Below are 64181 nucleotides of genomic sequence, written 5' to 3' on the forward strand. Positions count from 1 at the left end.
ACCGGAGCCACCCCATGGCACTCCCCCCACCAGGGCAGTCTCACTCCCAGCGTCCAAACTCCTCATAGTCCTGTTCTTCTAGACTGTTTTTCTTAAAACTGTGTCAACTATAACAATTTATCTTGTACAAGAATGCTCAGTGTATTCTCTAGCTGCATTCTATTTTTTTTTCTATGTATCATGCACCTCAGTAATTTTCCATTGCTACTGTTACAAAGCCATCCAACTTAACATTACTTAAAACTGATTCTAAAGGTTTTTATATTCCATTTTGTGATTTTGTGTCCCCCTTGTCTCAAATCCCCCCTTTTTCTGTCCTTTTGCAAATTCTTTTGCAACATTTTATATATTACCATTACCATCAAAAGTCTTTTTGAAATAATTTCCCGTTTCTACTTGGTGCTTAATTTCATTCCTTTTCCAGTCTCCATAATTTATCATAAATCATTTACAACAGCAGAGGGAACATTGTATCATACCACAAGTAATCAATATTAAAATAATTAACACCAATATACCTGCAACCAGTTGCTTCAACCAGGAGAGATCAGGTAACCATGAAGTTAACTTTTTCCATATTTTTTCAAAACCCCAGGAGGTGTCATCCATGGCCATTTCATGAAATATCTTAGTTTGTTTCCAAATTTCCTCCAGATCTGTTTCAATTCTGCCACTTTGGTCTATATAGGAACAACAACTTTCACTGATTATGGAACAAACCCCTCCTTGTGATGTCAATAACATGTCTAGAGCCATTCGGTTTTGTAATACCACCTTAGATAGGCTAGTTATCTCTCGTTCTGCCTGGATTATATCAATGTTTTTACTTTCCATTTCCTCTATGGTTGCTGAGATCTTTACAATTGCCTTCTCTAATTCACTTATTCCCAAAGATGGAATTAGCCCTCTTACAAAACTATGAAATGCAGTGTGCTGTTCAATAATAGGGTTAAACCCTTGCTTAATCTGTTTAGCAAAACTTCTAATTGAGGTCTCGGAAGGATACCTGTAGATAATAGTAAAATTGGGTATTACAGCACCTAAGGTGCATGCCCCCTTCTAGTTGGGGGCTAGAGTCTTATAAGCATTTTCTCCACATAACCAGTACCATCCCCTCCCTTTAGGAACGGGCCACCACTGAACTGCGATACCATCTATATTAATAGTGTGATTGCAATTTGAATGGTGACCTACATCTGTGGCATTTAAACAAGCATGATCTCCTACCCTGGTTCCAGGTGTAATACATCTTTGTGCACAGGTGTAATATTTATTACCTGGATTAGGATTAACTATTCCAAATTTTAACCTTTCCTTCGAATACAGATTGCTAGTGTTCACCCATAAATTTGTCCATGAGACAGTGTTAGGAATCGGAACTCCAATTAATGGGAGATCCAGGCTTTCTCCTGATTTAGGCAACTGTGCACATACCCAACAGTCACTACGATTAAAACCTTAGTGACATTCTGCACTAATTTCAGGTATAAGTTCTGGTCCCAAGCTTGTGCGCCAGTTATCATATGAGTCCAAATTTTGAGATTTCATGCGCAAGGGTCCTGAAGGTTTGACCTGCCATGTCTTCTCTGGCTCTGGTGCTTTCTTTATTCTTGAGTAATATATTCAAGCAGGTTGTTCCTTTATCTTCACTGCTGTAAAGGTGGTCAGTAATCTCTGGTACGGTCTGCTCCACTTCTCCTGTAGAGGATCTCCTGAAAAATTCTTAACATAAACCCAGTCTCCAGATCTGAAAGGGTGAATCGGATAATCCAAACCTCTTGCTCTTGTCCCTACTATTCTCTTATTTATCTCCTCCAACTGTTTTCCCAGATTGATCAGAAACTGTCGGAGATAGCCTTCCCCCACTTCCTGAAGACTTTCTCCTTTAAACTGGGACTGATATGGTTTGCCATACAAAATCTCAAACGGGCTAACCTCTTCTTTCGACCAAGGTTTATTTTGAATTCTTAATAGAGCCAGTGGTAAAGCTTGGTACCAATATAAATTCGTTTCCTGACATATTTTACTAATCTGTTGTTTGATCACATGGTTCATCTTTTCTACTTGCCCACTGGCCTGAGGCCTGTATGGAACATGTAGTTGCCAATCAATTTCTAATTTTTACTAAAGTGTGAACCTCGGTCTGAAGAAATTGCCTCTGGTACTCCAAAATGAGGTATGATCTCGTTAAATAATATTTTAATCACTTGTCTTGCATTATTTATCCTACAAGGGAATGCTTCTGGCCAGCCTGAAAAAGTATCCTTTAACACCAACAAATATCAATAACCTCCTTTTCTCAGTAATTCCGAAAAATCTGTTTGCCACTGCTGTCCCGGATAACTTCCTCTCACAATTGTCCCAGTTTGATTTCTATTTTCAGTTTTAGGATTATTCTTAAGACATAGCTGACATTGTTTTGTCACTAATTGAACTATAGTATATAGATTTCTTCCTACAATTTGTTTGTTTAAGTGTTTATACAAAGAGTTACTACCACAGTGAATTTTATTATGTTCCTCCTGAACTAACTTCCAGAGTTGGTTATAGGGGGTTACAATTCTCCCATCAGGTATCTGAACCCCACCCTCTTTATTTTCCAGTCCTTTTAGATCTTGAATCAATTTTCTATCCTCTTTTGAATACCTAGGTTTAGATTTCTCAATTGTTAGTTTGACATCAGGGATTAAGGACATGATTTTAGATTGTTCAGCTGCTCGTTTGGCTTCAAAATCGGCCAAATTATTTCCAATTTCCTGATCAGAGTCACCATCTTGATGCCCTCTACAGTACATAATAGCTACTTCTTCAGGTAGCTGAACAGCTTCTAGTAATTGTAGAATTTCTGTAGCATGTTTAATCTGTTTCCCTTGTGTGTTCAAAAGTCCTTGCTCTTTCCAGATAGCACCACGTGCATGGACCACACCAAATGCGTATTTAGAATCAGTCAAAATATTTATCCTTTTATCTTTAGCCAATTCCAGGGATCTCGTTAATGTTATTATTTCTGCCTTCTGGGCAGAGGTGTTTGCAGGTAAAGGTTTAGCTTCTATTACCTGTGAAGTGGTGGTAACGGCATATCCTGCCTTTCGTTCACCTGCTTTCATTCATGAAGCTACTAGCATCAGTAAACTAAGAATCAGCACCTTCCAGAGGTTTTTCTTTCAAGTCTGGTCGGCTCGAATACACAGTCTCTATGGTGGCCAAGCAGTTGTGTGTTAGTAGTTCTGTCAGTTGTTCCTGCAAAAAGGATGCTGGATTCACAACATTAGTGACCACAATTTCTATATCATCCTGTTCCACAAGGGTGGCCTGGTATTTTAAAAAACGTGAAGGAGATAACCAGTGGGCTCCTTTCTGTTCCAGGACTGCTGATACCACATGGGACACTAGCACAGTAATCTTCTGTCCCAAGGTGAATTTGCGAGCATCTTCAATATTCATGACAACCGCTGCCGTAGCCCTTAGGCATCTGGGCCATCCTTTGCTCACTTCCTCCAGCTGTTTTGAAAAACATGCCACTGCCCTTCTGTATGGTCCTAGTTTCTGAGCAAGGACCCCCAAAGCTATTCTCTGCTCTTCATAGGAATATAGCCTAAAGGATTTAGTCACATCCGGAAGTCACAGAGTTGCAGCTCTCATTAGCTCTGTTTTTAAATTTTTAAAAGCCCCCTCTGCTGTATCGGTCCATTTTAAAGAGGGAGGGTTTCCTTTCAACAGTTCATATAGCAGTCTTACCAGAACACCATAATCATGGATCCAAAGTCTGCACCCATCTGGTCATTCCCAGGAATGTCCGGAGCTCCTTGGTGGTCGACGGTCATGGAGTCTGACAAATGGCTTCTTTTCTAGCAGCTCCAAGTTCTGTCTGTCCTCCTGCTATTTCATATCCTAGGTAGGAAACTCAGGTTTGGATTAGTTGGGCCTTTCATTTGGATACCCGATAACCATTCAGTCCCAGAAAATTTAATAATTCCACTGTCCACTGGATACATTCTTCCTTTGTTTCTGTGCCAATTAATAGGTCATCCACATATTGTAACAGAGTCCCGTCTGAGTAGGTGGCTTCTATGATTCTAGTTCTCATGCTAGCTGATTTCCAAAAATTGCTGGACTGTTTTAAACCCTTTAGGTAATACTGTCCAAGTTAATTGAGTTTCCCTTCCTGTGTCAGGATTTTCCCATTCAAAAGCAAATAACTTTGGCTTTCTTTGGCCAATGGTAAGCAAAAGAAAGCGTCCTTTAAATCCAGGACGGCAAACCATTTCTGATTATTATTCAATTTAGTCAATAAATCATACGAATTAGCTACTACTGGACGAACATCCTCTGCTGTTTTGTTGACTGCCCTGAGATCTTGAACCAATCTGCAACTTTTCCCATCATATTCCTTTACTGTCCAGATAGGAGTGTTATATTCCAATTCACATTCAATTAATAATCTATATTTTAAAATTTATCAATGATTTTTGATTCCCTTTGATCTTCTAATTTTAAGGGATATTGTTTTATTCTAATTGAGCAAGCCCCCCACCCTTTTTTATTTACACTTTAAGAGGCAAAGCATTTTTCGCCTTACCTGGAACTTCAGATGCCCATACTCCCAGATATACCTGATTAAGGTTTTCTTCTATTTCAGGGAGGTCCTCCTGTTTGCTTTTCTGCTGAATTAAAGATAAACTCGAAACTGCAATTAATTTATTATTTTTAACTCTAAATTCCATTTTGCCTTCTTTAAATGTTGCTTCTCACCCTAATAAAGATTTTAGAGAATTTGGCATGCATAAAAATTTATGCATTCCTATTTGTTTTCCCAATTTGTACTTTAAAGGTTTCAGAAAGAATGCCTCTCTTCTTTTTTTTTTTTTTCTTTTTCTTGGTGGTCAGTAGCTCCCACATCTGTAACGAATTCTTTTCTCTCTGATTTAATACCAAATAACTTGCTCCTGTAACCACTAAAATTCCACTTTATTTCCTCTAGTCCCTAGTTTTAATTTAACCAGTGGATCTGGTAGGGTAGATTCCCCAGGTCCCCATCAGTCTAGTTGCAATTCAGTCACCGGAGCCACCCCATGGCACTGCCCCCACCACCACCCAGGGCAGTCTCACTTCCAACGTCCAAACTCCCCATAGCACGCACACCGATCCGCTTCCACAGAAGAAGAGCCCACTCCCCCACCTCTGCCCAACATCCCTCCTCCCAGGCTCAAACACAGGAGCTGCTCGAGCTCCCCTCCTTTCCCCCTTGGTTTTCCCTTTTTTTTTTTATCTCACAGTTGCTCACCCTGCTCTGCAGGGGCTGCAGATGCCTGCCTCTGCAACAGCACTTCTGTTTTAACCCTTTCTTAACTCTGAATGTAAATCTGCTGCTTTTTGCCAGTGACAGTCATCTCTTCCTCCTTATCAATATCAGATAGGACAGGTGCAGAGGGTGCTCCTCTCAGAGGTACCTGTGACACATAATTTTCCAACCTATCTTCCTGATTACTGGTTTTTTAACTTTAAACATCTTTCCCCAATATCACAGGCTGAACAGCATCTCTCTATCTTAACTTTCCATTTTTCTCTGTCCTTTTCCAAAGCCAAAATTAAGGGATCTGATGGAGCTATATTAATTCTGCATTCAGTCTGTCACTCCACGTGGTTTCTTAAAGTGAAAAACATATCTGCATACATTACTTCATCCCATTTTCCTTGCCACCTCAAAACAACATTAATTGTAACAATGTTTTATAGTTCAGAGTTCCATTTTTAGGCCATTTTCAGGCCATTTTCCCTGATTTTCCAAAATATACAAAGGCCACCATAGGTTACAATATTTTACCAAAGTTTTCTTATTTACCGAGCCCCCAGGAGACCCTCCAAGTTCCTTCCTGTGTGCCAAAATGCACCCTAAAAGACTTTTTTTCAAGATCTCTTCACTCTGCTGATTTTCCATTATCAAACGCACATTCACACACACACGGGATCCCACAGACACACTCCACGCAGTTACAACACTTGAGACAGAGACTAAAATTCTATCAAACAAACAACAGTTAATAACACAGTTATAGCGTCCTGTCACCAATACCAAATCACAAGACCAAAATCCTTAATGTAACTGATACGCGGATTGACTCCATGACTCGTTAAAGTTGTAAAGTAGGTATGCTCCTCCAAAGAATGCACACCCAGGGTCGTTTTTCCTTTACATTTATTCCCTTAAGGCATACATATGCATTAGATTACTGATACGCCTATACATATTTAGTATCTGTCCCCGCTTAGTATTATAATGAGCTAGAAGGTCCTTTGCGCCTGCGCAGTGCCCCCCTCTGGTCATGGGCAGGGGGCTCAAGATGAAGTAAATGCGTCTTCCTCCTGTGGGCAGGGGTCCTCAAGATGAAGTAAATGAGTCTTCCTCTTCTTAAACTTTTCACCTTTTCACTTCCTCTTCTTAAACTTTTCACCTTTTCACTTCCTCTTCTTAAACTTTTCACCTTTTCACTTTCAGTTTAAGATCCCCATGCACCTCAGCGCTGAATAAAGCATACCTACTTTACAACTTTAACGAGTTGTTAAAGAAGAGATGACTGTCACTGGCAAAAAAGCAGCAGATTTACATTCAGAGTTAAGAAAGGGTTAAAACAGAAGTGCTGTTGCAGAGGCAGGCATCTGCAGCCCCTGCAGAGCAGGGTGAGCAACTGTGAGATAAAAAAAAAAAGGGAAAACCAAGGGGGAAAGGAGGGGAGCTCGAGCAGCTCCTGTGTTTGAGCCTGGGAGGAGGGATGTTGGGCAGAGGTGGGGGAGTGGGCTCTTCTTCTGTGGAAGCGGATCGGTGTGCGTGCTATGGGGAGTTTGGACGTTGGAAGTGAGACTGCCCTGGGTGGTGGTGGGGGCAGTGCCATGGGGTGGCTCCGGTGACTGAATTGCAACTAGACTGATGGGGACCTGGGGAATCTACCCTACCAGATCCACTGGTTAAATTAAAACTAGGGACTAGAGGAAATAAAGTGGAATTTTAGTGGTTACAGGAGCAAGTTATTTGGTATTAAATCAGAGAGAAAAGAATTCGGTACAGATGTGGGAGCTACTGACCACCAAGAAAAAGAAAAAAAAAAAAAAAGAAGAGAGGCATTCTTTCTGAAACCTTTAAAGTACAAATTGGGAAAACAAATAGGAATGCATAAATTTTTATGCATGCCAAATTCTCTAAAATCTTTATTAGGGTGAGAAGCAACATTTAAAGAAGGCAAAATGGAATTTAGAGTTAAAAATAATAAATTAATTGCAGTTTCGAGTTTATCTTTAATTCAGCAGAAAAGCAAACAGGAGGACCTCCCTGAAATAGAAGAAAACCTTAATCAGGTATATCTGGGAGTATGGGCATCTGAAGTTCCAGGTAAGGCGAAAAATGCTTTGCCTCTTAAAGTGTAAATAAAAAAGGGTGGGGGGCTTGCTCAATTAGAATAAAACAATATCCCTTAAAATTAGAAGATCAAAGGGAATCAAAAATCATTGATAAATTTTAAAATATAGATTATTAATTGAATGTGAATTGGAATATAACACTCCTATCTGGACAGTAAAGGAATATGATGGGAAAAGTTGCAGATTGGTTCAAGATCTCAGGGCAGTCAACAAAACAGCAGAGGATGTTCGTCCAGTAGTAGCTAATTCGTATGATTTATTGACTAAATTGAATAATAATCAGAAATGGTTTGCCGTCCTGGATTTAAAGGACGCTTTCTTTTGCTTACCATTGGCCAAAGAAAGCCAAAGTTATTTGCTTTTGAATGGGAAAATCCTGACACAGGAAGGGAAACTCAATTAACTTGGACAGTATTACCTAAAGGGTTTAAAACAGTCCAGCAATTTTTGGAAATCAGCTAGCATGAGAACTAGAATCATAGAAGCCACCTACTCAGACGGGACTCTGTTACAATATGTGGATGACCTATTAATTGGCACAGAAACAAAGGAAGAATGTATCCAGTGGACAGTGGAATTATTAAATTTTCTGGGACTGAATGGTTATCGGGTATCCAAATGAAAGGCCCAACTAATCCAAACCTGAGTTTCCTACCTAGGATATGAAATAGCAGGAGGACAGACAGAACTTGGAGCTGCTAGAAAAGAAGCCATTTGTCAGACTCCATGACCGTCGACCACCAAGGAGCTCCGGACATTCCTGGGAATGACCAGATGGGTGCAGACTTTGGATCCATGATTATGGTGTTCTGGTAAGACTGCTATATGAACTGTTGAAAGGAAACCCTCCCTCTTTAAAATGGACCGATACAGCAGAGGGGGCTTTTAAAAATTTAAAAACAGAGCTAATGAGAGCTGCAACTCTGTGACTTCCGGATGTGACTAAATCCTTTAGGCTATATTCCTATGAAGAGCAGAGAATAGCTTTGGGGGTCCTTGCTCAGAAACTAGGACCATACAGAAGGGCAGTGGCATGTTTTTCAAAACAGCTGGAGGAAGTGAGCAAAGGATGGCCCAGATGCCTAAGGGCTACGGCAGCGGTTGTCATGAATATTGAAGATGCTCGCAAATTCACCTTGGGACAGAAGATTACTGTGCTAGTGTCCCATGTGGTATCAGCAGTCCTGGAACAGAAAGGAGCCCACTGGTTATCTCCTTCACGTTTTTTAAAATACCAGGCCACCCTTGTGGAACAGGATGATATAGAAATTGTGGTCACTAATGTTGTGAATCCAGCATCCTTTTTGCAGGAACAACTGACAGAACTACTAACACACAACTGCTTGGCCACCATAGAGACTGTGTATTCGAGCCGACCAGACTTGAAAGAAAAACCTCTGGAAGGTGCTGATTCTTAGTTTACTGATGCTAGTAGCTTCATGAATGAAAGCAGGTGAACGAAAGGCAGGATATGCCGTTACCACCACTTCACAGGTAATAGAAGCTAAACCTTTACCTGCAAACACCTCTGCCCAGAAGGCAGAAATAATAACATTAACGAGATCCCTGGAATTGGCTAAAGATAAAAGGATAAATATTTTGACTGATTCTAAATACGCATTTGGTGTGGTCCATGCACGTGGTGCTATCTGGAAAGAGCAAGGACTTTTGAACACACAAGGGAAACAGATTAAACATGCTACAGAAATTCTACAATTACTAGAAGCTGTTCAGCTACCTGAAGAAGTAGCTATTATGTACTGTAGAGGGCATCAAGATGGTGACTCTGATCAGGAAATTGGAAATAATTTGGCCGATTTTGAAGCCAAACAAGCAGCTGAACAATCTAAAATCATGTCCTTAATCCCTGATGTCAAACTAACAATTGAGAAATCTAAACCTAGGTATTCAAAAGAGGATAGAAAATTGATTCAAGATCTAAAAGGACTGGAAAATAAAGAGGGTGGGGTTCAGATACCTGATGGGAGAATTGTAACCCCCTATAACCAACTCTGGAAGTTAGTTCAGGAGGAACATAATAAAATTCACTGTGGTAGTAACTCTTTGTATAAACACTTAAACAAACAAATTGTAGGAAGAAATCTATATACTATAGTTCAATTAGTGACAAAACAATGTCAGCTATGTCTTAAGAATAATCCTAAAACTGAAAATAGAAATCAAACTGGGACAATTGTGAGAGGAAGTTATCCGGGACAGCAGTGGCAAACAGATTTTTCGGAATTACTGAGAAAAGGAGGTTATTGATATTTGTTGGTGTTAAAGGATACTTTTTCAGGCTGGCCAGAAGCATTCCCTTGTAGGATAAATAATGCAAGACAAGTGATTAAAATATTATTTAACGAGATCATACCTCATTTTGGAGTACCAGAGGCAATTTCTTCAGACCGAGGTTCACACTTTAGTAAAAATTAGAAATTGATTGGCAACTACATGTTCCATACAGGCCTCAGGCCAGTGGGCAAGTAGAAAAGATGAACCATGTGATCAAACAACAGATTAGTAAAATATGTCAGGAAACGAATTTATATTGGTACCAAGCTTTACCACTGGCTCTATTAAGAATTCAAAATAAACCTTGGTCGAAAGAAGAGGTTAGCCCGTTTGAGATTTTGTATGGCAAACCATATCAGTCCCAGTTTAAAGGAGAAAGTCTTCAGGAAGTGGGGGAAGGCTATCTCCGACAGTTTCTGATCAATCTGGGAAAACAGTTGGAGGAGATAAATAAGAGAATAGTAGGGACAAGAGCAAGAGGTTTGGATTATCCGATTCACCCTTTCAGATCTGGAGACTGGGTTTATGTTAAGAATTTTTCAGGAGATCCTCTACAGGAGAAGTGGAGCAGACCGTACCAGAGATTACTGACCACCTTTACAGCAGTGAAGATAAAGGAACAACCTGCTTGAATATATTACTCAAGAATAAAGAAAGCACCAGAGCCAGAGAAGACATGGCAGGTCAAACCTTCAGGACCCTTGCGCATGAAATCTCAAAATTTGGACTCATATGATAACTGGCGCACAAGCTTGGGACCAGAACTTATACCTGAAATTAGTGCAGAATGTCACTAAGGTTTTAATCGTAGTGACTGTTGGGTATGTGCACAGTTGCCTAAATCAGGAGAAAGCCTGGATCTCCCATTAATTGGAGTTCCGATTCCTAACACTGTCTCATGGACAAATTTATGGGTGAACACTAGCAATCTGTATTCGAAGGAAAGGTTAAAATTTGGAATAGTTAATCCTAATCCAGGTAATAAATATTACACCTGTGCACAAAGATGTATTACACCTGGAACCAGGGTAGGAGATCATGCTTGTTTAAATGCCACAGATGTAGGTCACCATTCAAATTGCAATCACACTATTAATATAGATGGTATCGCAGTTCAGTGGTGGCCCGTTCCTAAAGGGAGGGGATGGTACTGGTTATGTGGAGAAAATGCTTATAAGACTCTAGCCCCCAACTAGAAGGGGGCATGCACCTTAGGTGCTGTAATACCCAATTTTACTATTATCTACAGGTATCCTTCCGAGACCTCAATTAGAAGTTTTGCTAAACAGATTAAGCAAGGGTTTAACCCTATTATTGAACAGCACACTGCATTTCATAGTTTTGTAAGAGGGCTAATTCCATCTTTGGGAATAAGTGAATTAGAGAAGGCAATTGTAAAGATCTCAGCAACCATAGAGGAAATGGAAAGTAAAAACATTGATATAATCCAGGCAGAACGAGAGATAACTAGCCTATCTAAGGTGGTATTACAAAACCGAATGGCTCTAGACATGTTATTGACATCACAAGGAGGGGTTTGTTCCATAATCAGTGAAAGTTGTTGTTCCTATATAGACCAAAGTGGCAGAATTGAAACAGATCTGGAGGAAATTTGGAAACAAACTAAGATATTTCATGAAATGGCCATGGATGACACCTCCTGGGGTTTTGAAAAAATATGGAAAAAGTTAACTTCATGGTTACCTGATCTCTCCTGGTTGAAGCAACTGGTTGCAGGTATATTGGTGTTAATTATTTTAATATTGATTACTTGTGGTATGATACAATGTTCCCTCTGCTGTTGTAAATGATTTATGATAAATTATGGAGACTGGAAAAGGAATGAAATTAAGCACCAAGTAGAAACGGGAAATTATTTCAAAAAGACTTTTGATGGTAATGGTAATATATAAAATGTTGCAAAAGAATTTGCAAAAGGACAGAAAAAGGGGGGATTTGAGACAAGGGGGACACAAAATCACAAAATGGAATATAAAAACCTTTAGAATCAGTTTTAAGTAATGTTAAGTTGGATGGCTTTGTAACAGTAGCAATGGAAAATTACTGAGGTGCATGATACATAGAAAAAAAAATAGAATGCAGCTAGAGAATACACTGAGCATTCTTGTACAAGATAAATTGTTATAGTTGACACAGTTTTAAGAAAAACAGTCTAGAAGAACAGGACTATGAGGAGTTTGGACGCTGGGAGTGAGACTGCCCTGGTGGGGGGAGTGCCATGGGGTGGCTCCGGTGACTGAATTGGAAAGTCGTGACTGAACCTGGGGACACCAAGCTAACTATCAAGAAAATTTAAGCAAGTAACTGAGAGAATTCATATTGACTCCTGTAGATATGATATGGGAAAATCAGGTACAACTGAAATAATTTCAGTAAATAATAGAATAAGGGACAATACCAGTCCATGTCCTATTTGCAAACATTGCAACCTATATATTAGGGCCAGGTGTCACAATTGTTCAAAATATATTATTACTCGTAGAGGAGACCAGGATCAATTTTTGAGGAATCAATTGCAGTTCTTCTGCATTCGGTGTGAAACTACAACCTCATTAGAACAGTTGTTGTGGGTCAAATATTATTGCCGTAATAGCCGACGGGAAATATACCTCTGATTTACCAGAGAGGGCAAGACCGGAGGGAATCGGTGCTGCAGCTGGAAAGGTCTGCCGAGGGCTGCAACCCCTGGGGCTGTGACCGCTGAGCACTATGATCCTGACTGGACCTCTTTTGGTTTTGGTTCTGATAGGAACCACCTGGGAAAACACCGCAGCCTCTAGGGACATTCACAACAACTGTAGTGAATGTATCACCACAATCAGATGAGGGAGGATAACCTCTCAAACACTGGTCTATCACACCGCGTATGAATGCAAAGGAACAATAATCGGTAACTGTATACACAACCAAACTCAATATGGACTTTGTAGAGGAGGGGAAAATAAAACAGTATGTTTCAATCCAAAAGAACTCCCTTATCTATATTGGATAGAGTTACAAACAGGGGGAGCTGCTGTAAATTGGAAACCTGAATTGAGCATACCCCTCAGTAGTAATAATAAGGTCCCTAACCTCTATTCTTCGGTATCTGTGATTTTTGATGTCTGTAAAGCAATTAACAGATCTGGATACCGGAGGATGTGGAGATATAGGATGGAGAAGATATTATGGAAATCTAGCCAAATATACTTGTATGACAAACAGAAACCCTGGTTGCACCCCCCAATTGGGAGGCCACCTTTGTGAATATGGATGGGACTGTGTATGTTGGGCTACCACAAACTGAGGTTATGAATATCATTGTCCTGAATTGGAAGCCTTTATTCAAAATGTCCCAGTAAAGCCAGATTGTGGACCACACAAATGTACCCTACTCAATCTAACTATAATGAATATCGGAAAATGGAAAAATAAGAAAATTAAGGAATTTGGAATTAAAATATGGGCTACAGGAAAGGATCCAGGAGCTATAGTCCAAATTAAAATTATGGAAAGTGTTAAGGTATCATAGAATCATAGAATCATAGAATAGTTAGGGTTGGAAAGGACCTCAAGATCATCTAGTTCCAACCCCCCTGCCATGGGCAGGGACACCTCACACTAAACCATCCTGTCGTGAAAGGAAGACTTGGACGACTCAATATGAGTTAACAGCAAGCTTCGTTTATTGGGCTTCTACCTTCGGTTAATATAACAGTAAAAATGCAAATACTAGGCACTTGATTGGTTCTGGCACAAATAAGGCATTGCGTAAGCTCTACATTCTTGCAGCTACACCGTGCACCCCCCCACCATCCTCCTTCTCATGCACTTATCGCTTAGTGTCCTTGGCTGTGATTGGTCATAGTATGTTGCTGTTTGCCGGTGTCCTTCATTTCCTCATTATCTGGCGTGAGAGGTTTGCACCATGTTCTACACAGATGTCTTGTTTCAGCTCGTTGATGGGAACGTGACCTTTTGACCTTTTTCGACAAGCCAATCCTCCACGCCATCCCACACAAGGCTTCATCCAACCTGGCCTTGAACACCGCCAGGGATGGAGCACTCACAACCTCCCTGGGCAACCCATTCCAGTGTCTCACCACCCTAACAGGAAAGAATTTCCTTCTTATATCCAATTTAAACTTCCCCTGTTTAAGTTTGAACCCGTTACCCCTTGTCCTGTCACTACAGTCCCTGACGAAGAGTCCCTCCCCAGCATCCCTATAGGCCCCCTTCAGATACTGGAAGGCTGCTATTAGGTCCCCACGCAGCCTTCTCTTCTCCAGGCTGAACAGCCCCAACTTCCTCAGCCTGTCTTCATATGAGAGGTGCTCCAGTCCCCTGATCATCCTCGTGGCCCTCCTCTGGACTTGTTCCAGCAGTTCCATGTCCTTTTTATGTTGAGGACACCAGAACTGCACACAATACTCCAGGTGAGGTCTCACAAGAGCAGAGTAGAGGGGCAGGATCACCTCCTTCGACCTGCTGGTCACGCTCCTTTTGATGCAGCCCAGGATACGGTTGGCCCTCTGGGCTGCGAGGGCACACTGCCGGCTCATGTTCATTTTCTCATCGACCCGCACCCCCAAGTCCTTCTCTGCAGGGCCGCTCTGAATCTCTTCTTTGCCCAATCTGTAGCTGTGCCTGGGATTCCTCCAACCCAGGTGTAGGACCTTGCACTTGTCCTGGTTGAACTTCGTAAGGTTGGCATCAGCCCACCTCACAAGCGTGTCAAGGTCCCTCTGGATGGCATCCCTTCCCTCCAGCATATCAACCGGACCACACAGCTTGGTGTCATCGGCAAACTTGCTGAGGGCGCACTCAATCCCACTGTCCATGTCAGCGACAAAGATGTTAAACAAGACCGGTCCCAACACCGATCCCTGAGGGACACCACTCGTTACCGGTCTCCAGCCGGACATCGAGCCATTGACCACAACTCTTTGTGTGCGGCCATCCAACCAGTTCTTTATCCACCGAGTGGTCCATCCATCAAATTGATATCTCTCCAATTTAGAGAGAAGGATGTCGTGTGGGACAGTGTCAAACGCTTTGCACAAGTCCAGGTAGATGACATCAACTGCTTTACCCTTATCCATCAATACAACATCATTTATTATTCAACTCATTTTATCATGAAATGGAAACAGGAGTCCAATGTGAAATTCCCACTGTTGCTAAAAATCTCTTTGTAAAAATATGGCTAAAGAATTAAATGTAACCAACTGCTATGTTTGTGGGGGAACTAACCAGGGAGAGAGATGGCCCTGGGAAGCAATGGATAGTAACATAGAATCACAGAATCACAGAATCCCAAGGGTTGGAAGGGACCTCAAAAGATCATCTAGTCCAACCCCCCTGCAAAAGCAGGGTAACCTACAGTACATCGCACAGGAACTTGTCCAGGCGGGCCTTGAATATCTCCAGTGTAGGAGACTCCACAACCCCCCTGGGCAACCTGTTCCAGTGCTCTGTCACTCTTACAGTAAAGAAGTTCTTCCTGATGTTAACGTGGAACTTCCTATGTTCCAGTTTACACCCATTGCCCCTTGTCCTATCACTGGATATCACTGAAAAAAAGCCTAGCTCCATCATCCTGACACCTACCCTTTACATATTTGTAAACATTGATGAGGTCACCCCTCAGTCTCCTCTTCTCCAAGCTAAAGAGACCCAGCTCCCTCAGCCTCTCCTCATAAGGGAGATGTTCCACTCCCTTAATCATCTTTGTGGCTCTGCGCTGGACTCCTTCAAGCAATTCCCTGTCCTTCTTGAACAGAGGGGCCCAGAACTGGACGCAATATTCCAGATGCGGCCTCACCAACATAAGCGATCCTGTAATCTGGAGAAATCAAGAAGGAAATAATAGAAGGCAGCAATGGATCTTACAAACAAATATAATTGGAAAAAGTTGTTGGCAAATTTTAGAAAATTATGGCAAACCAGTAGGAAATTTGCTTTGTGAAGGAGGTTATATATGGAACAGAACAAAGAAAGACTGGGAAAAATGGGGAGATCCTATAGAAATGAATCACCAATTCCGTAACTGGACTAATGGAACTAATATACCAAACGGTTGGCCCACTCCAGATGGACATTATTGGATCTGTGGTAAAGTAGCCTTTGCATTTTTAGCTAAAAATTGGACAGGATCATGTGTATTAGGAACAATCAGACCTAGTTTCTTTTTTATTACCTATAAGCCGAGGAGAACATTTGGGAGTCCAGTTATACACAGAAACAGATGAACTAAGAAGGAAACGATATAAAAGGGAACTACAAATTGGTAACTGGAAGGACAATGAGTGGCCACCCGAATGAATAATGTCTTACTATGATCCGTCAACTTGGGCGGAAGACGGGTCCTGGGGATACCGGACCCCTATATATATGCTGAATAGGATCATAAGATTACAAGCTGTAGTAGAAATAGTAGTAAATACAATGAAAGATGCATTAGGATTAGTTGCGAAGCAAAATACCAAAATGAGAACTACAATATATCAGAATCGCCTAGCCTTAGATTATTTGTTAGCTCAAGAAGGAGGGGTTTGTGGAAAATTTAATCTTAGTAATTGTTGTTTAGAAATTGATGATGACGGAAAGACCATAAATGAACTTAGAGATGAAAAAGACAGCTCATGTTCCAGTACAAACATGGAATGGAATCAATTTTGGAGGACTAGAATCTTGGAGACAATTTTTAACAGGGATTGGATTACTAAAGTTGGTATAGTGGTGTTGGGAATATGTGGGGGATTGTTAATTATTCCATGTATAATCCCGTGTTTCACCAAACTGATACATATGGCTATACAAAACATGCAATTAACCGCCATACCTTTAGAACCAGAATTAGCAAATAAGGGAGGAGCTCACTCATTAGTGATACTAAAGGCCAAAACAACTCCAATATTATCCGCGGCTCGAAAAGCGGTTATTAGATTAGAAGCCAAAACACGAATCAGTAAGTTACAAGAAAACAAAGGGGGGAATTGTGAGGTATACAGGAATGATTCGTGTCAGCAACTTAGGAGTTCTTGTCACCATGTTAGCGTAAGAATAAACACATAACCACCGGGATGGTTATATGAGGTGCTTTATTGCAGCGCTGGGAAACCAGGGGCACTCGCCCAAATCTGGCTTCAACCTCGTCACATCGCGTCCACAATTTATATCCTAAAAGTTTCACAGTTAATACATATTCATCATAGGTTACAACATTTAACTAATACATATGCATTAGGGATTGCCACATCCATCTATTACGACATCAGCCTCTTCTGCGCTTGCGCGGCCCCCTCTGGTGGTCGTCTGGTGGTCGTTCCGATGAAGTAAGAGTCTTCCTCAGATGAAGTAAGAAGTCTTCCTCAGGTTGTCCTTTTCACCTTTCCCCCACTTGAGTATATTCTAATCCTTGTGTAAACGTTAGCACCCTCTTATCTTCTTTCTGGTATGCTCTTCCAGCTATCTTATACACAGGTTCCACTTGGGTATAGTCTCCAGTACATACTTTTCTAAATCCTTTTATACTCCTTTTACCATATTTGGTTATGCTATGTTTTTGTAGCATTGGGTACAAGACAGCTGTGATATATTGCAACATTAGAACCGCCGTGATACAAAACCATGAAGTCACAGCATTTTCTAATATACAAAACCTCACTATTAATTTATAAATTTCTCAAACATAATAATTTCTACTATTTTATACAATTGTTTTATCATACAAAATTCTGCTCTTTCCAACATTTTCCCCCTTTGAAAATACTTCACTTATTTAAGTAAGTATTTTCATTCCTTTAGATAGCTGTTTCCTAATAAGTAGGAGGGGGTGTCAGATATTTTGAGTGGTCTCTGGTCACTGCTCCTATAATTCGATGAGTCCATGCGTTGTTCCTGGCTATTTCCTTTCGGATACACAGATACATTAGGTAGATCATCAGAAATACAATTAGTACCATGATTATGGTCTGCACGAGGGAACGAACCCATCCCGTGAGGTGAAGGCCCAAACCATCAAACAGTGCTCCAACCCAATTTTGTTCAATATATTCCTTTTCTTTTTCTATTTCTTGTTCAATGCTGTTTAGTTGGGAGATGTCATGTTCTATATCTGCAGTCACATTAGGAATGTGAATACAGCAGTGATCTACTCTATCTTTTAAATATCCACAAACACCATGTTCCTTAAGTAACAACATGTCTAATGCCATTCTGTTCTGCAAGGTCATTTTGGTTGTTGCCTGCAATTGTAAATTCAAATCTCTGAATCCTTTCTTTGTTGGCATTGGTCCTGTCAGAATGGTATCTGTGAACCTGCAAATCAGAATGGCATCCTGCTTTAAGTTGTGTCAAAACATCTTTTCTACCTGTCCACTAGATTGGGGCCTCCAAGGAGTGTGTAAGTTCCATAATATTCCTAATAGTTTACTAACTTCTTGTACTACGGTTGCAATAAAATGTGGACCCCTATCTGATGATATACCTAAAGGGACTCCAAATCATGGGATGATTTCTCTAAGCAACCATTTCACTACTTCTTTTGCCTGATTGGTGCGACAGGGAAAGGCCTCTGGCCATCCAGAAAAAGTGTCAACCCCTACTAATAGATATTTGTACCCTTGTACCTTTGGTAGTTCTGCAAAATCAACCTGCCAATAATCTCCTGGTTCCATTCCTATCCTAATTCTTCCCATCTCAATTTGTCTTTTTACTACTGGATTGTTTTTCAAACACATTTCACATTTTGATCCCACTGATTTTGCCATAGTTAACATCTGTGTGGAAATTATTCCTCGTTTTAGATAAGTTACCAATGCTTCTGCACCCCAATGACATTTTTGATGTTCAGTTTGTAGAATCTTTCTCATTATTGCAGGTGGCACTGTTACTTGTCCCGTTGTTGTTACATACCACCCTTCAGAATTCTTTTGGGCCTTTAAGAGTCCTGCTAATTTTATCTTCTGTTGAATAGTTTGGGCTTTGTGAAAGATAGGCATGGAGTGGGCTTACCTTCAGAGGTATTAAAGCCATCATATTCCACACCTCCCGGGCTACTTGGCGGGCTGTCCGATCTGCTAGTGTATTTCCTTCAGATACCTTTGAAGTTCCTCCTTGATGTGCCTTGCAATGCATGATGGCTACTTGTTTAGGTCTTTGCACAGCAATTATTAATTCTAAAATTTCTTTCTGATATTTTATGTTAGTTCCTTGTGAAGACAAAAGTCCTCGTTCTTTCCATAATGCTCCCTGAATATGTACTACACCAAATGCATATTTTGAGTCTGTCCATATATTTACCTTTTTGTCGTTGCTCAGCTCCAATGCTCTTGTAAGAGTTATCAATTCTGCTTTTTGGGCTGACGTTCCTTCGATTACCTTTTGCTGAGTTGTCACAGCATATCCTGCGTATCGTGTCCCGTTCTCCACAAAGCTGCTGCCATCTGTAAAGAGTTCCCAGTCCGGTTGTTCTAGAGGTGCATCCTTCAAGTCTGCTCTGGTTGCATATGTATGTTCAATGATTTCTACACAATCATGTTCGAGGGTTCCTTCTTCTAGGTCTGTTCCTAGAAAAGCTGCTGGGTTTAACAGGTTAGTAGTTTTCAAGCTTATATCATCCTGTTCCATTAGGATTGCCTGATATTTCATCATCCGGCTAGGGGACAACCAATGCCCCCCTTTTTGTTCCAGAACAGTGGTTACCATATGTGGCACAAATACATCAATGTGTTTTCCCAGGGTTAATTTCCTAGCTTCTTGGATTAAAATAACAGTTGCTGCTACTGCTCGCAAGCATGAGGGCCATCCTGCACTCACTGGATCCAGTTGTTTTGAGAAATATCCCACTGGTCTTTTCCAGCTCCCAAGTTTTTGAGTTACTACCCCCAGTGCCAATTTTTGTTGCTCGTGGACAAACAATTGGAAATCTTTTGTCAAATCTGGGAGTCCCAATGCTGGAGATTTTGTCAGTGCTTCCTTCAATTTCTGAAAGGCTTCTTTCTGTTGTTTTTCCCAAACAAAGGCATGTGATTTTTGGGCCTCATACAGGGGTTTGGCAATTAGTCCATAGTCCATTATCCATAGTCTGCACCACCCTGTCATACCCAAAAATATTCTTAGCTCATGCAAGTTTCGTGGTTCTGGGATAGCACAGATTGCCTCTATGCGATTTATTCCCAGCTTTCGTTGTCCTTGTGAAATTTCACATCCCAGATACAACACAGTCATGCATGCAATTTGTGCCTTTTCTTTTGAGACTTTATAACCATTCAAGCCTAGCTGATTCAAAATTTCAATTGTCACTTTTATGCACAGAGATTTTTGTTCTGTTGCAATAAAAATGTCATCTACATATTGTAGCAAAAGGTATTGTGATCTCGGTACCTGTATCTTTCCTTGGGTAGTCCATGTTTCCAATTCTTTGGCTAGTTGGTTTCCAAATAGGGTCGGACTGTTTTTGAATCCTTGTGGAAGTCTGGTCCATGTCAGTTGTGTTTTCCGTCCATTCTGTGGATTTTCCCATTCAAACGCAAATAGTTTCCTGCTACTTTTGTCAAGGGGAATGCAGAAGAAGGCATCTTTTAAATCAATCACCGTAAACCATTTATATTTTTCCTTCACAGATGTTAGCAATGTATATGGGTTTGCCACCACCGGGTGGATATCTTTTGTTATTTCATTTATTGCCCTCAAATCTTGCACCAATCTATACTCACCGTTTGGTTTCTTTATTGGGAAGATTGGTGTGTTATATTCTGATTCGCATTCTTCTAAAATGTTATATTTTAAGAATTTCTCAATTGTTTTTATGATCCCATATCTTGCTTCTAGCTTCAATGGATATTGTTTAACCCTTACTGGTCTAGCCCCGTCTTTTAACTCCACTATTATTGGTTGAGCTGCTTTTGATTTTCCTGGGATTTCTGTTTCCCAAACTGTTGGTATTACAGCCTGTTCCACTTCTTTTGGGATTTGTGGAATAGGTTTGTCTTTAAGGACTAAAATCTGTCCTGTTTTGGATTCAGGGATTTGCATTATCAATTCACCATTTTCAAAAAACAATCGTAGCATCCAGCTTACTCAATAAGTCCTGTCCTAATAGAGGCTTGTATATCATCCCAGTCTGGGTTTTGGGTTTTCATAATCATCTTTATCACTCGAGCTACTTTATCAGGATTTTCTCTATATGTTCCTGCCGATTGTTTCCATATAACCAAATCCCCAGGGGAGAAAGGTATTTTAACATACACTGGTCCTTCAACTCCAACCCCCTGTCTTAAAGGGGCAAGGACCGCACTAGCTGCTTGAAGCTGTGTGTTTCCTTCTCGCCCTCCCCTCCGGCGAGTTCTGTGTGAGACTGGGGTGACGGGGGAATTTCTCTCTCGACCTCCTCCATTTTCACACTCTTCTTCACTCTCGAGATCGCTATCACTTTCCTCCCCCTCCCCCCTTTCCTCATTTATCACTAGAGGAGCTACTAACAAACCAGGATCTTCCTCGTCCCTTTGATGTCGCCGACTATTTCTCATGGCAAGGCATTTCACACATTCCTTTTCTCCAGCACACTCCCTGCATTTTTCAGCATTGCTTGTTTTAACAACCATTATTCCGCAAGATTTCTGCCATTTATAATTGTTTCTTGAGATAAAGAAAAGATCCACATACGGTACTTCATCCCATTTTCCTTCCCTTTTACAATATAACATCAACTGCAAAATAGTATTATATTGTAAGGTTCCATTTTCAGGCCATTTTTCCTGATCTTCTAATTCATACTGCGTCCACCATACATTGCAATAATCAATTAGTTTGCTTTTCCGCATACTCTGCCCAAATCCACCCTCCTTCCAATGGCTTAAAATACAACCTAAAGGAGATGATTTAGGAATTGGCGACATTTTATAATTACAAGATGATTTCTAAACAGGCTCCTCTCTCACACACACACACACCACTATATTACAAAACTTATACAGCCAGATGCTGATCCCGCAGCACAAATACCAATACCATAACCACGTTTGCCGAACCTGCAGAGCTTTCGCTACTGTCTAACGGACGGCGCCTAGGCTTTTACCCCGAGAGCTCTCTAGCCCCAACCAAGCGCAGCTTTCACCGCGTCTAACAGGCAGGCTTTGCTACTAGCCCAGCCAAACGCAGCTTTTCGCTGCGTATAACAGGCAGGCTTTTACTACTAGCCCAGCCAAACGCAGCTTTTCGCTGCGTATAACAGGCAGGCTTTTACCAGACCTTACCAAAGGTCAATACACCATACTTTTACTAGAAACTGGTTCTGTAACTTAAATAAAGCACCTTTCTTACCGTGTCAGAGGTCCGTCGTGAGCAGCAGAGATCGGTCGCGGTCGATAGCTCCCTGAGAATCTCTCGGTGCCGGCTGGAGCGGGGTCGAAACGCGATCCGCCTCAGCAATGCCCGCGAGGTCCCATCTGGGTCGCCAAAATGTTAGCGTAAGAATAAACACATAACCACCGGGATGGTTATATGAGGTGCTTTATTGCAGCGCTGGGAAACCAGGGGCACTCGCCCAAATCTGGCTTCAACCTCGTCACATCGCGTCCACAATTTATATCCTAAAAGTTTCACAGTTAATACATATTCATCATAGGTTACAACATTTAACTAATACATATGCATTAGGGATTGCCATATCCATCTATTACGACATCAGCCTCTTCTGCGCTTGCGCGGCCCCCTCTGGTGGTCGTCTGGTGGTCGTTCCGATGAAGTAAGAGTCTTCCTCAGATGAAGTAAGAAGTCTTCCTCAGGTTGTCCTTTTCACCTTTCCCCCACTTGAGTATATTCCAATCCTTGTGTAAACGTTAGCACCCTCTTATCTTCTTTCTGGTATGCTCTTCCAGCTATCTTATACACAGGTTCCACTTGGGTATAGTCTCCAGTACATACTTTTCTAAATCCTTTTACCATATTTGGTTATGCTATGTTTTTGTAGCATTGGGTACAAGACAGCTGTGATATATTGCAACATTAGAACCGCCGTGATACAAAACCACGAAGTCACAGCATTTTCTAATATACAAAACCTCACTATTAATTTATAAATTTCTCAAACATAATAATTTTTACTATTTTATACAATTGTTTTATCATACAAAATTCTGCTCTTTCCAACACAGTCACCGGAGCCACCCCATGGCACTCCCCCCCCCCCAGGGCAGTCTCACTTCCAACGTCCAAACTCCCCATAGCACCCACACCGATCCGGTTCCATGGAAGAGCCCACTCCCCCACCTCTGCCCGACATCCCTCCTCCATCTCTGTCTCCTCAGCCTCATCCCATGCTCAGCTGCCCGAGCTCCCCTCCTTTCTCCCTTGGTTTTCCTTTTTTTTTCTTTTTCTCTCACAGCTGCTCACCCTGCTCTGCAGGGGATGCAGATGCCTGCCTCTGCAACAGCACTTCTGTTTTAACCCTTTCTTAACTCTGAATGTGAATCTGCTGCTTGTTGCCAGTGACAGCAATGTCTTCCTCCTTATCAGTTTCAGATAGGACAGATGCAGAGGGTGCTCCTCTTGGAGGTACTTGTGATACATAATTTTCCAACCTATTGATTTACGGAACAGAACTTCGTAACTCACAAAGAGTTAAAAAGCAGGTATGTTTATTGCAGTGCCGGGTGCGAGGGGGATCCCTCCTCCTAACTTACACACCGAGAGCTCAACAAGCTGGTTATCTATTATTGTTGTGATTTAAAACCAGTCGACAAGTGAGCCACACCATCTCTCCCCCCCCCCCCTTCTTGCCCTCCCCCTGCTCCCGGAGGGATGGGGAGGAGAATCAAAAGAATGCAACTCCCAGGAGTTGAAATAAGAACAGTTTAGTAACTAAGGTATAACACAAACCACTACTGCTACCACCAATAATAATAATGATAAAGAATAACAAAGGAAGAGAATACAACACCTCACTACCCGCTGACCGATAACTCACCCCACCCAGCAAGACCAAGCACCTAGTCCAACCCCCCCGGTGAATTAGCCCTTCCGGGTAACTCTCCATTACATACTGGGCATGACATGCTGTGATATGGAATACCTCTTTGGCTAGTTTGGGTCAGGTATCCTGTCCCTGCTTCCTCCCGGCTTCCCCTCCTCCCTGGCAGAGCATGAGACTCAGAAAGTCCTTGGCCAGACCAAACATTTGAGCAGTAACTAAAAACATTGGTGCTATCAGCACCGTTCCCAGGCCGAAAGTCAGAAACACAGCACTGCACCAGCTACTAAGAAGGAGAAAAAATGACTGCTACTGCTAAACCCAGGACAATTATACACAATTTGTTTGAGTTTGGCGGGGATATTATAATTAGTTTAGGGACTCATTATCATAAGTCTCCTCCCTTTTGGCGCTTGCATACTGCCCTCCCATGGTTGAGAGCAAAGGTCTTCAAGATGAAGTAAGCAGTCTTCCTCACGGTGTACTTTATACCCTTGGCACAGTTTCCCCAGCTGGCAACCTCAAGTTTTATGGAAACTAGTTGAAACAAATTCCTGTCAGGCATGCATCTTCTTGAGGGAAAAGGGTCTCTGATTTTAAACAATGTGTTTCGGCTACCTATTCTATTCTGGGTTATAGCTTAACTGGCAAGAACAAGAACATACCTGTTCCCTATTCTAAGTTAAGACAATGTATAGTTTGAAGAAAACTCTTAACTCTTTCCTTAGTCCGTTACTATTCCTCACATCACTAACTTCCTGTTTATTGTTTTTTAACTTTAAGCATCTTTCCCCAATATCACAAGCTGAACAACATTTCTCCAGCTTAACTTTCAGTTTTTCCCTGTCCTTTTCCAAAGCCAAAATGAAGTGATCTGTCAGAGCTATATTAATTTCACATTCCGTCTGCCACTCCGGGTGGTTTCTGAAAGTGAAAAACATATCTGCATATATTACTTCATTCCATTTTCCTTGCTCCCTCAAAACAGCAGAAATTGTAACAATGTATTATAGTTCAGAGTTCCATTTTTAGGCCATTTTTCCTGATCTTCCAAACTATACAAAGGCCACCATTGGTTACAATATTTTACCAATGTTTTCTTATTTACTGAGCCACCAGGAGACCCTCCAAGTTCTTTCCAGTGTGCCAAAATGCACCCTAAAGGACTCTTTTTCAAGATCTCTCCACTCGGCTGATTTTCCATTATCAATCTCACATTCACACACACACGGGATCCCACAGACACACTCCACGCAGTTACAACACTTGAGACAGAGACAGAGACTAAAATTCAATCAAACAAACAGCAATTAATAACAGAGTTATAATATCCTGTCACCAATACCAAAATCACAAGACCAAAATCTTTAATGTAACAAGCCACAAAGTAAGTTGAATACCAATAAGATCCAAAACCATTTCCACAAGACACCCCCTGTGTCTTGTAGGACCCAAACCACAAGAAGCCCCCTGCTTCTTGTGGGTGTATACCAAACGGACACTAGCAGATGGGTATACGCCTTTACCCATGAGATTTCCTATCTCGATTTACGGAAGGCTTCCTAACCTTGCGTACGCTTACTAAACCAATTGCCAATTTAGCCTTTATGTAAGATGCCCCCTGCATCTTACAGACTATACAAAAGAAAAGAATACCTTTTATGAAGATGGTCCTTGTCTGCTCCCGCAGTGATCCGAATGAGTCAAGGGGTCCCTCCGGGAAAACTTCCCGAGGGCCCTAGGGAGCCCTGTCCTCAGTGGGTCCTGCAGCCGAGCAGAGTAGGTCCCATCTGGGGTGCCAAATTGATTCAGAGAAAGCTCCAGGAACAAACTTGCCAACAAAGTTTTCAAATTGGCAAGCAGGTAATCTTTATTGCGGCGCCAGGAGACACGGGGGATAGCTCCTCCTAACGTGTGTCCCCGTATCATCGCTACACAAGCCGTCCTTACATGGCCACTGGGCATGCATACATATTCATGAGCCTACATATGGATTACATCATTTTCTAGAAAGTTTCCCGCATGCATGCAAAAATGTGGTGGTGGTCTCTGAGGGTGGTTTACTTCTTCCAACAATCTTCATCACTTCTGGCAGCCTTTGAAGCACGCGCATTAGATGCTTATACCAGCTTAATTGGTTCATTAACACCACAGATATAACAATCCTCCTGTCCTTCTACTTATCAGATAGTTTAACTGCAGCCCATCCTGGACACCTGCCGTTCCCAGATACTCCTTATCCCTGTGTCCTGTTCTTCTAGCCTGTTTTTCTTACACTCATTTTGTACTAAGGTCCTAAGGCCTAAAACTATATCAACTAAAATGGTTTATCTTGTACAAGAATTCTCAGTATGTTCTCTAGCTGCACTCTATTTTTTTTTCTGTGTATCATGCACCTCAGTAATTTTCCATTGCTACTGTTACAAAGCCATGAAACTTAATGTTACTTAGAACTGATTCTAAAGGTTTATATATTCCATTTTGTAATTTTGTGCCCCCCTTGTCTCAACACTGAGGCTGTGATGAAGGTAACTACACCACCAGCTCTTGCATAAAGAAACTTGTCACTGAGTGTGAAAAGAGTCCTTTGGGGTTCTCTTCCAGAGTTGGAAGATTCCGGGTTGAGAGAAACACAACACAATAAAGAATCATAACTAGTTTATTAATACAGGGAAAATATCAAGGTAACAAAAGATAGAGTAAAGGATATCTCTGATGTTTGGTTATCTTACCAACCCCAAGGACCATGTAATGATAATTAGGAAACCAGCTCCAAGAAACATCATCGCAGAGCGAGGTGTCAGGCTCAACCTTAGCAGGCATCCCCACAGAGGCAATGTTGACCTGGGTGGTATGAGGTTCTGCCTCTCCTCATTGCCCGAGGCTCGGGCTTTTATACTAGCAAAAATGCACACTCATTCTGACGTAAAGGGCCAGCCTACATCAGAAGAAGTGGCCATGATACGCGGATTGACTCCACAACTCGTTAAAGTTGTAAAGTAGGTATGCTTTATTCAGCGCTGAGGTGCATGGGGATCGTTCCTCCAAAGTATGCACACCCAGGGTCGTTTTTCCTTTACATTTATTCCCTTACGCCTATACATATTTAGTATCTGTCCCCGCTTCGTATTATAATGAGCTAGAAGGTCCTTTGCACCTGTGCAGTGCCCCCCTCTGGTCGTGGGCAGGGGTCTCAAGATGAAGTAAATGAGTCTTCCTCCTGTGGGCAGGGGTCCTCAAGATGAAGTAAATGAGTCTTCCTCTTCTTAAACTTTTCACCTTCTAATCTTTGCGCATGGCTTTAGGGTTTAGTCAGTACCTCATCCATAAATCATCAGCTTCTCCCCCTTATCAATAGGCCCAGACATTCGAATTTCCTTGTCAATAGTTGCTTATCAGTAGAATCAGGCCTCTGTCTCCTCCCCTTATCAGTAGTAAGCATGATAGGTGTTTACAGCAGACAATACTTTTGTTTAAGCAAGGGATTCTTCTAACCCTCTTATACAATCCCCTGTATTTTTCCTTTGTACATTTCATTAACCCTGTATCAATCCCCCCTTTTCTATAAAGTAAATTCTTTTACTATTATTTATGACAGAGCTATCCATGTTCTTTCTATCGATTTACAAAGTGATTTTGATATACATTGTACATTTCATTAACCCTGTATCAGCCAGCTATATCTAGTATGGTCTCCAAGGGTTGGAACTTTTCCAGGGAGGAGCCAAAGCAGGATCTTCAGGGGAGGAGCTACCACAGACAAACAGTACTTTTCTGGTTTTGTGTGTTCCACTAGGGACCATTATCTATTGTCACTGACATAGGTTCTCCTGTCTGAGATTAGCTGATTGCTTTCTAGTATTTGTGTTGAATTCTGTTACCCTGGCCTCCATGAGCTTGGAGCTGTGAATACTGCAGCAAAATAAAGGGCCAATATAGAGTCATTTAGGTTGGAAAAGACCTGTACAGGGAAAGGCCTCTCTTTGGCACGCCAAGGTGTGTTTTCTTCCGTGCACTTCTCCTTGACACTGAGAGGACATGGGGAGTGGAAATGACAAGGGAGACAGCTCCTTGGCTCCCCACTAGCAGAAAATTCACTCTGAATGACCTATTGTATGAGCTGAACTGTTGTTAATTGCTCTCTTTTTATGGGTGGGAGAAATAGCTCTTTCTTTTCTGAAGACATCCTATCTTTCTCCAGGTAGTCTCAGTGCTTCTGGAACGAAGTGAACTCTTTGGCTTATATATATATAAAGCTTATATATATAAAGCAACTCCTAAATTTCAAGATTTCACTGGCTTGCTATTAAGGACAACTTCCTTTTCATTTCTTGAGCAGAAAGTGGCAGAAAGCTTATGTCTGTAGCTGTGAAGGCAGAGCCTTCAGTACAGGAATGGTGACAAACTGTGGTCCTAGGCCAGCCTGCCTCATAGCTTTCCACAAATTTCACTGGGAATAGACCTCTTCCTGTTCTCTTTCTGCTGCTGTAGTTGGGAGCTCTTTTATTCTCTGAACTGAGGGAGTTGCCTGTATTACAGGTTTCCATAGCCCCTCAAACAAGTGCCATTCTCAGATTTGCTCAGATCCTTCCAAGAGAGCAGTACCTCTTCACAGCTGCTGGAGAGGATGTGTATGGCACTGAGGGGGAGACTGAGGCCATCACCTTTAACAAAGTTTCTATAGGTGAGGAGCCAGACCCTGGCACAGGCAGGTGGAGATTGTGCTAAGACAGCCTGAACTTCTGTGCTTGCTCTGTTCAAGGATGAGCTGACCAAGAGATGAAGGTTTCCCACTCTGGGAAGAAGAAACATCAGATTGCATGTTTTGATCTTGGGCTTGCATTTGTGAGCATGGAGGTCTCTTGTTGGTAGCCACTGTGTTGTCTGAAGAACGGGGCTGATTGAAGAACAGGGTTGAAGAATGGGATTGTAAATAAGTAGCTTCAAGGACTTAAGGCTTTGTTAGCAACTATAGAGATAAAGAAATGGCTAAGATAAGCATTACTGGCCAGAACCTGCCTGGTGGCTACTGACATGACAACGATACTGAAATGAAGTAATGAAGAGGAAGATGATGAAGAAATAACCACCAGGAGTCCCAAAGCCAACTACCACATTTCAGTGCGCATGCAGGAGGAATTCTCTAGAAGTATGATGTAACGTATAAGTAACCCAATGAATATGTACGTAATCTAACGTATGTTTAAGGACATAATCACAGCCTGGTTGATGCTCAGATGACACACACTAGGAGGAGCTAACCCTCATGTCTCCCGGCACAGCAATAAAGAAAACCTGCTTGTCAACTTAAACTTAGGTGGCGAATTCATAGAATCACAGAATAGTTAGGGCTGAAAAGGACCTCAAGATCATCTAGTTCCAACCCCCCTGCCATGGGCAGGGACACCTCACACTAAACCATCCCACACAAGGCTTCATCCAACCTGGCCTTGAACACCGCCAGGGATGGAGCACTCACAACCTCCCTGGGCAACCCATTCCAGTGTCTCACCACCCTAACAGGAAAGAATTTCCTCCTTATATCCAATCTAAACTTCCCCTGTTTAAGTTTGAACCCGTTACCCCTTGTCCTGTCACTACAGTCCCTGATGAAGAGTCCCTCCCCAGCATCCCTATAGCCCTCCCCCCCCTTCAGATACTGGAAGGCTGCTATGAGGTCTCCACGCAGCCTTCTCTTCTCCAGGCTGAACAGCCCCAACTTCCTCAGCCTATCTTCATATGGGAGGTGCTCCAATCCCCTGATCATCCTCATGGCCCTCCTCTGGACTTGTTCCAGAAGTTCCATGTCTTTTTTATGTTGAGGACACCAGAACTGCACACAATACTCCAGGTGAGGTCTCACAAGAGCAGAGTAGAGGGGCAGGATCACCTCCTTCGACCTGCTGGTCACGCTCCTTTTGATGCGGCCCAGGATACGGTTGGCTTTCTGGGCTGCGAACGCACACTGCCGGCTCATGTTCATTTTCTCATCGACCAGCACCCCCAAGTCCTTCTCTGCAGAGCCGCTCTGAATCTCTTCTTTGCCCAGTCTGTAGCTGTGCCTGGGATTACTCCGACCCAGGTGTAGGACCTTGCACTTGTCGCGGTAGAACTTCGTAAGGTTGGCATAAGCCCACCTCACAAGCGTGTCAAGGTCCCTCTGGATGGCATCCCTTCCCTCCAGCATATCAACCGGACCACACAGCTTGGTGTCATTGGCAAACTTGCTGAGGGCGCTCTCAATCCCACTGTCCATGTCAGCGACGAAGATGTTAAACAAGACAGGTCCCAACAGCAATCCCTGAGGGACACCACTCGTTACTGGTCTCCAGCCGGACATCGAGCCATTGACCACAACTCTTGGTGTGCGGCCATCCAGCCAGTTCTTTATCCACCGAGTGGTCCATCCATCAAATTGATATCTCTCCAATTTAGAGAGAAGGATGTTGTGTGGGACAGTGTCAAACACTTTGCACAAGTCCAGGTAGATGACATCAACTGCTTTACCCCTGTCCATCAGTTCCATAGCCCCATCATAGAAGGCCACCAGATTGGTCAGGCAGGATTTCCCCTTAGTGAAGCCATGCTGGCTGTCACCAAGCACCTTGTTGTTTTTCATGTGCCTTAGCATGCTGTCCAGGAGAATGTGCTCCAAGATTTTACCAGGCACAGAGGTGAGACTGACTGGTCTGTAATTCCCCGGGTCTTCCATTTCCCCCTTCTTGAAAATGGGGGTTATATTTCCCTTTTTCCAGTTGTCGGGAACTTCACCTGACTGCCATGATTTTTCAAATATGATGGCCAGTGGCTTAGCAACTTCATTCGCCAGCTCCTTCAGGACCCACGGATGGATTCCATCAGGTCACACGGACTTGTGTGCGTTCAGATTTTGAAGATGGTCTCGAACCAGATCCTCTCCTACAGTGGGCCCAAGGTCTTCATTCTCACAGTCCCTGCGTCTACCTTCTAAGACCTGGGTGGTGCAGTCAGAGCCTTTGCCAGCAAGGACCGAGGCAAAGAAGTTATTCAGAACCTCAGCCTTCTCCAAATCCAGGGTAGGTAGTTCTCCTGAGAGCTTCCTCAGGGGGCCTATTTTGTCCCTAGTCTGTTTTTTGTTTGCTATGTACCTGTAGAATCCCTTCCTGTTATCCTTAACATCCCTGGCTATGTTTAATTCTAACTGGGCCTTAGCCTTCCTAACCTGGTCCCTAGCTTCCCAGACAACATCCCTGTACTCTACCCAGGCCACCTGTCCTTGCTTCCATTTTTTATAAGCCTCTTTTTTCCTTGGAATTTTCCTCAGCAGCTCCTTATCCATCCAAGGAGGTCTCCTGGCCCTTCTGCTGCACTTCCTTCTAGTTGGGATGCAGCACTCTTGAGCTTGTAGCAGGTGATCCTTGAATATCAACCAAGAGTCTTGGGCCCCCCTACCCTCCAAGGCTATATCCCATGGAACCTTACTAAGCAGGCTCCTGAAGAGGCCAGTCTGCTCTTTTGAAGTCCAGGGCAGTGAGCTTGCTACACGCTCTTCTCACTCTCCTGGGGATCTCAAATTCGACCATCTCGTGATCACTGCATCCAAGGCTGCCCTGGAGTACCACATTCTCAACAAGCCCTTCCCTGTTGGTGAGCACAAGCTCAAGCATGGCACCTCTCCTTGTCAGCTCTATTACTTGCAAAAGGAAGTTGTCTTCCACACAATCAAGGAACCTCCTGGATTGCTTGTGCCGTGCAATGCCATCGTTCCAACAGATGCCAGGGTGGTTGAAATCCCCCATGAGAACAAGGGCCTGTGAGCGTGAGGCTTTTCCTATCTGTCTGTAGAGTGCTTCTTCCACAGGTTCTCCTTGATCAAGCTGCCTGTAACAGATCCCCACAGTAATGTCTCCCACAGCTGTTTTCCCTTTAACCCTGACCCACAAACTCTCTGTAAACTGCTCACCTGTCCCCAGACAGAGTTCCATATTCTCCAGCCTATCCTTAACATAAAGGGCAACCCCCCATCCCCACCTGCCTGGCCTGTCTTTTCTAAAGAGCCTGTAACCTTCCATTCCAACACTCCAGTCATAGGAGCCATCCCACCATGTTTCTGTGATGCCTATTATATCATACCCCCGTAGATGTGCACACATCTCTAATTCCTCTTGTTTGTTCCCCATGCTACCGGCATTTGTATAGAGGCATCTGAGACAAGCTCCAATTGAAGCCAGCTCGTTGGCTGGAGCAGCCAGAATATATGTACATTGTTCCGAGCATTTATTATAGGTGTTGGCAACTGACTGGGTGTGTTGGGATGGAATGATGCCCCCCTCCCCCAACACATCTAGTTTAAAGCCTCCTTGACCAGTCTGGCAAGCCTCCTACCAAAACTGTTCTTCCCCTTCTTCACCAGAGCAGCTCCACCAGCCCCCAGTAGACCTGGCCTACAAACTTCAGTCCCATGTTCAAGACACCCAAACCCCTGACTATGACACCACCCTTTTAACCATTTATTAACCTGGCCAATCCTCCTAGCTTTTTCTTGGTTCTCCCCTGTGTCCTGGAGAATTGACAAAAAGACTATCTGAGCACCGGAGCCCCTAACCACCTCTCCCAGAGCTCTGTAGTCTTTCTTTATGGTCCCCAGTCTACTACTATCGATATCCCTAGCACCCACATGGATCACCAGGAGCGGGTAATAGTCCGTGGAACTTACTAGAGCAAGCAGCCTCTCTGCAACATCCCTGATCCGTGCCCCTGGTAGGCAGCACACCTCCCTCGAGACGGGGTAATCCAGACAGACGAGTGCTTCCGTCCCTTTCAAAGTAGAGTCCCCTATTACTACGACCCGCCGCCTTTTCTTTGTAGTGCCAGTAGAGATCTGTACCCGTGCATAATCCGGCTGTTTGTGGTGCAAGTGCGTTTCCTCGTTAGTCTCCTGCAGGACAGCAAAGCGGTTCTGGGTGGGGACAACAGATTCAGGAGGAAGCCCCTTGCCTTTAATTGTCCTTTTCCTCCTACTTTTGTTATTTTTCTTTGTCACTAATTCCCAACTTCCTGGGTTGGTGGCCTCCTTCTTTCTTTCATGAGCTGGAGGAGAAGCTTGAGGCCCCTGCATAGTATGGGGCTGGAGCAAGCAGCTCCGCTTCCTCTCAGCTACCCTGGCATCTTGAAGCCCGCTAAGAGCATTCCGCAGCTCAGCCACCTGCTGCAGGAGGACCTCCACCAGGGAGCACCGAGTGCAGCCCTGCCCATAGTGCACCTTTCCCTCACAAGACCAGTGCAGGCATCCTCTACACTTCGAGCTCTGCACTGCAGCCTCCCCTCTCATCTGCTCTGTCTGGGTGCCTACGCTGGCCACCGCCGGGGCAGCCAGAGCAGAGCTCCCAGACCGGACCCTGGCCATACGACGGGTGCTCACCATCCCACTCGCCTGCCCGCGCAAACTCCCTCGTCCTGCTCAGATCGCTCGCGCTCCCTGGGGCAGGTTTTTACCCACTCAGGGTTGGTGCCGCTGCTCCTGGCTCCGCCCCCTGTGAGTCAGCTGCTCGCGTCAGCTGAGCTGCCGGCTCCTGGGCAGGTCCTGTCCAGGACTTGAAGCTCCCTCGGTAGCTCTAGCTGCTCTGAGTTGAGGTTCCTGGACGCTGATCTCTCCCCCCGCTCCGGTGTTAAAGGCATCCTCTCTCGATCTACTCACCTCAGCAATTCTTTCCTGCAGGTTTTTCCGGTCTCGCTGAATGGCAGCACAGTCCTCTGGTGTGTCAGCCACTCCTCCCAGTTTTGTGTCATCAGCAAACTTGCTGAGGGTGCACTCAGTTCCCTCATCCAGGTCATTGATGAAAATATTAAACAGCACCGGTCCCAGCACCGACCCCTGAGGAACTCCACTAGTCACAGACCTCCAGCTAGATTCTGCGCCATTGACCACAACTCTCTGCCTTCTTCCTTTCAACCAGTTCTCGATCCACCTCACTACTTGATCGTCAAGCCCACACTTCCTTAGCTTATCTATGAGGATGCTGTGGGAGACAGTATCAAATGCCTTACTGAAATCAAGAAAAACTACATCTACCGCTCTACCATCATCCCTCCACCTAGTCACTTCCTCATAGAAGGCTATAAGGTTGGTCATACATGACTTCCCCCTCATAAAACCATGTTGGCTGTTCTTAATGACCCCCTCATCCTTGATATGCCTAGTGATGGAGTCAAGAATAAGTTGTTCCATCATCTTTCCAGGGATGGAGGTAAGGCTGACCGGTCTATAATTACCCGGGTCCTCCTTCTTGCCCTTCTTATAGATTGGTGTGACCTTTGCCATCCGCCAATCCTCAGGCACCTCGCCCATTTCCCACGACTTACCAAAGATGATGGAAAGTGGCCTAGCAATGACCTCCGCCAGCTCCCTCAGCACCCGTGGGTGCATTCCATCCGGACCCATCGATTTACAGATGTCCAGTTTGCATAGCTGATCCCTAACCCAATCCTCATCTACCAAAGCAAACTCCTCCTTTGTCCTGACTCCTTCTGGGGCTATAGAAATCCGGGGCCCTCGGGGAGAGTCTGCAGGAGTAAAGACAGAGGCAAAGAAGGCATTCAGCACCTCTGCCTTCTTTATATCCTCTGTCTCCAGGGTACCCACTTCGTTCAGCAGTGGGCCTATATTGCCTCTTGTTTTAGTTTTATTTGCTATGTATTTGAAGAAGCCCTTTCTATTGTCTTTAACCCGACTAGCAAGATTGAGTTCCAAGGAGGCCTTAGCTGTCCTAATTGCCTCCCTACATCCTCTAACAACTGTCCTATATTCCTCCCAAGCGGCCAGCCCCTCCTTCCATAATCCATAGATTCTCCTTTTCCACTTGAGTTTGCCCAGCAGCTCCTTGTTTAACCACGCCGGTCTCCTAGATCCCTTACTTGACTTCCTACTCATTGGGACGCTCCGATCCTGAGCTTGGAAGAAGCGGTCCTTGAATGCTAACCAACTATCTTGAGCCCCTTTACCGCCTAGTACACTTTCCCATGAGACTTCCCTTAGCAGTTGACTGAAGAGGCCAAAGTTGGCCCTTCGGAAATCCAGAACTGTGGCTTTGCTAGGTATTCTATTCCTCCCACACAGGATCCTAAACTCCACCATCTCATGGTCACTGCAGCCAAGGCTGCCATTGACCGTCACCACTTCGACCAAACCCTCCTTGTTGGCGAGTACTAAATCTAGCAGCGCTGCTCCCCTAGTTGGTACGTCCACCATTTGCATTAAGAAATTATCATCAATGCACTCGAGGAACCTCCTAGACTGTGAATGACTGGCTGTGTGAGTCTTCCAGCAAATATCGGGGTAATTAAAGTCCCCCACGACGACTAAGGCATGTAGTCGCGAGGCTACTTCCAGTTGCCTGTAGAAAGCCTCATCAACTCCTTCGTGCTGATCAGGAGGTCTGTAATAGACCCCCACAACTGTATCACCCGTGCCAGTCAGCCCCTTGATTCGTACCCACAGACATTCCACTTGCTCCTCATCCGACCCCGGACAGAACTCAATACATTCTAGTTGCTCTCTCACGTAAAGAGCAACTCCACCACCTCGCTTCGCTGACCTATCTTTCCTAAAAAGGACATAGCCATCCATGACCACATTCCAGTCATGTGAACTGTCCCACCATGTCTCTGTAATCGCCACTAGATCATAACCTTTAGCCCGCACACAGACTTCTAACTCCTCCTGTTTATTCCCCATGCTGCGTGCATTGGTGTACAGGCATTTCAGCGAGACCTGGACAGGCTGGAGAGTTGGGCGGGGAGAAACTGGATGAAATTTAACAAGGGCAAGTGTAGAGTCTTGCATCTGGGGAAGAACAACCCCATGTACCAGTACAGGTTGGGGGGTGACCTGCTGGAAAGTAGTGAAGGGGAAAGGGACCTGGGGGTCCTGGTGGATAGGAGGATGACCATGAGCCAGCAATGTGCTCTTGTGGCCAAGAAGGCAAATGGCATCTTAGGGTGCATTAGAAAGGGAGTGGTTAGTAGGTCAAGAGAGGTTCTCCTCCCCCTCTACTCAGCCTTGGTGAGGCCGCATCTGGAATATTGCGTCCAGTTCTGGGCCCCTCTGTTCAAGAAGGACAGGGAATTGCTTGAAGGAGTCCAGCGCAGAGCCACAAAGATGATTAAGGGAGTGGAACATCTCCCTTATGAGGAGAGGCTGAGGGAGCTGGGTCTCTTTAGCTTGCAAAAGAGGAGACTGAGGGGTGACCTCATCAATGTTTACAAATATGTGAAGGGTAGGTGTCAGGATGATGGAGCTAGGCTTTTTTCAGTGATATCCAGTGATAGGACAAGGGGCAATGGGTGTAAACTGGAGCATAGGAAGTTCCACGTTAACATCAGGAAGAACTTCTTTACTGTAAGAGTGACAGAGCACTGGAACAGGCTGCCCAGGGGGGTTGTGGAGTCTCCTACACTGGAGATATTCAAGGCCCGCCTGGACAAGTTCCTGTGTGATGTACTGTAGGTTACCCTGCTCTTGCAGGGGGGTTGGACTAGATGATCTTTTTAGGTCCCTTCCAACCCTTGGGATTCTGTGATTCTGTGATTCTGTGACTTGTCCCAAAACCTAAGGCCACAGATGCAATTGCCTGGTGAGACACTCAGCCCATAGGAGGGCCTAGAGCTTTCTGTGCCATGTTTCCAACTAGTTATATCCAAATGGGGTGGCAGTGACAGATAAGCACTCCACATAAGCTAGCTACCAGTAGATTCACTCAGTCATTCATGGGTCCTGCAGTACATGTAGAAAGGTCCATCAGCAGGTAGAGTGTTCTCCTTCATGGGCTCCTGTGAGTCCTCTTGTAAGCTGAAATGCTAAGTTGTAAATTGAATCTGCTTTATTAATGGTAAGCTAAGGTGTTAGGTTGTAAATTGGGAACACTCTGTTGAGAGCAAGATGGGCCAGTGCGGCCTTGGAGTATGTATAAAAAGAGGGTAGCCTTTAAAGATAAGTAAGGAGTGACCAAGACAGATGGGGCCCGTTCTTCAAGATAAGGAACAAATCAGAACAAACTGACCTAAAACATAGACACACTTGTTAAGTAATTCACAAGAGTCTTTTGCGCATGCACAAGCACAGAGGTCAATCAGCGGACACAGTGAGGAAGACTATCAGGACCTCAAGAGACCCCTTGAGACACCCACTCAGCAAGAAAGCTTATGCATAATTAAAAAGAAAATATTACAATTAGTTCCAGGAAATCTAATGTAAAACATTTCCCAGAAAAGTTGTAAATATGCATACATTTGTTGGATATATGGACGCTGCTTGTAGACTCCAAGTGCACTTACCTTTGTGAAATTATTTGCATGTGTGCCCAGCGCTGCAATAAGGAATGCCTGCTTTCTAAAACTCCAATTTGAGTCTTAGGGAGTTTTTGTGACCGTCTTTTGCAGTAACACTCTGGTCTCTCAATTAGTAAAATGTGTGTTTATGGAGGATGTGCTTCTCTTGCACTCAGCTTAAAGCTGGCAAGTATTGCATCTGTCTCTTCCTCAGGAGCACTGGATGACCTGAAGAAGGTGACCAAGATAGCCTACTCCATGGTGAAGCAGTATGTGATAGTGCCCAGCATTGGGTAGCTCTCCTTCCCAGACCTGGAGAATGCACCTTTCAGCCAGGGACTTCAGCAAAAGATGGACCATGTAAGGCCACCCATGGTTATACATACCTGGTTTTGTTCTTGACTTTCTGCAGCTCAGGAAAAAAATGCAAATAATTTGCATCCAAACAGTTCATGTTTTTCTGTTAGGCATTGGGGAGTGAATTTCAAAGGAATTTGCTTCCCTGGGATTTGTGCTGAGCTGCATCTTTTGCTACCAGACAGCCTTCTTAATTACACTGCATTTCCCATCAGCTGGGACTCTACTGGAGAGTTGTGCTAGTGCAGGAGTTGACTGTTCCTTATCACGAGTACTCCTCTGGCTACTTTTCACATGGTTTATCTCTATTTTCTGTTGATGGGAACTACTTTCTGCCTGGCTCAGTCTGCAGATTCCATCCCTCATTTATCCACATGTTGTATTTGTTCTGCTCTGAATCTCCTTGCCACTGTCTTTTAGGAAGCAAAAGTCCTGGTGGCTCAGGCTTACAGGCACACAGAAAAGCTCTTACTGGAGAACTGGGAAAAGCTACAAACAGTAAGTTGAAGTTGTGTGGGGGTTTTGTTTGTGATTTTGGGTTTTTTAACTGGTGGGGTTTTGCCTTGCTACTTTCTGTGCTCTGTAGCTCAGATGTTGCAGTGTCTCTGTGGTCCTAGAAAGTCTTGTAGAGGGAATCCTGGAGCTCATGTGAACAAGTGACTGTACTGCAAACCTCCCAGATCAGGAGCAGGCAGAGGGAAGAATGTGTGCTCTTCTAGCAGTGAGTAGTCCGCCTTTGAACACCAGCTGGTATTTGCAAGGTAGAGGAGTAAGAGTGCTCTGTGGAAGTGATCAAAGCTGGAATTTGTGTCCCTCACCTGCACTTCTCTGCTAGCCTCTTAGCAGTGTAATTTCCTGGAGAGCAGACAGTGACTGTTCCTGTGAAGCCCACAAAGGCAGGAACAGCTCATCCTTCTGTATCCTGTAGATGCACAGGAATCAGATGGACAGTTTCTGGCTTTGATGAAAGAATATGGGACCTGTCACTTTGGCTGATGGTTCATGCTTTCTGGGGACTCCAGGCAGTTTTCACCTGTAAGCTCCTTGATACCTCATATAGAATCATAGAATCATAGAATAGTTAGGGTTGGAAAGGACCTTAAGATCATCCAGTACCAACCCCCCTGCCATGGGCAGGGACACCTCCCACTAAACCATGTCACCCAAGGCTCTGTCCAACCTGGCCTTGAACACTGCCAGGGATGGAGCATTCACAACTTCCCTGGGCAACCCATTCCAGTGCCTCACCACCCTTACAGTAAAGAACTTCCCTATATCCAATCTAAACTTCCACTGTTTAAGTTTTAACCCATTACCCCTTGTCCTATCACTACAGTCCCTAATGATACCAAGGAATCCTTATTGCAGAGACAGAGCTTTGCCTCCTCCCCTCTGTGTCCTGACAGTCCCTTCACCAGTTAACCTGGCATGTCCCCACCAGCTCAGCAGGAGCTCTGTACCCATTGATCTGGGCTGAGCCACACTTGGGTTGCAGCACCCTGTGTATCTACTTGATCTTTCCTGCAGAAGTCTGGTCATAACATCCAAAATGACCAGCAGTCAACTTAGTGTTGTATGTTTTGCAAATAAAACAATACTTTTCCGTAAATCTTCTTTTTAAACAAGAGCAACAACAACAGCAAAAACCCCTTCAACACAACTGCAGGCCAAACCATGAGGAGGAGGAAAAACTACGCTTGAGACCAGTATGAAGCCTGTTCCTGATGCAGCATGGGAGGACTCAAGAGGCTTTTTTTGGACACAGACCCTTTCCCTTTTCCAGAATTAAAGATCCCGAATAGGGAATCTCTGTGCTGCTGTTACCCAAAAATTAAGGGATGGCTATGTTGGCTCTTTTAACAAGCTTTTTCCTGCAGGAAGGAGAACTCCTTAGGACTTTGAAATTGATTCTCAGCAGGGTAATAGTGATTAGGAGTCAGGTAAGTCTAATCCACTGGAAAGATTTCTTGCACACAGGAGTGATGTACATGTTCTTCAGGGTGAAAAAGATCATGTGGAGTCCTTGTAATCAACCTGTGCTGTGACACATGGCAGGAGTACAGGGCTGTCCCCTTCAGTGCCAGTATGGCCAGTGTAGTGAAACCCCTGCATAGCTGATGTGCTGTAGTTGTAACTCTGCTGTCACCTTTGATCATCTCTGCTGCTGAACATAAAATAGAAGCTGAAAAACAGACTTCACTAGAATAAACTGTCCATAATGTGCTGCTGTGTTTGTAGAGTATGTCAAGATGCCGATATGTGTTTTGGCACATACAAAACTTATTACAGCTACAGAGATGCAACAGGACAAGGGGTTTCTTCTCCCTGGCTAATAACTCATATTCAGTTTTTATAACACATGTCTTACAAGCAGCAATTGAGGAAAACCTGTGTGCAGAGCCCAGTGTAACCCCACAGTGTGATGTTAGAAGCTAGCACGGCAGAGAGTGACTTTGAGTTACACATGCTGGTTCAGAGCAGGAGAGGTGCTCTCAGGAACATGAGCAAAACCAGGGCTGTTTGTTGGGAAGCTGCAGTAAAAGGCTGGCAGTTCCTCTGGCTCCATCCTTCTGGCTCTTGCAAAAGAAGCTGTGATGACATGGTTGTCTGCCCTTCATCAGGGAAAGCATTAAAATGGTTGTTGGTGCCTGGTGTGCTCTGGCTAGGTTAATCTTTTAGGACGGATTATTGTCTCAAGTTATTCTATGATTGTTTGTGAGCTGAAAGACCCCAGCCCAGTCTCTGACAGCTTTTAGACCCCAGTTCACTGGGTCAGGCTGGAGCAGAGAGCCTCTTGTTTCCTTGGATGATGGGAGGATGTTCTGCAAGGTGTCCTCTCTGCTGCTCCAGCATGGACCTGCCAACACCAACCCTTGAGTAATACCTTGTCCGTCTCAAAGCTGGTGGGAGTAATTTCCCTTGGTTTTCTACATTTGATAGATGTGATAAACACATAAATGTATTGGCTTTCACAAATCATAGGTGTCGCTATGTGGATATAACTGTATGAGTTCGCAAAGCTCGCTAAAGACACAAGATTAGACAACAAGTTGAAAATGGCCAGAACTCTTGAGCAAAATGGAGTCACAGAGCAAAAGAATTTGTAAAGGTAAAAGAAAAGGGGGGGGGGGGGGGTTTGATATGAGGAAAGCTAGTGTCTGGAAAACATAGGGTTAAAGTACTTTTAACTTAACTTAGGTTGAAGATAAAGAACAATGTTTGTGTTGTAAGTCTGTGGTGAGATAACAGAATTTAGTGGCCCCACTAAACATGAGTGCATTACTTCACACCATCCTTCTACTTATCAGTTAGAGACAGTGCCTCCCAAAGATCTGCTAACTTTGGATACTCCTTGTCTGCCCCTCCTGATTTGCTTGCAACAACTTTTATATGAAGGTCACTCTGTTCTAAATCTTTGCCAGCTATCAGAAAAATTACAGATATGGCTGGTTTCAGCTGGTTTCGGCTGGTTTCAGCTAGTTTTGTGATTACTGGGGCATCCATCTGTGCCAAAGGTGAAAAGTACACTGTGAGGAAGACTGCTTACTTCATCTTGAAGATCCCTGCCTGCATGAGGAAGACTGCTTGCTTCATCCTCAAGACCCCTGCCCACGATCACCAGAGAGCAGTGCGCAGATGCCAAGAGGAGGAGACTTATGATAATAAGTTCCTGGAGCTAGTTATAATATTCCCCGCCTATACACAGGAATTATGAATATGTATATGTCTAATGCAATAGTGAAAGTATATAAACCTGTAACAAATGCTAATCAGTGCAACTCTGGCTACGGTCACCCGCCCAGCACTCTTGGTTTTGCTTTATTGACTTTGTCCCTCAATAAAACCCTGTTATCTCGATTAGAGGAGTGAGCTTGTATTTCACATACTGTTTATATGTTTTAATTCCAAATCTATTTGTTTCTTCACAGGTTCATCCTTTGAATTCACTTTTCATCAGGAGATGAATTTTCATGTGTTCTTTGATATATTTATTTATTTTTAAGTCAGGGCTGTGTTCCAGGCTACCTGAATAAACCCTTTTCCAAGAGAATTCACTTCTGTGGAGCTGAGAGTGATGGCCAAGGGTGGTGGTACAGTGGGACGTTTGTGTGGACAGTGCAGGTGGCTCCCAGGGTGCAGCCAGCTTGGCTATGCTGTTTGGCGGCATGCCACCGCTACCAGGCCCAGCCTGCTGCAGGACACGGTGCGTGGTGGTCCTCGACACTTCTCCGTCCCTCCTAACCTGGAGACGCTAGCAGAGCCCTGCTGGGGTGCAGGCCCTTTAAGACGGCGCCATCTTTTCTACGGGCGTGGTAAAACTGTCGCCAGGCGCTTTTGCTGCCGTTGTCATTGGGTTGTTCCCTTGGCAGTACCCATTGGCTGTCGCTGCTGCACTTTTGGCGTGCGTGGCGCCCCCGCTTCCTTTTCTGGTCGGCCATTTGCTGTAGAGGGAGGTGAGTTTGGGTGTTGTTGTGTTCTGGGGATTTAATCTGTTGTCATCCGCTCGTTGGGGGTCGTGTTTCGGGCCGGAATATGCTTCGGAGCTGCTAGGAGCCTTGTTCGGGGCACGGAGAGCTGCGCCTAGATCCAGAGTGGCCGCTGACTGGAGCCGGGCCTGGGCCGAGATATAGGAAAGCTCGGGGCTCTCTGGGCCTATCCTGAGCAGTAGGAGAAAGGCTCTTGTCCAGGTCTCCAGGGAGGCCCTTAGCCCCTGTACCCCAGTGTTTTCCTTTAGTCGTGCTCGTGTTCTCAGGCCCCAGAAGTGATTCGGAGAAATCTCCAAGAGCTCGCCAGCAAAGTTTAAGTTGACAAGCAGGTGTTTTTTATTGCGGCACTGGGAGACACGGGGGATAGCTCTTAGCGTGCCCTCGTATTGCTACACAAGCTGTCACTGGGCGTACATATTCATTACGTACATGCATGCATATTCATGAAGCTACTTACGTATTACATTATTTTCCAGAAAGTTTCCCCGCATGCCTACAAAAATGTGGTGGTGGTCTCTGAGGGTCATTTACTTCTTCAACAATTTTCATAATTTCTGGCAGCCTTTGAAGCATGCACAGTAGATAATGTTTATACCAGCTTAAATGGGTTCAGTAACATTGCAGACATAGCAATCATCCTGTCCTTCTACTTATCAGTTAGTTTAGTTGCAGCCCATCCTGGACACCTGCTAGTCCCAGATACTCCCTATCCACATGTCCCGTTTTTCCTATCCTGTTTTTCTTACACTTATTTTTGTACTAAGGTCATAAGGACTTAAAACTACCCCAACTACAATGGTTTATTTTATACAAGAATTCTCATTATGTTCTTTAGCTGCACTCTACTGTTTTTTTTCTCTTCTGTGAAGCATGCACCTCAGTTATTTTTCCATTGCTACTGTTACAAAGCCATCAAACTTAACGTGACTTAAAACCGATTCTACTTATTTACAAAAGTTTATATTTCATTTTGTGATTTTGTGCCTCCTTGTCTCAGAAGCCATGGCGCCCAGCCATAATGGCATGATCCTGAAGCCTCACTTTCATAAGGACTGGCAGCAGCAAGTGGCCACATGGTTCAACCAACCTGCCTGCAAGATCCGTAGGTGAATGACTGCAACCCAGCTTCCCTGGGAAGCTCCTGCTGGGCATGCTTAGCACCTGTAACTGGGGGAGGTTGTCTCTTGTTTTGTATCAGGCTGCTTAGGGAGCTGAAGTGCTGTGTGATTATTTTCAGGTTTTGCTCTAATGTTACTTGCTAGAGGTTTGGGGTTGCAGCAGGGTGCTCATTTGGTGTGGAGTCAGGGTCAGGCCATTCCAGCTGCAAAGTGATGAGAAATCTCCAGAATTGCTGTACCACATTGATGATTCCCTCAAACCCTTTTATATCTGATGACTGCAGCTGCTCTACAGAAGTATCCATTAGGCTGCCAGGCCAGTGATGTGTTTGTATATGAGAGATCCCTGTATGGCAGGAGCCTCCCTGCAAAGGGTGGTCAGCTGGCAGCGTAGGAGTGGCACCAGAGGAGGCCATAAAGATACTCTGAGGGCTGGAGCAGCTTTCCTATGAAGGCAGGTTGAGAGAGCTGGGGTTTTTCAGCCCAGAGAAGGCTTTGGGGAGACCTTAGAGCAGCTTCCAGTGCCTTAAGGGGCTGTCAGGAAAGCTGGAGAGGGGCTTTTTACAAGGGCAGGTAGGGACAGGACAAGGGGGAACAGCTTTAAATTAACGGGAGATTGAGATGAGATCTTAGGAAATTGTTCCCTGTGAGGGTGCTGAGGCACTGGCACAGTTGCCTAAAGAACCTGTGACTGCCCCATCCCTGGCAGTGTTTGGGGCCATGTTGGACAGGGCTTAGAGCAACCTGGTCTAGTGGAAGGTGTCCCTGCCCATGGCAGGGGGTTGGAACTAGATGAGCTTTAAGGTTCCTTCCAACCCAAGCCATTCTATGATGATTTGTGTTCCTCACTGCTGTCCCATTTGACATTCCAGGAGAAAGGCCCGCCAGGTGAAGGCTCGCTGCATCACTCCCCATCCTGTGGCTGGGCCTGTCCGGCCTATAGTGAGGTGCCCTACTATAAAGTACCATAAAAAAGTCCGTGCTGGCAGAGGCTTCAGCTTGGATGAACTTAAAGTAAGTATGGTGTTCTGATCCCAACCCAATCAAATTTACTGAGTCGGAGCTTGGTTGTCTTGTCCTGTTTTTCTGTATATATACCATGTGCTGAGCTGTCAGTATCTGGTGGCACTGGCTCAGCCATGGGAGACCTGGGGGGTTGCTGCTCTACAGGGGTACAGAAAACACTGGTCTTGCCTTTTCTTTAACCAGGGAGTGGGGATGCAGTGTATATCAGAGTGAAAGGTGGCTTTGAATAATAAATAACCTTTTGTCTGGTCAGTCTGTTACTTAAAATTCTGTTAAAATTGGATTCTGGAAGAGCTTTTGAGTCTCCTAAACTTTTTTGGGGGACTGGAAGACTAAGAGCCTATTCATTAAGTTTTTTGTTTACTTTGAAACACATTTCTGCTAATCCTGGAAACTTAGCCAACGTGAACCTGTTGAAATCCTTCTGCAAAAATCACTGTAAAGTCAGTGGAATGTCTTCAGCACTAAACTACAGACACCCAGGTGCCTGTTGTCTGTGGCATGTGTGACCCTTGTGCTGCTACCAGGCTGCTCAGTCAGCTGCAGAGCTTTTCTCCAAGGTCTGCAGCTGTGATGGCTGTGCTTGAACCCATCCCTGGCTGATGACTGAAGCAGCTCCTGGCAGTAGTGCCGTGGCACTGGGGCTTGTCAGATGCTGACACCACACACTCTCTTCAGCTTGCTGGCATCAACAAAAAGTTTGCCCGGACTATTGGAATCTCTGTGGATCCCCGGCGATGTAACAAGTCCACAGAGTCCCTGCAAGCCAATGTGCAGAGGCTGAAGGAGTACCACTCCAAGCTTATCCTCTTCCCAAGGAAGCTGGCTATGCCGAAGAAGGGAGACTGCTCAGTAAGTACTTGGATGCTACAAATGTTTAGAATCCTAGAATAGTTTGAGTTGGAAGGGACCTTCAAAGGTCATCTAGTTCACAGTTTCACAGGGCCTGTTTCTGGCTGTCGGTCTGTCTGTCCCAGTGCTGCGTAGTCAGGTAGTGCTGTTGAATTGGGGACTGCTGAGGTGGTAAAGGAGTGCAGCTTGGATGTGGGGCTGGACTCCTCAGGTGGTCTGTTGGGAGCTTTGGTCATTGCCCAACCAATTGAATTTCAGATTGCAATGCTAAATAGTCAGAATAGTTGAAAAGTTCATGTGGAATTTTGTTCTGCTGTGGAAAGGGAGAAAGTGGCGAGGACACACTCTTCAGTGGAGTAGTTCAGCAAAAGCTATGTGCAAGGCAGCCTTGAGAAGGTTTTTGCTGTTTACACACAAAAAATGCTTTTCATTAAAATTCCACTGAGACGCAGAGTATAGTTGGCCTCCTTTGGCTTTGCCCATGGTAGATACGTGCTTCCTGTGGGACACAGTGATATGCTCAGGCTGTCCTTGATCTTCCAGAGAGTGTCACTTTTGAGCCACTTACCTGCAGTAGAGCCCACTGCACTTGGGAGGCTTTTTGGAACAGGGGAGGAAGGGTCTGGAGCTCCTCTGCCAGTAGGTAGCTACTGAAATACAGTTCCAAATTTGCTTATCTAAAACAAAAATAACTTTTGTCTCACTCCATACTCTTACAAGAAGTTGGAATTAGCCTTAGAAGGAATTGCTGAGGAACATGCTGGGTATCAAACTAAAACCAGCACAATAGATGTCAGTATTTTACCAGCTGGCAGAACTCCTGGAAGGCTGCTGCTCCTCTAGGCAGATCTGGGCTAATGGATAGCCAGGCAGAGTGTGGGTTGTTGATGTAGCATGACTGTGCCAAATGCTCCTGAAATGCTGAATTCATTACAAGTAGGTGTTAAATCTTCAGAGTTGTGTTGAGCTGGGTGCTGGCATTCAAGGCATGCTTCTAACCCAGCTACCAGTCTGAGAAGTTTTAAGTGCTGCTTTTTTCCAGGATGGGTTTTGTCCTCTTGTTCTGCAGGCTGAGGATCTCAAAATGGCCACTCAGCTGACTGGACAGGTTATGCTGATCAAGACTGTAAGTGTGACTAAATCATATTTCCTGTGTGATAATTGAGACTTGAGCTTTGTGGAGAGGATTCTCCTGCTGTTCTGCAGCTCAGGGTTGTCTCCAAACACTTTCCATCCTGGATCAAAGAAAAGCAGGAATTGGTCAAGCTCATCCTTGTCTTTTGCCAGGAGTACCTTGATCTGTTTGTTTCCTCGGTGCTGCAAAGCAGACTGCAAAGAGCCAATTACTTGGAGCTCTGCTAAATGTTTTGACTGAGAAAGTCCTTAAATCAAGAGCTATGTTTGTGGTTCTGGAGGAGAGCTCCAGTGTGTCAGGGTTCAGGTCCAGACATGCTGGTTGGGAATAATCATACATGATGTCACTGTCTCAAACTCCTCGCTGCATGGGCTTGTTTGGTGGTTTTGTTTGTTGGTTCCCCCCCCCCCCCCCCCCCCCGTATGTTCTGGCCCTGTGCTGATGTGGACAAATTGGGAAATGGGTTGAGATGAGGTGCCTGGCTGAGCAATGTTGAGGTCAGGGCCTGTAGATGGCACAAGTGCTCTGTTCTTCACAGCACCATGGAGTGAGAAGTGGAAATGGAGCAAGATTGTGTTAAGCTTTGGACATGGTCCCTAGGAGGCTCTCATGTGTGCAGTCTGTGCTTTCTCCCACCAGGTTTTCAAGCGGGAGAAGGCTCGTGTTATCTCGGAAGATGAAAAGAACTTCAAGGCCTTTGCCAGCCTGCGTGTGGCTCGGGCCAACGCCCGGATTTTTGGGATCCATACGAAACATGCCAAAGTAGCAGCAGAGCACAATGTGGAGAAGAAGAAATAAGCTGTTCTCCTTAGAACTGTCAATAAAAAAAAATGTGGAAACATGAGTGTGCAGTCATTTTAGGGCAAATGTATGGAACTGAGCTGCCCTACTCTGGTGGGGGTGTGTGCTGGTGCAGATTGTGGTGATGAGAGACTGAACTTCCCTGGAAGCAAGTGGAAGCAACACCTGCCTTATGCCAGTGCCCTGTGGTGAGGGTTCTGCTTTGTCTTCAGGGTTGCAGACTGTGTTCCCTCCCACCCCTCGCTGGGTCTGGCCCTGGCAAGCACTGCTGAGCTGCCAGTGAGGGGGGGATTGTGGGGGGAGCTGCCCTCCCTGATGAGCTGTCTGCTTCCCATTAAATCAGTTCAGATTTGATGATTGTCACAGCTCTGCATCTGGCTGTGTGTGAGGCAGAACAGTTGGTATGTGTCACCCCTGGGGGCTTGGCTTGCTTCTAGCAGCTGCTTGCCCCATAAGCCCTGCCCTGGGCCTCATGATGTTTGTGGGGGTAGAGACCCTAGCTTCTCTTCAACCCCTGTTGTTCCTCAGGTTGGAGACAGTGACTCCCAAACATCTGCTAGCTTAGGATACTCCTTGTCTGCCCATCCTGTTCTGCTTGCAATAAATTTTGTACAAAGGTCATGCTGTTCTAAATCTTTGCCAGCTATCAGAAACTTGCAGATATGGTTGGTTTCAGCTAATTTGTGATTACTGGGGCATCTGACAGTGCCAAAGGTGAAAAGTGCACCGTGAGGAATACTGCTTACTTCATCTTGAAGACCCCTGCCCCCATGAGGAAGACTACTTCATCTTGAAGACCCCTGCCCACGGCCATCAGAGGGCAGTGCACAAGCACCAAAAAAGGAGGAGACTTATGATAATGAGTACTTAAACTAATTGTAATATCCCCCCTGAACTCTCGGTAACCTAATGAATATGCATGTTTGTGTGTAATAAATATCTGCTTGCTTAACCCCCCCGGAGTGCAAGTTAGGAGGAGCTATCCCCCTTGCACCAGGTGCCCTAATAAACATACCTGCTTTATAACTCTCTCTGAGTTGTAGAGTCTGATTTCATGCTTCAGTGGGGGCTTGCAACCAGGATGGGCCCCTGGCACCCCACAGGGAGCAGCTGGGGAGGGTAAGGGGCTGTGAGATGCTAGAAGTAAGGGAAGTGCCATGAGGGGCTTGTCTGGACTGGGAGCACCTGCCCCGGCACAGCCACCAGTGCTGGGGACCCTGGGGACCCCACTGAGCCTCGGTGCCTGCCGGTGAGATAAGGAGGCACAAAATCACAAAATGAAATAAAAACCTTTGTAAATAAGTAGAATCACTTTTAAGGCAGTTAACGGAGCTTGTCACCTCCCTCTTAAGGCTTTGCTCCCAAACTGCAGCTTGAGTCAGTTGTATGGAGGTGGCAGCGGTGGCTGCTCCGGTTGGCACACTGACCCCAGCCAGCCCTGTGCGGAGCCCAGGCCACCAGCACCCAGGTGAGGGGGTTCGGTCAGGCAGGGTGGGAGCCAATACTCCCTCCACTGGGGAATGTCAAGGTGTGCCTGTGATCCCGGGGAGGGGGACGATGCCCTCTGGAGCTGGGGCACCAGAGCCATGTGCCAGGGTTGCCTGCACCATGCATGACTTCACTGGGAAACTTTGGCCAGGCTGGGCATGCTGGGGCACGGTCAAGAGGGTAGCTCTGTCCCAGACCTTGCCCGAGGCAAGCAGCTCCTGGAGGCTGGGGCTGGCAGAGCCCCTCAATGACCCATTACTGCAGCATCATTTGGCTGAGTATCACCATCCTCCAGGTGGAGGGTGGCCTCTGTCCCCAGCATGGGGGAAGTTGCCCCATCACCCCAGGGTGTCACCAGCCCTGCCTGAGGCAGCAGGACATGGCCAGCACTACCAAAATTGCCCAGCCGTACCGACAAGGATGTGATGTCCCCACTGCCTGCAGCGACAGAAGAGTTTGTCCTCCCCAGCACCAAGACAGGTACCCTGGGGTGGGGGCCCAGGACAGCCCCCACTCCTGCACAGCCTCCCAGCCCCACTTGGGTGCTCCCTCCACATGGGACTCATCCTGCCCCTCAGTGGCACTGGGGCAAAGCTGGGCATGGCTCCACAGGACCCCTGCTCAGCCCAGGGGGCTGGCAAGTGAATGGGGGCACAACAGCACCCGTGGGGCAGGCTGGTGTTTGGAGGTACAGGGCAGTATCTTAAGGGGTGACAGAGCTCCAGCTCACCCTACTGTGCTTTCATGCCTTTCAGGGTCCCCATGGAGTCATTGGGCCTGGAACTGGCCACCCCCCCAGGAGGGGGTCTCTGGGGTCCCCTCCACTCACTTGAACATCACACCCCAGTCCCCACCAGCGCACCAGGGACCTGCCCAACCCCGCACACCTGGCACTGCAGGGTGATGTGCCCTAGTGTCGTGGTTTAAGCCCAGCCGGCAACCCAGAACCACACAGCTGCTCACTCACTCCCCCTCTTCCTCCCCCTGCTCCTGGAGGGATGGGGAGGAGAATCGAAAGAATGTAACTCCCACGGATTGAGATAAGAACAGTCCAGTAACTAAGGTGTAACACAAAACCACTACTGCTACCACCAATAATAATAGTGATAAGGGAAATAACAAGGGGAGAGAATACAACTGCTCACCACCTGCCAACTGTTACCCAGTCCGACCTGAGCAGTGATCTACCCCTTCTGGGTAACTGCCCCCAGTTTATATACTGGGCATGACATGCTGTGGTATGGAATACCCCTTTGGCTAGTTTGGGTCAGGTGTACTGTCTCTGCTTTGTCTTGACTTCCCCTCCTCCCTGGCAGAGCATGAGATTGAGAATGTCCTTGGTCAGAGTAAACATTACTGAGCAACAACTAAAACCATCAGTGTTATCAGTGTTGTTCCCAGGCTGAAAGTCAAAACCACAGCGCTGCACCAGCTACTAAGAAGGAGAAAAATGACTGCTACTGCTGAACCCAGGACACCTAAGCATGATGGGTGCCTGCCTGGCTCCCTGACAGCAGCAAAGGCAGTGTCCATCCAACTTCCCCCACATGCCCTTCTCCCACAGAGCTGCCTGCCCCACATTGTGCCTGGCCACCCAGCACCCCACAGGCACCATAGGTGTGTTACCATAAAAGTTGGTTGGAGAAACTCTCTAAGACTCAATTTGGAGTTTTAGAAAGCAGCATTCTTTATTGCAGCACTGGACGCGCACACAAATCATTTCGCAAAGTTGAGTGTGCCTGTTACTTGCTAGCCGCAGCTGTATATTTAGCATACTCATGCATATTCATAGCTTTCATATGAACTAATTTTAATATTTGCATTCTAGTTACACACGTGCTTTCTTGCTGAGTGGGGGTTCTCTGGTGGTGGTCAATAGTCTTCCTCACTGTTTACTGAATGACTTCAGTGCTTGCACACGCTTGCAAGGTCCTAGTGCTGAGTTAGCAGTTGCTATGTCCTTGCTTCTGTTCCAGTCTCGCTCCATGTCAGGTGCCACTCTGCTATCTTGAAGGCTGGCATCCTTGGTCTTATTTATTGTCTCCTTAGTTATCAGTCCCGTGATGTTCCTTCCCCCATCAGCCGAACATTCCTTTCTCTACGTGTTAGCAAGTTAGAAGAGTTTGCTGTATTTTACTATGTTAAAGCCACACACACTATTGTTTAGTTTAAACCTATGATTTAAGCCTAAAGGTAATGTGCCTGAGCTATCCCTGCAAGCCTCACTGGCTGTCCTCTCCAAGGAGGAGCTGTGGGTGAGCAATAAGCACCTCCTGAACCACAACATGCCCAACAAGTCCAACCCCTGCATCCTGCATCCTGCTTCTGATGCAGTCCCAATGCCTGCATGGGACTGGATGGAGGTAGGAGGGTGGGGGGCTCCACCAGCACCCCCCACGGTGGGGCAGGAGCTGGCTGTCAATGGGGATGTGTTGGGGCTTGGTGCAGGGTGCTGGGTACAGGGTTTGCATGGCTGTGATGGGGACAGTAGCAGAGACATCCCCCAGGGTGGCTGCAATGCCCAGTGTGGTGGATGCAGGAGATGGTGGAGAGCATGGTTCAGGGCACAGAACAGGATGCAAGGAGCAGGAGATGGTGGGGAGCAGGGTACAGGGTGGGGAGCAGGGTGCAGGGTGCAGAGCAGGGTGCACATGGAGGATGCTGGACACAAAGTACAAAGCTCATGGTGCCAGTGCAGGGCACAGAGCATGAGACTCACAGGGCAGGGCAGGGAGCTGTGGGACACTCACAGTGCATGGAGACAGTGCAGACATCTTGGTCAGAGCAAGGCTCTGGGGCTCTGGCAGGGCCTGGGAACAGGGTGACCACAGTACATGGCTCCAGCACACCTCCACTGCTTCAGGCCAGGGCCAAGGGGCACCTTGGCCACCTCTGGGCTGGCCTCACCCGGCTTGGGACCAGGACAGCCAGCTCAGAACAGGGTCAGGGCTGGCACTGCAGCTGTATGCCACTCACTGCACTGCACTGTGGGGTTCTGGTGCTGTGACTGGCATTGGGGCCAGGATGGTTCCTTCCCATCACTCCCCCATGGATTAGCTCTGGGCTGGCACTGGCAGCTCTGCACTTGCTAATTACCCGTGCTCAGCTGGTAGATTTAGCGCTAAATCCTTCTGTGTGTAATTGACCCCGCTCACTGGAGCCAGAGCTGGAGCCAGAGCTGGAGCAAGGGGCCCCATGCCAGGCTGTGCCATGCTGAGACAGCTGTACCCTATGTGCCACTGTGTGCCAAGCCATGCCATGCTGTGCCATGCAAGCTTCAGATCCAAGAGGCAAGAGGGACTCTCCTGGGCCACCTTTTGAAGGGACTCTGTGAGCTGTGTCCTCCGTCTCGGCCAGCACATGTCCCCCAGCCCAGACAAGATGGTGGCTGAAGCCAGCTCAGCTACTGCCTATTGGGTCTGAGAGCTGAAATGGCCCCAGACAGGCTGGCAGGAACCAGCACCAGAGGGGCTGAGGTGACCAAGACCCAGAGCCACATGACAGAGCTGGAGGCACAGTGCTACATGGGTTGGACCTGCTGCACCTTGGCCACCCCACCACAGAGGGGGTCCCCAGGGTCTGGGTAGCTTGTGTTCAGCAGAGGTGCTGCTCCAGGTAGGAGGTGGGCAGGGGCTGGTGGCTGGCAGGGTGCCCTGGCCAGGATGTGTCCTGTTGAGTCAACACTAGCAAGTGTTATCACAGAAGCCAGTTGGAGAAACTCTCTAAGACTTGATTTTGAGTTTTAGAAAGCAGCATTCTTTATTGCAGCTCTGGGCACACATGCAAATCATTTCGCAAAGGTGGAGCTTGCCTTCCAGGCCAAGAAGCTGGATGATAATGTGAGCCAGGTCCCGCAGGCAGGGAGCTGGAGGGAGCCAGGGTGGGCAGGATGGGCAGGGCAGAGGGTGCTCTGACCCATGTTCCCTCCTCCAGGACCTCTTCAGCAAGTCAGATCCCTTCCTGGAGATATACTGCATCAATGACGACTGCAACGATCACACCGAGATGAGGCCAGGCAGTATCCAACCCTCAGCCAGCCCATAGCTGCCTGGCCCCACTGAGCCTCTCACCCCACAGGTGGTGAAGAACAACCTCAGCCCCATCTGGGAGTCCTTCAAGATCTCTCTCAACTCATTCTGCAGCTGTGAGAAGAGGAAGCCGAGGGTGAGGAAGGGCAATGGGGGACCCCATCCTTGCCCCCAGGGCACGTGTACCCTGGCTTCCCTGTGGCTGGAGACCCCAAGCCATTGGGAATGGTGCTGAGGTCAGTGCCAGGGCTGAGTGCAGTTTAGGATGCATGGTCCAACCCAGCCGGGCGCTGCCCAGCCATGGCTGAGCTGTGTCCTGCCACAGTGTGTGGTGTGGGACTATGAATTGTGGCAAACACAACTTCATCCGGGAGTTCTTCACCACCTTCAAGAAGATGCAGAAGGCAATGGGGAAGAACAAGGTGGGTGCAGAGACAAGGGGATGTAGGGACAGCTTGTGGGGTCATCCCTCCATGCCACCAGCAGATCTCATTCCAGGAAGCACCTCCCAGCTCCTCCTCTGGTTTTGGGGTTGTCCTCCTTTCACTGACCCCTTCTTTAGGAAAGGGATGGTATGTTTGTGCTCCTTGGGGCAAATTGACCCCAGCTGGGAGTGTGGAAAGGCAGTTGCACCCTGAGGCTGCAGGGCTGCGGGGTTATGGAGCTGCGAGGTTGTAAGGCTGTGTGGCTGTGGGTGAGGGGATGCCAGTGTGTGGGGCCATGTCCTTGGGCTGGGGTGGCAAAGGCAGTGCAGGTGCAATGTGCTGTAAGTGCAGTGGGACTGCATGAACCCCAAGTACAAAATCAAGAAGTGCAACTACAAGAACTAGGGGGTCATGGTGCTGCTGGACCTGAAGGTGAGCACCCGCATGCTGTGCCATGCCATGCCAAGCTGTGCTGCGCCTGGCTCCTGTGGGGCGGCATGGGGCAGGACTGGCTGACGCAATTCCTTCTGGAAGATCCACAGGGTCTACTTCTTCCTGGACTACATCACGGGCAGCTTCCAGATCCATTTCACGATGAGGGGCATCCCCCAACCTGAAGCACCAAGGGCTCTGGCACTGGGCTCTCCTGAGTGGCAGCAGAGCCACTTGATGCCAGTGGGGATACTCCAGTGGCTCTACTGACCCTGGGGGGACTCTCACTGCCGCTCCCTTGCCAGGTCACCATCAACTTCACAGACTCCAATGGAGACACCTGGAACACCTGCTCCCTGCACTATATCAACCACTACCAGCCCGATGATACCTCGAGGCACTATTCGCAGTGGGCGAGATCTCTGCCAAGACTATGACAGGGCAGTTTCTCTGGCAGGTCCCCAGCGGCCAGGACACCCTGGTACTGGTCACCTGTCATGGTTTAAGCTCAGCTGGTAACTCAGAACCACGCAGCCGCTCTCTCACTTCTTTCCCCCTCCCCACTCCCGGAGGGATGGGGAGGAGAATCGAAAGAATGTAAATCCCACGGGTTGATATAAGAACAGTCCAGTAACTAAGGTATAGTACAAAACTACTACTGCTACCACCAATAATAATTATAAGGGAAATAACAAGGGGAGAGAATATAAAACTAAAAGGGGAAGGGGAAAAGGAAAAGAAAACAATAAACACAAGTGATGCACAATACACTTGCTCACCACCTGCCAACCAATACTCAGCCCAACCCGAGCAGCAATCTGGCCTTCTGGGTAACTCCCCCCAGTTTATATACTAGGCATGATGTGCTGTGGTATGGAATATCCCTTTGGCTAGTTTGGGTCAGGTGTCCTATCTCTGCTTCCTCCCAGCTTCCTGTGCCCTTCCTCACTGGCAGAGCATGAGACCGAAAAGTTCTTAATCGGAGTAAGCATTACTTAGCAACAGCTAAAAACATTGGTGTGTTATCAGCATTGTTCTCAGGCTAAAGTCAAAAACACAGCACTGCACTAGCTACTAAAAAAGAGAAAAATAGGTTTTACAGCTGAACCCAGGACATCACCCTAGTGCTGGCACTGCCGGGGCTCTTCACACCCCTTCTCTTGCAGGGATAAGAAATTCTCAGCTCTGTGCTTTGGTGCAAAGATCTCCCCCAAGTATGAGGTAAGGGGGTGGTTGGGGTGCTGGGACCTTAGGGATGCACTCTTCCCTCCCAGCACCCTTGGCTGTGGCTCCCGTGGGGCTTGGCAAGTTTCCGATTGGGCACTGGCTGCCCCCTCCCCTCTTGCCCTCCAGGTCTTCCATGATTTCACCATCAACTTCAACCCTGATAATGATGAATGTGAGGGTGAGTCCAGCTCCAGGGAGGCTGGTCCCATAGCTCCCCTGTGCCATAGCCTGGTGCTGCCAGGACATCCCCACTCACCCCTCGCTTCCCCCACAGGCATCCAGAGTGTTGTGGAGTCCTACCAGAGCTATCTGCCCAAAATCCAGCTGCACAGCCCCACCAACATGGCCCACATCATCTTCAAGGTGGCTCATGTGGCAGCTGACAAGGAGTGGACAAAGAAGGCTTTGGTATGTACCCACTGTCCCTGGCCAGCTGGCTCAGGGCTAGGCTGAGTCCTTACATGCTCATGCCACTTGTAGCTGCTCCAACATCAAAGCCAAGCCCTTGTCCAGCTCCCCCTGCATGGGGCTGGCAATGAGTCTGGGCAGCCCACCCAAAGCTTCCCTCCCCCCTAGCAATACTTCATCCTGCTGATCCTGATGGACGGAGTGGTGATGGACAAGGCGGACACGTGGGGAGCCATTGTCCGCACCTGCTGCCTGCCCATGTCCATCATCATCGTGGGGGGTTGACAACATCGACTTCACTGACATGCAGATTCTAGATGGGGACAGTGGCATTCTGCACTCCCCCAAGGGTGAGCCTGTCCTCTGGGACATTGTCCTGTTTGTCCTCTTCTGGGATGTGAGTGGCGCATTGATGATCCTCCCATCCCCTCCTGTCCCTTGCCATCCCCATGGCAGGACCAAGTATCGCGGCACAGCAAGCCGGTGCCCCACTAGTGCTGCTCCGCATGCTGGGGTGTGTGGGTGCCATGGTGCCCCAGCTCACCCATGTCCCCTGGTGTCCCTGGTGTCCCTTGTCCCACAGGCATCACCAGCAGCCCTGGTGAAGCGTGTGCTGGCAGAGGTGCCCAAGCAGGTGGTGGAGTACTACAGCTACAAGGCCTCCCCCCCCCCCCACTGCCCCTGGCCAGAGACCTCTGCCTTCAATCTCAGCTCTCCCCAGTGAACCCCCCCGACATGGTGTGGGGACTGATGGGGTCCCTGCCAGGTCCCAGCCCTGCCACAGCCCCCTCCTTGCTGGGCAGGTGGACACCAGGAGCCAGCAGTGTGTCCCTACTGGTACTAGGGGCATGGGGATGGTTCCAGTGCCCTGGTGCAGGACACCTCCCCTGCACTGCCCAGGGGTCCTCGGTGGCATTGCCCAGTCCCAGTGCTCTATGGCCCCCAGCCCGTTTCTGCTCAGTCCCTGCTGTACCTGTGGTCCCCTCAGTCCCTGCTTGTCTGTTGCTGTGACATTATTTGGAGGCTGCATGATGAAACCCCCATAGCATGCAGGGTCCCCCATAAAGCAACCAACCCTGTGCTTGTGCCGCGAGCTCTCTGGGCACCTACACCGAATCTCTCTCTGGGTGCTCAGCGGGGCACAGGCACAGGCAGCTCTTGGGGTGCTGCCCATGTCCCCTCATGCCCCTCACTGTGCTGCCCATCCCTAGCCAGTGTCAAGCAAGAGCTGAATGTGGCCCCAGCCCCGGTTGCTCTGGCTGCCCCTATATTTAGGTGGATTCGTGACTGGCAGCATGCAGGGCAGCGCCGGCACTTCTGAGCTGTGGTACCTTTGAGCAGCTGCCACTTTCAAGTTGTGTGGAGCCACTGTCCATCCCGCTGTGCTGCAGCCCCAAAATCCAAGCCATGGGAGTGGAAGCAGAGGCAGTGCCAGCACTTTCCTTCTGTCCCTGCCCAGCACATTGCCTCTGCTGAGTGCCACATGCCATGTGCTATGTGCCACGTACCATGTGCCACATGCCGTGGGCCATGTGCTGTACTATGTGCTGTGGGTCACATGCTATGCACTGCATGCCACGTGCTGTGCCATGTGCTGCATGCCTCATGCCATACATGTGCCCTGTGCTGTGTGCCATGTGCTATGTACTCTGCCATGTGCTGCATATTGCATGCCACATGCCATTTTCTGCATGCTGCATGCCATGCACTGTGCTGCATGCTATGTGCCCATGTGCTTTGCCATGTGCTGTGTGACATGTGTCATGCTCCACATGCTGTGTGCCACATGCCATGTTCCATGTGCCATGTACCACATGCCATGTGCCACCTGCTGTGTGCTTCATGGTATGTGCTCCATGTTACACCATGTGCCATGTACCCTGTGCTGTGTGTCATATGCTGTGTGCCATGTGCTGCATACTATGTGCCATGTTCTGGGTCATGGGCTGTGAGCTGCATGCCATGTGCCACGCTGTGCCATGTACCACACAAGTGTGCTGTGCCACACAGCTGCCATGTGCAGCACACCAAATGCTGTGCCCCATCTGCTGCACCTAAAGCCAAGTATGTTTGCTGTGTGCCACCTACCTCCTGCCAAGTGCCATGTGCCACGTGCCCTTCACCCTGTGCCACATGCTGCATATTGCTGTCCCTGTGACATCCACCAGGGTGGGGTGTGACCCAAGGCCACCACGGCAACTGAAACTGGGGCCCGGGACAGGGGCCACCCAAGAATGTGCCACACCGGTGTCACCGAGCTGGGCTCTGGAGCTGGGGATGCTGCTGTCACCAGGGGCGCCAGCCTGTCCCCATCCGGACAGCCACTCACCCATCCACTGGGATGGCCACACTGAACCACCAGGACCTCTGGCACTGCTGGCACTCCAGCATGCACAGATCACCCTGCCCGCACCTCCCCAATCCACCTGCATATTTATAGCTCCTGCTTCATCTCTTATAAAGCAGAATAATAGACATCACCATAGAAACCCAGTGCCTGATGAGGCTATGCTGCCTGCGGCTCTTGGCATAGGCAGGGGCCTGCCCTAGCACCCCAAGCCATGGGACCAGCTGGGTGCCCCACCGTCAGGTGTGGGGGGACCCCATGGGGCTGCTCAATGTCACCATGGGCTACACCCACTGGCATAGGGAGCAGTGGCAGGGATAGCAGGGTGCCAGTGCCACCAGGCTGCAGTACCAGAGACCCCAATGAGGGTCTTATTGCCTGCCCCCGGCTCAGTGCAGCCCTGGTGAGGGGTCCTGCTCATGCTGGGGCTGAGCCCTCACACACCACCCCCACCACCCCCCGCCATGGTACTGTGCCACACTGACCCAGAGGATGCTAATTAATCCAGGGGTCAACTATTGACAGTGCCTGTGCTTCCCAAGTGGTTTGATACTGCAATTCCTTGGAGCATGGCAGGACAGGGGCTGCAGGGCTGGGGGGTGCTCAGGGTGCTGCCTGCCTGGGGCACCCCAGGGTGCTACGGGTGTGTGGGCACAATTTCTGAGTGCAAACACACCAGGAAGGTGGGGAAGGTGGGGGGGGGGGGGGGGGGGGGGGGCAAAGGCATCATGAGGGGCACACTGGGGCAGGGATGAGGGGCAGAGGGTATCTGAGGAGGGATTGCAGAGGATGCACCCTGGGTGCTTCTGAAGGAGACTTCTCTGTGCTGCAGGCTCCACCAGCCAACACTGGCATTGTAGACTCATGCTGTGCCGCCACGATGGGGTCTGGCTGCCCAGCCAGTGTAGATCACCTGGGGGGGATGGTGTCAGCCCCACGGCCAGGGGGGATTCTGCTCAGAAAGCCCCCGGCAATCACCCCAGCTGCAGGGAGCCCTGTGGGCATGGGTTGCCCCTGTAGGGACAGCCCCAGACCATCCCAGCCCCTCACCTTAGCCTTGCTCTGATGCAGGGCAGAGGCCAGGATGTGGGCGGGCAGGTGGGTGGTGATGAGCCAGCACACGTCCATATCCTGCAGTGCCTCCCTGAAGTTTATCTGCTCCAGCCAGGGCACCCACTCCCAGTTGGGGATGGTCTTGACTGAGAAGACATCCTCATGGCTGAACAGCAGCATCAGGATCTCCTGCATCCAGGTGGTGCCTGTGGACACAAGTGTCAGGGCAGTGCCAACCCTGTGCAGGGCACTACATGGCATGGCACCATGCAGTATGGGACAGCATGACATGGCACTGCACATCTCACCATGGCACACCACAGCATGGCATGGCTCAGCACAATGTGGTACAGTACCCAATGGCACAGCATGGCATAGCACAGCATGATGTGGCGCAGATTAGCCCAGCTCAACATTGGATGTCCCAGCATGGCATGGCTTGGCACAGCATGACTTGGCACAGCACGATGTGGCACAAGGCAATGCTATGTGGGACCCCCAGAGCCCCCACCACTGACAGCAACTGGGGGCTGGGGACAGGACAGGGCTGAGGCAGGACAGGGGATAGCTGCCCCTATCCACAGGGCAGTGGGTTTTGTGGAAGGGAGCCCATGTCTGGGGCCGGGGTCCCCTGCACTGTGCTCAGAGGGAGGCAGTGGCTGCAGGGCTGTGGGGACCGGGGGGGGGGGGGGGGTCCTTCCTGGCGAGGGGCTGGCCCTGAACCTGGCCACCTCCCAGACATGCAGGCAGCTCCTGGTGCTGCCGGTGTTATAAAAATTTCATCTTAGCCATGATCTGATTCAATTATTTTATTACAATTGATTAATATCGAGAGGCAATAAGCAAGCAGCGCTGGGTGCGCCAGGGAGTCTCCGCTCCACCAGAGACGCACACCGGGGTCTTTGGGGTCTAGTCTCTTATACTTCTTGGTCCGGGGTCTCAGCCAATCCCTTCTTCTGTACCCGGATGCCGACGTGACCCCTTTCCATTATTCTTTTCTTGTTGCTGGGGTCTTTCTCCGGTGAAGACATTGCTAAACTTCTTGGTCATACATTAACGGGGAGATGTCTTTCACATGCAATTAACCACCATCTTAGCCCCATAAATTCCATTCCTTATCTGGTTACTTATCCTGTAACAGGATGTATCTATCTCTTAGTTACCTAACCCCCTCAAAGCATTCAAGCAGTTAAACAAAGCACCCTTTGAAAAACAAAGCGGTTCCGAGCAGTTAAACAAAGCACCTTTTGAAAAACAAAGTGGTTCCGAGCAGTTAAACAAAGCACCCTTTGAAAAACAAAACGGTTGAGTAAGAGGGATTATTCCTTTGTTTCTTCTTCTCTCATCATTGTATTGACAGGAACATTTATAATAATGATGATCGTTCCTATACATCCCACACAAGATACAATGGTCACGAGGGGTTCCGATTCCACATAAAGTGCAATGGTGACAAGAACTCCTAAGTTGCTGACACGAATCATTCCTGTATACCTCACAATTTCCCCCTTTGTTTTCTTGTAACTTACTGATTCGTGTTTTGGCTTCTAATCTAATAACCGCTTTTCGAGCCGCGGATAATATTGGAGTTGTTTTGGCCTTTAGTATCACTAATGAGTGAGTTCCTCCCTTATTTGCTAATTCTGGTTCTAAAGGTATGGCGGTTAACTGCCTGTTTTGTATAGCCATATGTATCAGTTTGGTGAAACACGGGATTATACATGGAATAATTAACAATCCCCCACATATTCCCAACACCACTATACCAACTTTAGTAATCCAATCCCTGTTAAAAATTGTCTCCAAGATTCTAGTCCTCCAAAATTGATTCCATTCCATGTTTGTACTGGAACATGAGCTGTCTTTTTCATCTCTAAGTTCATTTATGGTCTTTCCGTCATCATCAATTTCTAAACAACAATTACTAAGATTAAATTTTCCACAAACCCCTCCTTCTTGAGCTAACAAATAATCTAAGGCTAGGCTATTCTGATATATTGTAGTTCTCATTTTGGTATTTTGCTTCGCAATTAATCCTAATGCATCTTTCATTGTATTTACTACTATTTCTACTACAGCTTGTAAACTTATGATCCTATTCAGCATATATATAGGGGTCCGGTATCCCCAGGACCCGTCTTCCGCCCAAGTTGACGGATCATAGTAAGACATTATTCATTCGGGTGGCCACTCATTGTCCTTCCAGTTACCAATTTGTAGTTCCCTTTTATATCGTTTCCTTCTTAGTTCATCTGTTTCTGTGTATAACTGGACTCCCAAATGTTCTCCTCGGCTTATAGGTAATAAAAAAGAAACTAGGTCTGATTGTTCCTAATACACATGATCCTGTCCAATTTTTAGCTAAAAATGCAAAGGCTACTTTACCACAGATCCAATAATGTCCATCTGGAGTGGGCCAACCGTTTGGTATATTAGTTCCATTAGTCCAGTTACGGAATTGGTGATTCATTTCTATAGGATCTCCCCATTTTTCCCAGTCTTTCTTTGTTCTGTTCCATATATAACCTCCTTCACAAAGCAAATTTCCTACTGGTTTGCCATAATTTTCTAAAATTTGCCAACAACTTTTTCCAATTATATTTGTTTGTAAGATCCATTGCTGCCTTCTATTATTTCCTTCTTGATTTCTCCAGATTACAGGATCGCTTATGTTGGTGAGGCCGCATCTGGAATATTGCGTCCAGTTCTGGGCCCCTCTGTTCAAGAAGGACAGGGAATTGCTTGAAGGAGTCCAGCGCAGAGCCACAAAGATGATTAAGGGAGTGGAACATCTCCCTTATGAGGAGAGGCTGAGGGAGCTGGGTCTCTTTAGCTTGGAGAAGAGGAGACTGAGGGGTGACCTCATCAATGTTTACAAATATGTAAAGGGTAGGTGTCAGGATGATGGAGCTAGGCTTTTTTTCAGTGATATCCAGTGATAGGACAAGGGGCAATGGGTGTAAACTGGAACATAGGAAGTTCCACGTTAACATCAGGAAGAACTTCTTTACTGTAAGAGTGACAGAGCACTGGAACAGGTTGCCCAGGGGGGTTGTGGAGTCTCCTACACTGGAGATATTCAAGGCCCGCCTGGACAAGTTCCTGTGTGATGTACTGTAGGTTACCCTGCTTTTGCAGGGGGGTTGGACTAGATGATCTTTTGAGGTCCCTTCCAACCCTTGGGATTCTGTGATTCTGTGATTCTATGTTACTATCCATTGCTTCCCAGGGCCATCTCTCTCCCTGGTTAGTTCCCCCACAAACATAGCAGTTGGTTACATTTAATTCTTTAGCCATATTTTTACAAAGAGATTTTTAGCAACAGTGGGAATTTCACATTGGACTCCTGTTTCCATTTCATGATAAAATGAGTTGAATAATAAATGATGTTGTATTGATGGATAAGGGTAAAGCAGTTGATGTCATCTACCTGGACTTGTGCAAAGCGTTTGACACTGTCCCACACGACATCCTTCTCTCTAAATTGGAGAGATATCAATTTGATGGATGGACCACTCGGTGGATAAAGAACTGGTTGGATGGCCGCACACAAAGAGCTGTGGTCAATGGCTCGATGTCCGGCTGGAGACCGGTAACGAGTGGTGTCCCTCAGGGATCGGTGTTGGGACCGGTCTTGTTTAACATCTTTGTCGCTGACATGGACAGTGGGATTGAGTGCGCCCTCAGCAAGTTTGCCGATGACACCAAGCTGTGTGGTCCGGTTGATATGCTGGAGGGAAGGGATGCCATCCAGAGGGACCTTGACACGCTTGTGAGGTGGGCTGATGCCAACCTTACGAAGTTCAACCAGGACAAGTGCAAGGTCCTACACCTGGGTTGGAGGAATCCCAGGCACAGCTACAGACTGGGGAAAGAAGAGATTCAGAGCGGCCCTGCAGAGAAGGACTTGGGGGTGCGGGTCGATGAGAAAATGAACATGAGCCGGCAGTGTGCCCTCGCAGCCCAGAGGGCCAACCGTATCCTGGGCTGCATCAAAAGGAGCGTGACCAGCAGGTCGAAGGAGGTGATCCTGCCCCTCTACTCTGCTCTTGTGAGACCTCACCTGGAGTATTGTGTGCAGTTCTGGTGTCCTCAACATAAAAAGGACATGGAACTGCTGGAACAAGTCCAGAGGAGGGCCACGAGGATGATCAGGGGACTGGAGCACCTCTCATATGAAGACAGGCTGAGGAAGTTGGGGCTGTTCAGCCTGGAGAAGAGAAGGCTGCGTGGGGACCTAATAGCAGCCTTCCAGTACCTGAAGGGGGCCTATAGGGATGCTGGGGAGGGACTCTTCGTCAGGGACTGTAGTGACAGGACAAGGGGTAACGGGTTCAAACTTAAACAGGGGAAGTTTAAATTGGATATAAGAAGGAAATTCTTTCCTGTTAGGGTGGTGAGACACTGGAATGGGTTGCCCAGGGAGGTTGTGAGTGCTCCATCCCTGGCGGTGTTCAAGGCCAGGTTGGATGAAGCCTTGTGTGGGATGGCGTGGAGGATTGGCTTGTCGAAAAAGGTCAAAAGGTCACGTTCCCATCAACGAGCTGAAACAAGACATCTGTGTAGAACATGGTGCAAACCTCTCACGCCAGATAATGAGGAAATGAAGGACACCGGCAAACAGCAACATACTATGACCAATCACAGCCAAGGACACTAAGCGATAAGTGCATGAGAAGGAGGATGGTGGGGGGGTGCACGGTGTAGCTGCAAGAATGTAGAGCTTACGCAATGCCTTATTTGTGCCAGAACCAATCAAGTGCCTAGTATTTGCATTTTTACTGTTATATTAACCGAAGGTAGAAGCCCAATAAACGAAGCTTGCTGTTAACTCATATTGAGTCGTCCAAGTCTTCCTTTCACGACAGGATGGTTTAGTGTGAGGTGTCCCTGCCCATGGCAGGGGGGTTGGAACTAGATGATCTTGAGGTCCTTTCCAACCCTAACTATTCTATGATTCTATGATACCTTAACACTTTCCATAATTTTAATTTGGACTATAGCTCCTGGATCCTTTCCTGTAGCCCATATTTTAATTCCAAATTCCTTAATTTTCTTATTTTTCCATTTTCCGATATTCATTATAGTTAGATTGAGTAGGGTACATTTGTGTGGTCCACAATCTGGCTTTACTGGGACATTTTGAATAAAGGCTTCCAATTCAGGACAATGATATTCATAACCTCAGTTTGTGGTAGCCCAACATACACAGTCCCATCCATATTCACAAAGGTGGCCTCCCAATTGGGGGGTGCAACCAGGGTTTCTGTTTGTCATACAAGTATATTTGGCTAGATTTCCATAATATCTTCTCCATCCTATATCTCCACATCCTCCGGTATCCAGATCTGTTAATTGCTTTACAGACATCAAAAATCACAGATACCGAAGAATAGAGGTTAGGGACCTTATTATTACTACTGAGGGGTATGCTCAATTCAGGTTTCCAATTTACAGCAGCTCCCCCTGTTTGTAACTCTATCCAATATAGATAAGGGAGTTCTTTTGGATTGAAACATACTGTTTTATTTTCCCCTCCTCTACAAAGTCCATATTGAGTTTGGTTGTGTATACAGTTACCGATTATTGTTCCTTTGCATTCATACGCGGTGTGATAGACCAGTGTTTGAGAGGTTATCCTCCCTCATCTGATTGTGGTGATACATTCACTACAGTTGTTGTGAATGTCCCTAGAGGCTGCGGTGTTTTCCCAGGTGGTTCCTATCAGAACCAAAACCAAAAGAGGTCCAGTCAGGATCATAGTGCTCAGCGGTCACAGCCCCAGGGGTTGCAGCCCTCGGCAGACCTTTCCAGCTGCAGCACCGATTCCCTCCGGTCTTGCCCTCTCTGGTAAATCAGAGGTATATTTCCCGTCGGCTATTACGGCAATAATATTTGACCCACAACAACTGTTCTAATGAGGTTGTAGTTTCACACCGAATGCAGAAGAACTGCAATTGATTCCTCAAAAATTGATCCTGGTCTCCTCTACGAGTAATAATATATTTT

At 46.6% G+C, this 64181-nt stretch overlaps 1 protein-coding gene, 1 non-coding gene and 1 pseudogene across 5 annotated transcripts; all 3 read left to right on the forward strand.

The window, feature by feature from the left end:
- Positions 1-41405: 41405 nt before the first annotated feature.
- LOC136004342 (large ribosomal subunit protein eL13-like) lies at positions 41406-46802 on the forward strand. 4 transcript variants are annotated; one of them, XM_065660778.1, is made up of 6 exons: positions 41406-41799; positions 42830-42938; positions 43823-43964; positions 44655-44828; positions 45871-45954; positions 46603-46802. In XM_065660778.1, exons 1-6 carry the CDS (start codon positions 41421-41423, stop codon positions 46759-46761), a joined length of 1047 nt encoding a protein of 348 aa, XP_065516850.1. In that variant the 5' UTR covers positions 41406-41420; the 3' UTR covers positions 46762-46802. The 4 variants fall into 4 exon arrangements, with proteins under 4 accessions (XP_065516850.1, XP_065516852.1, XP_065516851.1 ...); XM_065660780.1 differs by having other exon boundaries at positions 45898-45954; XM_065660779.1 differs by having other exon boundaries at positions 42833-42938.
- LOC136004527 (small nucleolar RNA MBII-202) lies at positions 43162-43243 on the forward strand. The gene has a single exon (XR_010608525.1). It is a non-coding gene; the product is annotated as a small nucleolar RNA MBII-202 (small nucleolar RNA).
- Positions 46803-51683: 4881 nt separating the features above from the next.
- Positions 51684-55496, forward strand: LOC136004447 (copine-7-like; annotated as a pseudogene).
- The last annotated feature ends 8685 nt before the right edge of the window (positions 55497-64181 follow it).

Source organism: Lathamus discolor, chromosome W (genome assembly GCF_037157495.1).
Source record: "Lathamus discolor isolate bLatDis1 chromosome W, bLatDis1.hap1, whole genome shotgun sequence".
Classification (NCBI taxonomy): Eukaryota; Metazoa; Chordata; class Aves; order Psittaciformes; family Psittacidae; genus Lathamus; species Lathamus discolor.

Bases quoted from the DNA above. Each gene is read 5' to 3' on its own strand.
- LOC136004342 (XM_065660778.1), top strand. From the start codon at position 41,421: ATGGCCAAGGGTGGTGGTACAGTGGGACGTTTGTGTGGACAGTGCAGG. The intron at 41,800-42,829 runs GTGAGTTTGGGT...TCCTTGTCTCAG, and splicing joins GCCATTTGCTGTAGAGGGAG to AAGCCATGGCGCCCAGCCAT. The intron at 42,939-43,822 runs GTGAATGACTGC...TTGACATTCCAG, and splicing joins CCTGCCTGCAAGATCCGTAG to GAGAAAGGCCCGCCAGGTGA.